The following is a 58,746-nucleotide window of genomic DNA, read 5'->3' on the forward strand; positions in this document are numbered from 1 at the left end:
TGCACAGCATGAGTGGACCTCGCGCTAGCCTAGACAGACACCAGAGAGGTAAGAAGGTGGTTTTAAGGGGCTGGAGTGTGAAAGTTTCACACTGGCAGAGCAGGGGTTAAGATTATTAGTAGGGAGGTTTATAGGGGTGTCCCCTGGGTTTTATGATGCTAAACAGGAGGATCTTTTTGGTGGGTTCTTTACTTGAGAGGGAGCTTCTGAAAATTTCTGGTACTCTTATTCATTTGACATTGGACCAGGGAAGTGATGTTCTACTGTTACTGCCTGCAATTTATTTTGTTTCACTCTTTATTTCTGTTCTTTTCTCACCTTTCCTTCTCCCTGTTGCTGGGTATCTTTCTACATTCCTTTTATTGAGTTTATTCTATTATTTCAGTGTCTTTTCTCCAGCCTTGTCTTTGTATCTTACTTTGGTTTTTCAAAATATTAGGTTTGGAACATATTAGAGTAACTCAACGTGGAGGGGATCGATATAAGAATCTCTGTAGACAGGAGGTATTCTGGATGTTCAAAATCAACTCTAGTTTTCCAGAAGGTCTAAATGAGTCAGTAGAACTCAACACAGTTATATAGTTTGCGTTGTGTGGTGGTATGCAAGCTACACAACTCCTCCCCTGTATTAATATATGTGTGTTTACTATATACTTAACTATCACATTCTCTCGCTATTGAAACGGTTCCCTTTGACATGATTAGCAAGATGATGTCTTGATAATCTGATGTTAAAATAAGAGTGTAATAGTGGGCTTATTTGCGTTACACAGAAAAGGAATTAAGGGCCTGATTCAGCCCCGCTAGCAAGCGCTATGCGCTCACAAGCGGATCGATTGTTAGGCAGTGCACACGCGCAAGCCCCGGAGCGAGTGCAAAAAGCACTCCGGAGCTCACATCCAAAAGGGGCGGCTGTCGATGTTGATCGACAGCTTGCCCCATTTGGAAGGCGGGGTGGGGGGGTGGCTGAGCAAACGGAGGCGTTCCTGCAGGAAGGCCTGCCGTTTGTGGGCGGCCCTACTGACATCACTCGTGATGTCAGTAGGTGGACTTCCTGCTCTGTTAGAGCAGTAAGTCCACTGGGGCTTGCGGCAACAAGACCCTACCGCAAGGGTCTCGTCACAAGCCCGATGGTCGCGATGGTCTTGACCATTGCAACCATCACCTGGCCGCTCGCATAAGCTGTGGGTGGTAACCTACAGCTATGCGAGCGGCCAGGAGGCCGCAACTAAAAAAACAAGCAGCCACCCTGATTCAGAGCGAGCGCTCGCTTTTTGCGAGCGCCTCTGAATCAGGCCCTATGTGTAGATATGTTAGCCTTATGTGGTCATGTAACTTTGGTGTTGATATTTCTTTCTCTTTTCCTTGATTTATATGTGCATTTACTGTCCAATGAATCGTTATTCTCTCATGACTTAAACTGTCTTCTCTAAGTCGAGTGGCGGGATGTTTCCATGCCAACTTGATGCAGACTGTTTGATCCGGAAGGGAGTAAGAGTGAGTTTGCCTGCGTTCCACAAATAGGAAATCATGTGTGGATGCATGAAGTGACTGGTAACTTAGTAACCACGATGACGCCAGATTCGGCGCCAGCCCCGTAATAAAACTCTACCCTAAAATAGGGATATAGTGAACGAGCCCCATAAATGCTGCCCTGCGGTGTGATGGATAATCACAGTCAAAGGTGAGTGGGTTAATAAACGATGCACCATGGAATGTATACCACGTAACCGCATCTCTGTTTCAATAACCGGAAGTTCTTTGCAGATAAATAACAACCGATGTTTTTGCAAGTTAATTATGCATTAAAATACTAGTTTACAAAATAAGTCTGCCTCTGAGTCCCAATAACTAGATACATATGTATACTAATAGAACTTTTATATAATAATGTACTTGACTGTATGAATTGTTTGCACCTGATGAGAATTAGCTGCTTGTTTAAGAGGGTATATACTGTATATCCTGTTAAATCACATAGTCAGTCACCGTTGATAAAGCTGCACAGGACAGCAGCGAAACGCGTTAGTGTTTACCCCTTTTATCAAAAAGGACTTCCTTTTGGACCACTGCATAAATGTTTGAACCAGGACTGGACCAGTGGCGATTTAACTTCGATGACATTTTGGACTCCTTCTTATCTGTGGATGAGGCTCCACTAAAGACACTGTGCATTTGGTGAGGTCTTACCCCTTTGGAATATCTCAACTACCACCATTATGGGACTTTTCCTCCAGCAGTGAAAATTATAGTAATTACCTACTATGTGGATTATGCTCAAACACAAAAGAAGTTTTCTTAAGCTGCATACACATGTAAAGATTTTCTGTCCAACCATCCAACTAGATGATTGGTTGGAATGAAAATCTAGTAACGTATGGGAGTAAATGATGATGAGCAATTTGCTCCTAAATGCCAGAAAACAGATGAAAATGTCGTCAGACACGTTTGTTAAATGTTTGATCTAAACAATTTGTTCAAACAACAGTATTTGTCCATTTTCCGGCGTTTGGGAGCAAATTGCTGATTGTCGTTTGCTTTCATACCTTACCAGGTTTTCATTCCAACCAAACAACTAGTTGGATGGTTGGACTGAAAATCTTTACGTGTGTATGCAGCTTAAGTATTTGATTCGTCACCCACAAGTTCAGTCCAGTAACTGAATAGGAACAAGCTGTATCATATATAGTGGTCTTTGTGATATGCAGTTTTTTATTGATCCTTGTATTATGCAGCTCATGTTATGAATTGCTTTTTTTATGTGTATTTATTTAAATATCTTTCGAATTTTAACTTTATTAAATATTGAGTCATTTCTCAGAACTAAACAATTGTTACTATAATATTTATTTAAGCGCTGCTATCTTATTTTGTTATATTTCCCTATTCTCACACAACTATCAGAGTAAATAAACCAAAATGACTTTTTCTAGAGTTTGGCTAACCTTCAAATTAAAACATATTAATATAGTCTTATTCTTACACTAATAATAAGGTCCCAAGATAGACAGACAGACAGACCTTAGAGACAAAGTCAACCAAAGGCAGTATAATATAAGTCCACATATAAACGTATTTACAAATAACCTGTCTCAGGGCCTGATTCAGAGTTGGCTGCAATGGCGATATTTATTCAGTTGAGCGATTGTCGGTATTCTGCGTCTGTGTCGCAATGAGCATGTATTAAGTTTCATTACTGATGTTGCGTGCAGTGGGAATTTATTTTACAAGTGACTGACACATGAGCGGCAACTCCAACGCAGAGGTGATGCAACTGTTTTCAGGGCATGCCTGTGACTGCGATCCTGTACGCAGTAAAAAATAAAAGAGTGGGTTCAGTTTTCAGAGATACGAACCCATCCGAATTTTGTAGATCCGACGTGGATCCAAACCAGCTCGGATGCTTCCGCCTTACTCGGATCTCTCAAATCGAGGCAAAACCATAGAGACGAAATCTTGCGGCTCACGAGCTTCCGCCTCTATATATTAGGGAAGTGGCGGGCGCCATTTCACTCCGGCTGTGGATGCTAAACATGGAGAGTGGGTAGTGTAGGGCTAGGGAGAGGTGATGTGCTGTTCTGTCTGCTGTGTCCTGTTCTGTCTGCTGTGTCCTGCGCTGGTGCTGATCCATTCTGGGCTGGTGTTGTGCTGTCTGCTGTGTCCATCTGGGCTGTTGCTGATCCATCAGGGCTGGTGCTACTGCTGTCACTGTGCTGTCTGCTGTGTCCATCTGGGCTGTTGCTGATCCATCTGGGCTGGTGCTGTCTGCTGCGTCCATCTGGGCCCAAGTTCTGGACCCCCCCAAAAATACAAATAATTTTTTATTTGTGTAATATATATTTGTCTGTGTGCATGTTATGCTTAACTGCACAAGATCTAGCAAGTCGGCAATGCAACCTAGTGCTGCCCGACTCCAGTCGTAATCAATCTGTGCTCTGGGCCCAAGTTCTGGAGCTGGAAAAAAAATAAAAACATATTGGGCCAAATGTAATAGGGTGAGAGTTTAAAAAATGTGAGAGAAAACTCTCACATTTTTAAACTCAGCCAATGTAATAAAAGCACTGAACAGGCAAACTTGCATGATTTTCAGACTCAAAAAACTCTCGAGATTTAAACTCTCATCCAGTTGCTTCCTGTATTGAAAATACAACTCAATCAATGTATTAGTGTGAGAGTTTTACTGCTAAACTCTCACATTTTCTAAACTCTCACCCTATTACAATTGGTCCATTGTCTTTTTTTCAAATAATTGTGGGTGTGTCTGTGCATGTTAGGCTTAGCTGCACAAGATCTAGCAAGTCGGCAACGCGACCTAGTGCTGCCCGACTCCAGTCATCATCAATCTGTGCTCTGGGCCCAAGTTCTGGAGCTGGAAAAAAATAAAAACATATTGGGCCTGATTCAGAGCCGCTCGTAAGCGGCTGCTCGTTCGTTCCGAGCGATGTTTGCCTAACTGCGCATGCGTACGGATCATAATACGCATGCGCGAACCAGTCAGTGCGGCCGAAAATCGTTTGTTCGCTAAATAGCGAATGCCTGCTAATATGAGTCACAGAAGGAGGCGTTTGTGGGTGGTAACAGGGGAAGGAGCTTGTAAACGGGGAGTGGAGATCCGAACGCAGGCGTGCTTAAAGATCAAAACGGGCGTTTTATGGGTGTGCATAATTAATACAGCAGCGTCATTGACCACGTCACAGGGTTATTTTATAGTCAGAACTGCTCGCAAGATTGTGGTAGGAAAAACCAACCACAAGAATAGCGAGCAGTTCATACGCTGGTCGATGTACTCGATTAATCTAATAAATAGCGGACATGACGTAGGATGCGAGTGGCCAGGGGGCGTAGTTATCCAAAAAACGACCGCAAGTTTTGTTCGCTCGTTCAGATATAGAGGCGTGAACAGACCGCAAAGAGAGAACGGTTCATTTGAATAGCCACCCCCTTTTCCTGAACGACTGTCCGCAAATTGCGTCCGGCTCTGAATCAGGCCCATTGTCTTTTTTTTTTCAAATAATTGTCTGTGTGTCTGTGCGTGTTAGGCTTAGCCGCACAAGATCTGGCAAGTCAGCAATGCAACCTAGTGCTGCCCGATTCCAGTCGTCATCAATCTGTGCTCTGGGTCCAAGTTCTGGAGCTGGAATAAAAACAAAACATATTGTCTTTTTTTTCAAATAATTGTCTGTGTGTCTGTGCATGTTAGGCTTAGCCGCAAAAGATCTAGCAAGTCGGCAACGCAACGCAACTGCTTCAAGACCACAGAAAATATGGAGGGCTGTCACATGACAGGAGAGCAAGACCAAGAACCACATGTTGCAGCTGCCGCCAGCAGTGCAAGGCCGTCAACTTCCTCATCCTCTATGAAGGCCCAAGCCCCAGGGCTTAAGTCACGCCATCGATAAGGTAAAACTACTGAAGTTAAGGAAAAAAATGTTAAAGGAAATTTGCATTTAGATAAACAAAAAATTGGAAATATAACATTCACTACACGAAGTGGCAAGGAAAGGATAAGGCCTTGGCCTTTCTATAGGAAGACTGCTGATTCTGATAGCCCTTCGGAAAAAACAACTGTGTGCCCTGAGAAATCGAAATCACAAATCCCCGAGGAGAGTGCAAGTGTGTCCGCGGTTGCCATGTGTGAGTCAGACCTAAATACTAGTGTAAGAGGAGGGGAGGTAGGATATCTGTGCACTGAGAATGGGTATGGTTGTGGCAAGCTGCAGTACGTAGTACAGCTGATACTGTAAATATACAAGTAGATAAATAAATGTACATACTGCGCTCAGCTTAACCTTTACCTAAGTTAGGAAGCTGGTCTTATGTGAACTGATATAAGAATCGTGAGAATCAATGTTTATGAAAAAAGGGGGGGTTTAATGCAAGAAAAGGGGGCATATACAAAACAAATATATGTCAATGATTACAACAAAGATACATAAATTGGTTGAGAAAGATGATAAACAATATTCAAATAGGTGGTCAATAAAAATAACATATATAGGAGATCGTAAATAAGATGAACTGCTGTGCTTGTAGAAGGCTGAATTCCAGAACTCAGATTGAGTCCAAGGGATATTGTTAATGAGATGAGAGTTCTGGGCAAAATAGTCTTTATAAATAGGGTTGTAGCGGCGTCCCGCTAGTTATATAGTAAGTGTGTTGAAGCGCTAGGTGAGGTGCCCGGGTAAAGCTTCCTGAGCTTCCTGGCTGCCGATCTCTCCGTACTCCCTTCCTCAGGAAGCTTTACCCGGGCACCTCACCTAGCGCTTCAACACACTTACTATATAACTAGCAGGATGCCGCTACAACCCTATTTATAAAGACTATTTTGCCCAGAACTCTCATCTCATTAACAATATCCCTTGGACTCAATCTGAGTTCTGGAATTCAGCCTTCTACAAGCACAGCAGTTCATCTTATTTACGATCTCCTATATATGTTATTTTTATTGACCACCTATTTGAATATTGTTTATCATCTTTCTCAACCAATTTATGTATCTTTGTTGTAATCATTGACATATATTTGTTTTGTATATGCCCCCTTTTCTTGCATTAAACCCCCCCTTTTTTCATAAACATTGATTCTCACGATTCTTATATCAGTTCACATAAGACCAGCTTCCTAACTTAGGTAAAGGTTAAGCTGAGCGCAGTATGTACATTTATTTATCTAAATACTAGTGTACTGGAGGATTCTCTAAGTTCCAAAATTTGGGTGCCCAACATCTTGCAGACATAGTCATCGAGGAAGCTTCTGTGGAATTGCACATGGAGGATGAAGATATTTTTTTAGTTGAAGGTGCTAAGGATGATGAGGATGTTGATGATGAAGATGCTGGTGATTCGGATGTTGATGATGAAGATATCCTTTGTGTAAGTAAGGCAACAGCTGTTGCCCATGGATTGAAAAAGCCAAGGCCCATTGTTGTCATGCCGGGACAAAAGACAAAAAAATCCACTTCTCACGTGTGGAATTATTTCCACCCCGATCAGTTGAACAGTTGTCAAGCCATATGTGCCCATTGCCCAGCAAGAGTGAGTAGAGGGAGGGACTTAAACCACCTAGGAACCTCCTCCTTGTTACGTCACTTGGAGCGCATTCATCACATATCAAGGTGTTCGGTGCCAAGTTCCAAAACTCAAAAAGTAACAAGTCCTGTATCACCTACCTGCTCTCTCTCTGTGAGATTCAAGCGCCTTCGATCTCCAACACCAACACCTGCATCATCAACAGCCTCATTCATCATCGGGAGTAGTCCTGCTGCATCCAATGTTGGTATTCAAAGCATGATTGACTCCTCTTCTACCCATGATTCCTCAGAAGGAACCTTGTTGACTATGGCCCTCATTCAGAGCCGGACGCTCTGAGCAGAGCGCACGCTCTGAATGAGGGCCGCCCTCCATAATTATGGAGCGTCCTCCTGGACGCTCGTATAGCTGTGGGTCACCACCCACAGCCTATACGAGCGTGCAGTTTGATGGCCGCGATGGTCTTGACCATCGTGACCATCGCCACTGCGAGCCGGAGCCTGCGGTTGAGTTTTTCAACCGCAAGGCCCGGGTGATTTTGGCTCTATCAGAGCCAAAATCACTCCCGCTGACATCACTAGTGATGTCAGTGGGCCGGCTTCTGACGGTAGGCGTTCCCTTGGGAACGCCCCCGTCAGGGAGGCACGCCCCCGGCACGCCCACCAAAGGGGGCGTGCTGTCAATCAACATCGACAGCACGCCCCCTTTGATCAGACACAACGAGCGAAGGAAAGTCCTTCGCTCGTCGCATCTGGCGCATGCGCACGACGGAGCTCCCGCCGTCGTGCGCATGCGCAGTGCACAACATCGACCCACTTGCGAGCGGACAGCCGCTTGCGAGTGGGTCTGAATCAGGCCCTATGTCTGTTGCTGTGACTGGATCTTCATCTCAGAAGGGGACCAGGATGAAGACTACTTGTAGCGTATCCTCCAAAAAAAACTGTCAAACAATTGTTTGCAAGGTCAAACAAGGTTGACACCAACCACCCAGTTGCACAGCAGATTACTGACGCCATAATAACTATGATGGTATCAGATATGCGTCCAGTATCCATCATTACTGCAGTGGGATTTCAACAGTTAATTAAGGTCCTGTGTCCTCGCTACCAGCTCCCTTCTAGATTCCACTTTGCTAGAACAGCAATTCCAAGTCTGTACAAGGACATTAAAAAAACCTTACTAATGTCCTTAGAAATGCCGTTGGACCCACTGTCCACTTGACCACTGATATGTGGACAAGTGGGACAGGGCAAACTAAGGATTAAATGACTGTGACAGCCCACTGGGTAGGTGTATTGCCTACAACAGCAACAGCAGCAGCAACATCTACCAAGAGACAGCTGATACAGAGGCAGGCTACTTTTTGTATAACTGGATTCACTAAGAGGCATAACGCTGAGAACCTCTTAGAAAAACTCAGGGAAATCATTGCTAAATGGCTTACCCGACTTGGACTCTCCTCGGGATTTGTGATTTCGGACAAGGCCAGCAATATTGTGAAGAGCATTACATGTGGGCCAATTCAAACACGTATTTTGCTTACACAATTAATTTGGTGGTGCAACGTTTTTTTAAATCTTACCCTGGTGTTGGTCCTTGGCTGGAATTTGTTTTGGGTACCTTGCTTCTCGGACGTGAACCCCTTAATGTTAGGGACGCCAGTATAGAGGATCCTTGACGATGGCCTGGAGCTTATTCATATATTTGCAAATGTATGAGCCCCTACTTGCATGGTCACTTTGGTTGTCCACGAATGAATGGTAGCCGTAGGAAGTTTATTCCTATCCACTCCAATTTTGCAGCGGCATACTCGCAATCTTTAACTCTTGGACCTTCTTAGCTGTAATGAAATTGCCATCGGCACCTGAATCTAAGAAGGCCTTGATGACTTCGGAAGAATTTCCCATGACGAGAGTTACATAGATGGAAAACTGGGAAGTGACACTGTTTTTTGGGGTGTATTGAAACGCACCTAACCTGACCACCCCTTGATCAGTTAGGCCTTCTTGGGACAGCCAGAGAGAAGATGACCTGGTACACCACAGTACAAACAAAGTTTATTTTTAAACCTCCTATCCCTTTCTGCGGCAGGAAGGCGAGACTTTCCGATCTGCATTGGTTCCTCTGGGAGCTCAGTAGGTGCCGTGAAACGTGGAGCACGCTTAAAGGTAAAGCGGTGAGACTGTTCCTTTTCACATGCTTTCTCTCTGTGGTGCAGATCTACTCGGGTAGATAAGGAGATTAAGTCGTCCAAGGAAATCGGCAATTCCCTTAATGCAAGGACAGCTTTAATTTGATCCGACAGCCCCTGCATAAATGCGGCAACCAGGGCTTCATTATTCCACTCAGAAGCAAGAGTTCAGAACTGTACGGCATACTGTCCAGCAGATTGGTTTCCCTGTTTCAGTTGCAAAATAGCCGATCCTGCGGAGGATACTTACCCAGGCTCATCAAAGACTTTCCGAAAGGCTCTCAGAAACTCGGCACTGTTGTTGACAAGTGGATCATTCCTTTCCCACAATGGAGAGGCCCAAGCTAACGCTTGACCTGACAATAGCGAGATTATATAAGCCACTTTTGTCCTGTCTGAAGGGAAACTTGCTGCCTGGACTTCAAACTGGATCGAGCACTGGTTCAGGAATCCACGACAGCCTGTCGGATCCCCATCATACTTTGTTGGATTCGGAATCCATATTGGTAAGGAAGCCCCTGTGACGGGTGCCGTAATAGATGGACCTGGTTGTACCAGAGGTGCTTGAGCGACACCGACTTGCTGCATCAGTGTCTGCAAACACTGCATAATCTGAGCCTGGTCTTGTTCTTGCATCTCGACTCTAGCAAGTAAGTTCTCGAGCAGGTCTCGTGGTGACGGATTACCAGTAGCATCCATGTTTTTTAGGCCAGAGTATTCTGTGACACTTCTCAGGTGGATTATGGATGCGGACCGTATTTAGGGAGTTGGCTAGACCTATGCCTGAGGCACGGAGTCTAATGTGCCGGCGGTATTCACCAGAGACCCTCGCAAGAACGTATGGACTTATCTGCGTCTGACACACAGGTCGCGGCCCTCAGGATAGGTTCCCTTATACAGGTGCTGGTAAACTCTGGATGCAGTGGAGGAGATGTATAGCTTAGTCGGCAGGCCAGGTCAGAACCAAATGGACTAGGTGGTACCAGGGAGCAGGCGTAAACAGGTCCCAGGGGATACCCGAAGTCAAAACCAGATATCACATGCAGTACCAGGGGTCAGGCGAAATCAGAGTCACAAACGAAGCCAATGTCAGAAACAGGTAATGGAATATCACAGAAACACTGGTGTATGGTAAATGAGCCTATACTCTGGCACAGGAATGCTCTCCTAGACTTCCTTAAATAGACAGGGCTTGATTTTGGTGCCTTCTGTGGCTTACACTAAATTGTGTGAATGTCAATTTAAAGCCCATGCAGAGCAGCGAACGCGCTCCTATGGCCGCCGCGGCCGCCTGCACACAGCCACCGGAGGAGGAGGAATTGGACATCTGACAGCGGGCGCAGGGATCCCCCGCCCGCTGTCACACGCCAGCCTGGAGTCCAGCGTTGCCGGACCAGGTAAGAGGGACCTGGATTCGGCGGTGCTGTGACAGCGATTGCGCAAAGGATGTCGGACTGGTGGATCAAGCCCTTGATTCACTTAACCAGGATCCACGAGTCACCAATCTATTGAAATCTGAAACATATATTTTGGCGACCATTCTGGACCCAAGGTATAAGTCCTACCTTGTGAGTTTTTTTCCAACAGACCGAAAACTAAAACTGTGCAAAGAGCTGTTAGTAAAAAAATTGGCAGCTGCAGCCACATGTGAAACGCCATCATCTTCTCCTTCAGTTTCAGCAGCTGCCAGGAAAAAAAGATCAATTTTCTTTACAGAATGCCTGCTGGTCATGCAGATTGTTCACCAAAACATGACATCTGGTCGAGCCTGAGAGAACTGCCTACTAGTGACTTGTCTTCTACTGTGACTAAGGGCCTCATTCAGAGGCGGTCGGAGGATGCAAGTGGTCGCTTAGAAACTGGGCGGCCGCTTGCATCCTGACCGCCCACCTCTGTTTCGGTCGTTAGGCTGTGGGTTAACACCCACAGTTCTAACGATCGCTCCGGTGATGGTCGCGATGGTCAGAGGTCATCGGGGCTTACGACGAGACCCGCGTTCCAAACGGGGCGAGCTGTCAATCAACATCGACAGCTCGCCCCCTTTGGATCGAGACCCGCTACGACCGGCGCTGTCGGTCGTAGCGGGTCTCACGCATGCGCACGACGGCGCTGGCGCCGTCATGTGCATGCTCTGTGGGGGGCCATCGACCCGGTCCGAGCGCATCAGCGCTAACGACCGGGTCTGAATGACCCCCTAAGTGTGATACAGTCTCCATTCACAGAATGGTGGAGGACTATTTCAGAGATAACATCCTAATAGGCATGTCAGACAGTCCCTTTCAGTACTGGCAGGTAAAAGAGGCAATTTGGAGTCCCATACACAAACTGGCTTTGCATTACTTAAGTTGCTCACCCTCCAGTTTGTACTCTGAAAGAGTTTTCAGTGCAGCTGGCAACCTTGTCAGTGATCGGCGTAGGAGGTTACTTCCTCAAAATGTGGAAAAGATGATGTTCATTAAAATGAATTACAAATTCCATGAGGCAGACCTCTTCCAAAAATCACATCCAAAAATTACAGAGGCGCCTATGGTGGATTCCAGCGGGGACGAATTTATATTGTGTGAAGAAGAGGATGTACACACTGATGGGGATGACGAGGACGAGGATGACAACATCTGATGTAATGTAAAGCCAGTTTGTGTATGGGTTCATTTCCATGTCCAATGCATATTGGCAGCTTATTTTAAGGGGGTCGAAACAAACCAATCATTTCAGCCACAAGTGGCAGTCCTTGTCGCTGAAATGATTGGTTTGTTAAACTATGAATGTCCTGTTTCATATACAACATAATTCCAAGGACTATTCCATCTTGCACATTTTTCCTTTCCATTATGTGCTGGTTGGGGCATTGCTTCCTGACATTTTAAATTAATGTTATGGTTGGTTTAGGAACCAATGATTTGTTTTTAAATTAATTTATTATCAATTTTACAGCCAGGGGTTGCACCAATGAATTTATTTTTATTATTAATTATTCAGCCTGGGGCTGCACCACTGAATTGTTTTTTAATTAATTTATTATCAATTTTACAGCCAGGGGCTGCACCAACTATTAACTATCAATTCTTCAATCCTCAAGGGTATCCCAACCATCATCTTTGCACAGTCCTCAACTCTATTAATAATTATATCAAGCAGGATGCAACCTTTTGCCCCTTTAACTAGATGAAAAAAATCAATATTGTGAGCTGTGAGGTGGTCAAAATTGGCTGGAAACGAGTGGAAATAAATGTTTTTGAGGTTATTAATACTGTAGGAACAAAAAAACGCCCATTTTATGTGTTTTTATCTGTTTTTTTTATTTTTTAAGAAAAAATCCTTATCCAAAACCAGAACCAAAACACGAAAACAAAACACGGAGGTTAGGTTTTGGCAAAACCAATCCAGATCCAAAACCAGGGGAGCTCCAGATTCAAAACCAAAACTAAAACACGGGGGTCGGCGCACATCTCTAGTAAAAAGTCTTTAGTGCCTCAGTTCCTGCAGCCATTCTGCGCAAACTATAGGCTTACTGTGAAGGACGATTATTGACTGAACTGCGACTGATGCTGCGTCTTTGTACGCAGTCATCTGGAGTTGCAAAGCCGCCGGTGGACATCTCAATACAATTCCTGGCGGCTGCGACATTTGCATATTTTTGCACAGCCGCTGCGTACAGATTCACAGCTGCAGTGGAATTAGCGTACCTCTCTGAATCAGGCCCTCAATACTCCAAATACTTCAGCTTCAGCGTTAAGCCTCACATCTTAAATCCAATACTCCTCCGTTGCTGTTGATTTCATGTATTTCTGTATTATAATTCCAGGTAATTGCCCCTATTTGGAACAAATGCTAAAATTACTTGGTACTTGATATGTCAAAAATAGATGGAATAGATGTTTATAGACAATCCCGTTGTCTGTAAACATAGAGCAGTATTCGCTGACCTGTCTTTGATGACTATTTAGGTGGATAACCATGCAGATCAGAACATGCCATAAAAAAGGTGCACATAGACACAATCCCTTATCCTGACACCATATGTTTTATTGCAGATTGAGACAGTTATAACAGTAACTAACAAGATAATATTGAATGATTTGCACCAAAATTCTTTTTATGTTTGAAATGTATTAAATAAATCAAATAAAAAATAATAGAGTAACAGTCTTAATACATGATATATTTTATCTGTATAAACCTGTATAAAGTAAATTCTTATATCATTACTTATAATTGTGAATTCACAATTCTTATGTTTTTTATGTATTTTTCCCCCACTATTTACACTTCTCCAGTTACTTATGTCTCTTGCATTAATAACTGGGAAAGTATGTATTCAAAACAGGAAGATAGAACAGCATAGCAATGCCAATGCCTAGTTAAACCCTTGCATTCAAAGAGCCACATAATATCAGTGGTGGGAAGCTTAGTCTAAGCCTGGACTGGCAATCTGGCTTTCACACATCGGTATCCAGGTCCGCATTACCTGGTTCGGCAGTGTCAACTGTATATTTGAGACCAGTAGTCACTTTTCTGTTAATGTGGCAGGGGTTCCACTCCGGTAGCTCCTGCTACTCTGCATCAAAAGCAACACCATCTTGGACTATATCACATGATCCTTTCTGCCTAATCAGCTCCCAACTCTGTGGTCACATGTCTCACCCAGCCTATCAGTACTCAGGGTGTACTATTAAACCAGGAACTGCTTACAGCATATTGCCAGTACAACATCTCTCTCTGAGGATCAGTACCCTGGCTCCTGGTTCAGTAACTGCTCTAGTATTGCTTCACAACTTTCTGTTCCAGTGCAACCCAGAAAATCTGCTCCAGTATTTGCTTCACAAGAATTCTGCCCTAGTGTGTTCCAGCCCACCTGCTCCCATGATTACTTCACAGCATTCTGCTTCAGTGTGTTCAAGCTCACCTACTCCAGTAATAAGTTTCACTGCATTTCTCTCCAGTTTAATCCAGCAAACTTGTTCCAGTATTACTTCACAGCATATATCACAGCACTCTGCTCCATTAGTGCTCCAGGACTTAGGACCTCATTCAGAGGCACTCGCTCGGGAGCGATTGGTAGCACCCAAAGTGATTGAGAATTTGCAAAACAAGCGCTCAGTCGCAACGCACATCGTACGCGCAGAAACACCCACAACAATGAAAGCACACCTCCTATCTCTACGGCCTAATTCAGAGTCGGTCGCAGGCGGCAACCTACGTCAGCACGATTAACACCTGTTACAGTGTTAATTGCCTACAGACATCGGTTGAGGCAGAAACCATCACCTGCACTCGCAATGCTTAAGGTAGACCCTGGGCTACCTTTAGCACTACGAGCAGTAGCATCGTTAGCATCGTTATTGCAACGAGATGACGTGTGTGATGACTCGCTCAGTAAAATATGCACGCCCTTAAAATGCCCTTTTTAAGGTCAACCACGCCTGCATCCGCACCACCACACCCCCTTTCACAAGCACCTTCCCCTGTAACCACCCACAAATGGCACGAAATCTCAATCTCAGTTACGACCTCGTAGTGACTAACGAGCAAGAGGATTGCAGTCAGAAAGACAGGCTTGCGCACTGCAATGTACACGCATGCGCAGTTGAAAAAATCATCACTCGCTACAACCAATCGCTCCGTGTGACTGCCTCTGAAATGAGGTCCTTAGTTCCAGTGTTTTCTGCAGCCTGCTTCAGTTGTGTTCCCGATACCCAGTTCCAGTATATTTGCAGTCTGCTTCAAGATAACCTACTAATGCTACAGACACAGGATATCTTGCTAACCTGCACCTGTTCTCAATACCAGTTCTGCTAATCACTCTTCAGCATCAGTACTTTACTACTCCTAGTGGCCTGCATGTGGAATAGTGTTATTATGCCATCCAGCTTCATTCACACTTCAGCATATACAGCTAGCCCAAAGGGGTCCTGACTGAAACAACAAACCCCTAATGCTGTGACACTAGCTAACATGCATTTGGCTGAAAGGCTGATGTACCTGAGAGTTATAGTGCTCTATTTATAATTCATATAATTAATATAATTCATTCATATCAATGCTATCGCCAGAGAGAATTATGAGAATGGAGATAGTGGCGGAACTTCATTCTCACCGCCTGGAGGCAATAGACAGTGCACGGCCTAAACTACAAAGACTACAAAGATGCTGGACCAATATCCAGTGCCCTACAGTAGGCTGCTGGCCTCGATATTCTGTGTATAAAAATGTAAGCTAATGTGCTTTTTGTGGTACCGCAGTGTATTATTGATAAAAAATATTGATACATTTTAAGTGGTAGTGCAGTGTATTCATAAAAAATATTGTGACACTGTAAGTGGTAGCGCAGTGTATTATTCATAAAATATATTGTGACACTGTAAATAGTAGCGCAATCATAAAAAATATTGTGACACCGTAAGTGAAAGCGCAGTATATTATTCATAAACAATATTGTGACACTTTAAGTGGTAGCGCAGTGTATTCATAAAAAATATTGTGACATTGTAAGTGGTAGCGCAGTGTATTATTCATAAAAAATATAGTGACACTAAGTGGTAGCATAGTCTATTCATAAAAAATATTGTGACACTGTAAGGGATAGAGCAGTGTATTATTCATAAAAATATTGTGACACTAAGTGTAACCGCAGTGTATTATTCATAAAATATATTGTGACACTGTAAGTGGTAGCACATGGTATTATTCATAAAAATTATTATGACACTAAGTGGAACCGCAGTGTATTATTCATAAAACATATTGTGACACTGTAGGTCATTGATACCGCAGTGTAATATTTAAAATTGGTCCAAATTGACGTGTGTGCTGTACCCCAATTCATTCGTGTTTGTTGATATGGTGAATGATCAGTTGGATACTAGTGCTGGGGCTGCTGCCACTACCACCAGTCATGACTATCCAAGTCCATCTACATCATCTACCAAAACCGATGCCCAAGGGCATACAGGGCTTAAATCAAGGCATCTAAAATCAAAAAAACAATCTTTTACTTTGGTAATGAAAAAAACATCAAAGGGAAAGTTAGCTGCAGAGAGACATAAAATTGGCAATATACCTTTCACCACACGAAGTGGCAAGGAAAGGCTAAGGCCTTTATTTATGACTGGTGTTTCTGCCTCTTATGATGATGTAAGCACAAGTGAACATGCTGACATAGAAATCGAGGATGCTTCTGTAGACATGCACTAGGATGAGGTGTAGCTAATGCTAATAAAGGTTTTGGTGATGAGGATGTTGATGATGATGATGTTGTTGATGAGGATGTTATTGACAAGGATGTTGTTTGTGTAAATCAATCACCAGTGGAAGAAACAGTTGTTGCCCATGACAAGAAAAAGCCCATTGTCATGTCTGGGCATAAGACAAATTAATCCACTTCTTATATGTGGAACTATTTCTACCCAAATCTGGACAATTGTAAAGCCATCTGTACCCTTTGTAAAGCCAGAGTAATTTGAGGTAGGGACCTTAAACATCTAGGAACCTCCTCCCTGTTAAGTCATCTGCAGCGCATCCATCCAAAAAGTTTTTGTAAAATTCAGAAACTTTGGCTAAAAAAGTCACAAGCAGTCCAGCAACAGCTAGCTCCATTCTTTCTGCTAGATTGAAGCACCTGCCTTCTTCAACACCAACACCTTCATCAACAACATCCTTAATTATGAAGCGATTGGTTTGTTTGGACCCACAGAAGACAAGCTACCAATGTGCAGCTAATATTGCTGGCAATGATCTCTACATGCACAAACTGGTTTTACAGAGTCGCCATCATCATCCAATTCCTCACCCTCATCAGTGTCTACATCATCTTTCTTCACACAATATCAACTTGTCCCTGCTGGAATCCACCACTGCAGGTTCCTCTGTAAATTTTTGACGTAATTGGCGGTAAAGGTCTTCCTTGTGGAATTTGTAGTTCATTTTGAGAACATCATCTTTTCCACATTTTGAAGAAGTAGCCTCTGACACCTATCATTGACAAAGTTCCCGGCTGTGCTGAAAACTCTTTCGGAGTACACACTGGAGGGTGGGCAGTTCAAGTACAGCAAAGCTAGTTTGTGCAAGGGCCTCCAAATTGCCTTTTTGCTGTTCCTCCATCTGCTGAAGCATATAAATGGTGGAGATCCACCTTGTAACTACCTCTTGCTTCAGCTTGTGGCAGGGCAAATTCAACATTTCTTGCAGGTGCTGCAACCTTCTACATGCACCTGCTGAATGGTGAAAATGTCCAGAATTTTTTCAGGCCACAGAGAGCATCTCCTGCACGGCTCTGTCATTTTTAAAAAAAATTTGCACTACCAAGTTGATTGCGTATGAAAAACATAGGACGTTGGATTCACCCAGCTGTAATACTTTCACAATATTGATGGCGTTGTCAGAAATCACAAATCCTGAGGAGAGTCCAAGTGAGGTAAGCCATTTTGCAATGACTTCCCTGAGTTTTTCTTAAAGATTGTCAGCGGTATGCCTCTTAATGAAACTGGTGATACACAGAGTAGCCTGCCTCTGAATGAGCTGCTGTTTCTTAGATGCTGCAGTTGGTGCCGCTGAAGGCAATACACCCACCAAGTGGGCTGTTAAAGTCATGTAATCTTACATTTGCTGTTCCACTCATTCCCCATATCTGTGGTTAAGTGGACAGTGGGTACAGCGGCACTTTGGAGGACACTAATTTTTTTTAACATCCCTGTACAGGCTGGGAATTGCTTTTCTAGTGAGTGGAATCTAGATGGGATTTGGTAGCGGGGACAGAACCTCAAATAACTGTCTAAAACCCACTGAATTATTGGTGGATATTGGACACACATGTAATACCAGCATAGCTGTTATGGCATCAGTGATCTGCTGTGCAATAGGGTGACTGCTGTCATACTTGCTCCCCCTTGCAAAGGATTGTTTAACAGTCAATTGTTTTTTCTAAAAACTACTAGTAGTGTTCCTAGTCCCCTTCTGGGTTGAAGATCCACTCTCAGTAGCAGCAGGCATAGCACTCAAGGACTGATGTGAATGATTTAAATATTTTTTGTATTTTTTGTAAATGCCTCCCCTCCTCCCTCATAAATTTGCTTCGAAATAAAAAAAATGAAATTAAATTTACTACTAATCAAACTTTCCTTTCCCTGCCTTTAACTACATACATACTTCAACTCCCTCAGGCCTCTTAAATAATAAACAATATGTTTCCTGATGTGCCATGTTGGAAGTTGAACTGCCACAGCTGTTGCAATCCTTGACATGCGGTTGCTGAATGCCGAAAATGTCCACAAATGTTTATGGCCACAGACTGCATCTCCTGCATGCCCCTTTAATTTAAAAAAAAAATTCTGAAGCTGATTTTGTGGGCAAAACAAGGGACATATTATTCACCCATGCTCTCCCTTCCTCCCTCATAAATTTCCTTCCTTTTCCTGCCTTCAACTACATACATGCTCCATCTCCCTTAGGCCTCTTGATCAATGAAAACACTGCCCACTGCTGCCGCTAGTCAGTAAGCTAGCTTGCTGCAATTTTTGGGTCTAAACTGGATTAAAACTATATTGTGAGCTGTGAGGTGGTCAAAATTGACTGACAATGGTAGGAAATTAATGTTATTGAGGTTAATACTGTAAGAACAAAAAAGGCCATATTATGTGATTTTAGCAATTTTTATACATTTTTTAAAGAAAATACAGATCCAAAACCAAAACACTCAAGAGCAGTTTTGACAAAACCAAATCCATATCCAAAACACAAAGGAGATACAGATTTAAAACCAAAACACGGGGATCGGCGCACATCCCTAATATATTATAAGGGCACGGTCATACCCTTATATTAAGGTGGAATAAAAATTCCGAAGGGGGGTCAGGGTGTTAAAGGGGATACACCTCAAAAGCTATTGGAGATAGCGGGGGGAAATTGGGCACGGACAGGTAGAACTGTCGCTCAGTGCTGCTTGCCAAATTTCAGGGCACAAACATAAAAAATGAGGATTTGGGAGTAATCTAAGGCTCCAACTGTCACTTTTTTCTGACATTCTGAGTTAGGACCAGTTTTCTGCTATTCTCTATGGGGGATTTTTGGGAAAGCATAACTCAGGGTAGGGGGCAAATTTAGACTTGGGGTTTGTTTTATTAGGTAGCTATTGTTCCAGAATAGGGCATTTTTTGGTTCAGGTAATTGAGAAAATTACAGTTTTTAAACTATTACCTCACAAATCCGCCATTATACAGATAGGAAGTTTAAATTCCTTGCGCAGCCTTAGTAGGAGCCTTCAGCAGGTGTACTCACTGTGGCTTCACTTGAGTGCACCAAGATGGCTGAACTCTGCGTTGGTAGCGGGGGCCGGGCCCGGGGGGAAGGAAGCCGGCATTTGCTGTGGCTGGGATGTGGGGGAGAGGGGGTATGGGTTAGCGGTGGTGGAGTGGCGACAGTGCAGGCGGCGGTGTAGCAGGCGTTAGGACCCGGGGGAGGTAGCAGCTCAGATCTGGAATGTCCGTAATACCTGCTTCTTTGTTTAAAAAAGCAAACACAGAAGCACTGACGGGATCAATGGTGAGAACCGAGCGTGCCCTTTTCAAAAATGGTGCCTCAGCGATATTTTTTGAGTCTGGTGGTCAGCTGATGAAGACTTCTGGTTGATCCAGTGGTGCTTCTGGCAGTATTGCTAACCCTAACCCCTAAACCTAACCCTCCCCCTAGTGCAGGGGTGGGCAATAAGTTGCTCTCCAGCTATTGTTGAACTACAAATCCCAGCATGCATTGCAACATTTTTAGCATGGCCGAATAGCAAAACTATGACAGGGTATTTTGGGATGTGTAGTTTTACAATATCTGGGGGGCTGCTTATTGCCAACCCCTACCCTAGTGCCTAAGCCTATCCTCTCCTCCCGCAGCCTAAATGTAACCTCCCCTCCTGCAGCCCAGTGGCGGGCAGGGGCAGGGTGCCATCTGCCCCCCGGGCCAGTACGATTTTACTGTTATGGGGCCGCCAGTTGCGTTAGGCACCCGGGAGCAGTGGCGGATCTGACACTTTTTCAGAGAGTTTCTGACACTATTTTTAATCAAGAGAACAGTGTCAGCGAGGCACTGAAGTGCCTGCAGTGGCATTGACAGTGTTACTACTAATGAGTCTGGCTGACCCATACGCTGAGGCCGGCCGCGGGCTGTAACTAAGGAGGAGGTCCAGCCGTAGCAGAGGAAGGTGACCACTTCTGTTTCCTCCCCTCTGCTTAAGCTCCTCCTCTTTTTGACGCAGCTAATTGCCGCGGCTCCGACGTCACAATCTAGTGACCGGCCCCGGCGCAAAAAGGTTTGGAGGGGCCAAGCCGAAATTGACTGCTGCGGCCGCCCCTCTGTAACCAACAACTTTTAGAAGCCACACTAGTCTCTGCCACAACGGTCACCTAAGAGGAGCAGGAGGCGAGCGTAACAGTAACCGGGCACAAGCAGCAACATGCAGCACTGCCCGCGCTGCACATCAATTGCAGCAGCACCGCTGGGCCTGGCACTTACTATACTCCCCACCCATGAGACAGAGGAAGTAGAAGAGATGACCCTGAGTGACACTGCCTGCATCATCAGTGACAGTCCGCTATGTGTGGTAAGTGACAGTGTATCTCTCTCTCTCCCTATGTATTAAGCACACACATATGTTGAGTGCGCCCCTGCTGTTAGCCATTTGACCGTGAGTGCAATATATATATTATCAGGGCCGGCCCTAGCCCAAATTTTTTGGTAAGCAAGTATATTTTTTGGCGCCCCCCTATGCAGTGCCCCTTTTACAGTGCCACCGATAGTGGTCCCCCCTGTGCAGTGCCCCTTGTGCCCCCAGTAGTATTCCCCTTATATAGTGCCCCCAGTAGTAGTCCCCCTATGCAGTGCCCCCAGTAGTGGTACCCCTATGCAGTGCCCCTTTTACAGTGCCCCCGGTAGTGGTCCCCCCTGCCCTGTGCAGTGCCCCTTGTGCCCCCAGTAGTATTCCCCTTATATAGTGCCCCAGTAGTACTCCCCCCCTATGCAGTGCCCCCAGTAGTGGTACCCACTATGCGGTGCCCTTTATATAGTGTCCACAGTAGTGGCCCCCCTTGTAGTGCCCCTAGTAGTAATCCCCCCTTGTAGTGCCCCCAGTAGTATTCCTCCCCCCTTGTAGTGCCCCCAGTAGTAAGCCCCCCCTTGTAGTGCCCCCAGTAGTATTCCCCCCCCTGTAGTGCCCCCAGTAGTATTACCCTCTGTAGTGTCCCCAGTAGTATTACCCCCTGTAGTTCCCCCAGTAGTATTACCCCCTGTAGTGTCCCCAGTAGTATTACCCCCTGTAGTGCCCCCAGTAGTATTACCCCCTGTAGTGTGCCCAGTAGTATTACCCCCTGTAGTGTCCCCAGTAGTAATCCCCCCTTGTAGTGCCCCCAGTAGTATTACCCCCTGTAGTGTCCCCAGTAGTATTCCCCCCTAGTAATCCCCCCTTGTAGTGCCCCCAGTAGTATTCCCCCCTAGAAATCCCCCCTTGTAGTGCCCCCGCAGTAGAGACGTAATGAAAATTAAGAAAAAAACACTTACCTGAAACCCGCTCCTGGTCCCGCCGCAGATACCAGCTCCTCCATCCGCCGCTTTGCATTATGGGAGTGACGTCACGTCATGACGTCACTCCCATTACCCACTGCGGGAGCCGGAAGATGTCCGGCTCTGGCAGTGGGAGCAGCAGCAGCCGATGAGAGTCTGTCTGACTCTCATCAGCTGCTAAAGCAAACACACAGCTGCCGGCGCCGGCGGCTGTGTGTTTGTGCTGTGTAGCGCTGACCGAACTCCATCCGGTCAGTGCTACACACGCGGTGCAGCTGTGTCACAGAGACACAGTCTGCATCGCGGCCCGCATGGTACGCAGCTGAGACGCCCTTCACTATGTGGCGCCTTACGCAGCTGCGTACCATGCGTAACGGGAGAACTGGCCCTGTATATTATATATGTGTATACATATAAATGTACTGTATACATTTTGTGATAAATTAATTGGGGGTCGAGATGGTGGTGTGTGTGTGTGTGTGTGTCCATTGAACCCACAAAGAAACTAAAAGGCTTCTCTGCACTTTTCTTCAAAGTAAATTTCTAGTGGTAGGCTTTCTCCACCACTAATGCTTGACAAAAGTCTGTTTTAAGTTTAATAATTAGACCACTTTGCACCATTTTTTTGTCCATGATTCACCTGTTAACCGTAACCTAACACTTCAGCCCTTTCACGTTCCTGCATATATATATATTTTATATTCATTCACAGGTTGTTGTTTTATTTTTATATAAAGCCTGGGCCACTTGCTTGTGTTGCCCCCCAGGCTGAAAGTTGCCAGCCAGCCCCTGCTGCAGCCCAACCCTGACCCTCCGCTGCCAGTACGAGCAGATCGACGGCATTTCACATGTCGATATTGTGAACATGTCGATGTTCTGCACATGCCGACATTTTAACAATGTTGACATTATAACTGTTGACATTTTCACTACATCCCTTGTCGATTATTGTGGCACTTTACCAGAACAATGGCAGTAATGGCATCATGTAGATGCCCGCCCCCCATTCAGTTAATAAACACACACACAAGATACACAGTCCAAAGGGCGTGTTCTGCATGTTGAAAATGTGTGTCTCTATAAAAGCAATTATCAGTTGCAGTAGATTTGTGCCAAGTAGAGAACAATGAGATGTAGTGAATATTTGGGTACATAAAGTGAAAACTTGCAGTAGAGCAATGTTTGCTGGGTAAATTAATAATAACACAGGGCAGGATGATGACACAAACTCTACAAACCAGGCTGACAAAACCTGACAAGCTTGTGTGTGTCAATCAATAAAAACCTCAGGGCAGCTGTGCAGTTCATCTAATCTGTAGTTCCTCTGGTGTAAGATAAAAGCACACTGGGGTGTGGGGAGAGGTGGTAGGCCTGTTTGTGAAGTGGGAGGGTGAATCTGGATTCATAGACTTTTTAAATTATTATTTACACATATACAGAGCTGTAGATTAAAAGGTAGATCACAACTCCTACCAAAGGCACATGCACAGCACCAGCTGTGGGGAAAACCATGGCTCTCAATGTGTACCTGCTACTATCTCTTTGTTTTATAGTCTGTAGATCCCATGTGGTAGAATGGACTTACCAAGGTAAGCAGACAATCCTGAGCTTAACATTATAGGTGTGGGACCTTTGTGAAATGATCTCTTGCACTATTATAATGCTGCAGTAAATGTCAAGATGTGATACATTAAGACAATGTATCTTTCATACACTTTAATAGTGAGTTCATTATGCATTGGAGATGATTTGTAGTAGTAGATCTTATGGGAATCTGGAAAGATGCTTTTATAACTAGACTCACTGGTAGCTCTAATGATCAGGTTATCAATGTATTCTCACATGCTTGGATTTTACATCTTTGATACTTAAAGTATTCTAGTATGCTTGGATAACTAGAATTGTACATGTTTTTATGTATGTTGCTGTAGACTTTGCAGTTTGGTTGGTCATAGGTTTTGCTTAACATGCACTGTACCCTTGTTTCATGCTCTAGTTTAATATATTACTCTCCCCTGTACAAAACTGTATGTAAAAAGTGCACTTTTTGACCAGCTGCTTTTTTCTTCTGTGTTGTGTGCTATTTTTTTGTTATGAAAAAAAAATGTACAAAAATTCATAAGGTTGATTATTATGCCTTATGGTAGAAATACAACATTTACTAATGATATTTTGTACATAGGTTTTGAATTAATTTTTTTTACAATGGACTGTGACCGAAAGCTGCTTGTTTCTATTTTAAGCTAGTTTGACAAATTTCAAGTTGAAACCGTTAAACAATATTGATGCAGATTGGTTAAAACAATACTCACAAGTACATCATTTCAGCCAAAGAAAGTTAATGTAACTATGAATCGGGGGTAGTTAAGGTATTTTTTTTTCTTATGACATTGACTATGGATTTTACACAGAAGGAGAAGTGGATGAAGCAAACTGGGGGAAAAAGTATCCCTTGTGTGCAGCAAAGCACCAGTCTCCTATTGATATCCAAAGGAAGAAAGTTGTTCATAATAAGGAACTTGCACCTCTGGAGTTAGAAGGCTATGATGGACCATTGCTTGGGACTTTCAAGGTGTCCAACAATGGTCACTCAGGTAAGTTGGTGACTTTAACTAGCTTTACATGATATAATAGGGTCTTTTGTAAAAACAAGTAATAAGGGTAGTGAGATGAGTTTAGGCCCCCATACATCAGACGGATCACTGCGATCCAGAGATGGCAGATCGGTGAAATCCAAAATGTTGGATTTCACAGATTTGCCGATCATGATCGTGATTGGCAGATGACTGACATTTTACATGTAGAATTTCACTGATCATGTGACGAATCGCGGAACACCGATATTCGCCGGTCGGCATTTCCAACCGGCGGATCGGTGTTTCCCGATCGCCGCAATCCATCTGATGTATGGGGGCCTTTACATCTTTCTAATGTGTTTGAAATGTGAAGTTTATAAAGTTACATACAAGATTATAACATGTCACTGCTATATTAAATGTATATTTGTAAAAGTAGATTCAGCCTTTGTCTTCCCAGTTGTGTTGACCATGTAAATTTATGATTGGGTGGAGTGTACAATAACTTAGTAACTAGATAACTTATTAAAGGTGCAGGATATTGGGATAATTCAGCATGTTGTACTCCGTATGTAGATGTTGGGTCAGAATGAGTAAATACATCTTAGGGGTCTATGTACTAATAATAGCGGCACTACCACGATTATTATGTATCTATCTCGCCGGGAATATTTACATTTTTAATGAAAATATCCCGGCTATGTACCAAGGGGAGCTTGCAGGGACAGTGGTTGTGGTAACCAATGTCCTTGCTGAGTTATATCCCCAGCATTTAGATTTCTTTCACAGAAATGAAAGACTTCCCGGGGGAAGCTGACACTGCGCATGTGCACAGTGACCGCTTCCGGGGGCTGTGGGGGAGAGAGAAAGATTTCTCTCCTGCACCTGGAGCCCCCATAGGCTTACAGTAGTTTACACCATCTGAAGATGGTGTAAACTACCAGGGCTAAACTCCGAAAAGCTTTGCTTTTTGGAGTTTAATACATAGGGGCTGAACGTAGTCCCCATTGATGATAATGGGGACTACGATCTCCAGCACTAATTAGCACTCCTGCAATGTGCTATTAGTACATAGGAGCAATACATAAATAATGCAGAAACTGCAGTTTCTGCATAAATTTATGTAAATATAAGCTTGATATATAGGCTCCTTAGTCCCTTTTTAATGTCCACTTTACACAGATGTGCAAGTCAACAGTTACTAAGGTGCATGTTTATCACAGGGCCCTATTGCTGGCAAAAAAACAATATTTTCTCAGGTGACTGTTGTTGTACAACTCCTCAATATGCATACCTGCCAATATTGGGCAAATGCTTATCAGATTGGGGTCTATGACCATATTGTAGGTGCAGCCATGCCTCTAGTTGTTGTTGTCACATCTCCAGTGGGTCTTTTTACAAGTGAAACTCCTTTTACAGTATTCTATTGCCAATGTAAGCTTTCTCCAGCTCTGTGAGGTGGGTGAATAACTATTACATCAAATAAAAATGATCAATGTCTCTGCTTGGTCATAAATGGGACCATTAGTCCTTGTCACTGAATAAAGATATTCTTAATCCACAATGTACACTAAAAATAATGGGCCTATGTACTAAGCTTTGGAGAGAGAAAGTGGACAGAGATAAAGTATCAACTAATCGGCTCCTAATTGCATGTTACAGGTGGTGTTTGAAAAATTAGATACACAAAAAGAGAGAAAAAGAAGGGCTAATTGTTGGGGCACTCTTATGTAATATTATTTAGTGTGAGTATAAAATAAAATAACTTTAATTTGGGTATCTTTAAAAATTGCATAGGGACCCATGCTGCACAAACATTTAATAACACATAGACAAATTGATAATTGTAAAATAAGTATTACATTTATAAGATGGTGAAAATATTTGGAAAGAAGGTAACAAATCTCCTGTAGTTTAATATAATCCTTAAATCATTACGATGTGGGTTATATACAGGCAGAAGAGTACCTAATTATCCCCAGACATGTACCAGCACCATGGTAAGTTATGGATCAGAAGGAATAAACAAAGATAGATGAACCTCTTCTGTGTCACCACTGTATCCCAATACACATTATTATTCAACCTACAATACCTGGTATTCCCTGGTGGTCTCCCATCCAAGTACTAACCAAGCCCAATACTGTATAGCTTCCAAGATCAGACGAGATTGGTCGCATACAGTCTGGTATGGTTGCAGGTATGTGAAAATTCGGGGGAAAGGTGAAATGCCCAGGTAAACACAAAAATTAGGTAATTGTAGGACTTCCCAATGGAAGAGTCCACTTTGTTAAATTTGCACAATTCGAGGAAAAGTATTTGCATGGGCATACTTTAATTGATCCGCAATGCATACAACATGGGTGTTAAATCAGTCAGATTTACTCAATGGTATCACGAAAAATAGTATTGTATAATTGTAGATAGTGGTTTCAGCAATTTAATTATATTACTATATACCGTATATTTATACGTAGGTGCTTAAAAACTCCAAAAGGGGTATATTATATACCTAAAAATCCTGGCTGCAATAGGATTGTCTGAAAAATAGCTAACCATTCAGAATGTCAGAGTAAGTAAAACTTGCTATTGTTAACAGATGTTTAAGCGGCTAATAAGAAAATAACAGTGACCATCTTAATCTTGACGCTGAGTGTGTATAATACTCTTTACATTTAAAGGCTATAACATCAGTGGTAATCCGGCATTTACAACGTCTTTTATGCAGATCAGCATGGTAGCATGTAGAGGGTTAAATACCCTTTCAGTCATATCATATGCTAAGCTACACCATGCATATTAAACGTATAGTGAACAAGCTGAGAATCAAATATTCAAAACAAAAAAATATAATTAACAGGCAGCCCATGCACTGTAATATAGTATAATAGCTTAAACTGGCAAGACGGTCAGTAAGCTGCTGCGAATAGATAATCTCGTCTGATCTTGGAAGCTATACAGTATTGGGCTTGATTAGTACTTGGATGGGAGACCGCCAGGGAATACCAGGTATTATAGGTTGAATAATAAGGTGTATTGGGATACAGTGGAGACACAGTAGAGGGTTCATATATCTTTGTTTATTCCTTCTTTCCAAATATTTGTGCCATCTTATAAATGCAATACTTATTTTAAAATTATTAATTTATCTATGTGTTATTAAATGTTTGTGCAGCACGGGTCCCTATGCAATTTTTAAATCTACCCAAATAAGTTATGTAATATTTAGTGTGAGTATAAAATAAAATATAAGTGCCCCAACAATTAGCCCATCTTTTGCTCTCTTTTTTTTTTTTTTTTTGTGTATATAATTGTACATTTGTACTATGGGAGCACCACCGACGCTTTACAATAATCTATCAGGATAAAGACGTTATAACTTGGTTGGTTTATATCTACAGGGTATAATAAAACCGGTTCTGTGCGGAATCTCTTCTCCTTTCTCCAGTACAGGTGTTTGAAAAATGACAGGAGCGAGGGTAATTTATCTCTCTCCACTTTCTTTCTCCAAGGCTTAATACAATTGTTGGGAGGCTTCCAGCGAAGTCTTGCATGACTCATACCCGTGTAATACTGTAAATTAATATTTTATAAAACTCCATGTACAGTAGGAATCATAGAAAAGTAGACTTTTATTTTATTTTTTTATTAAAGGTACATTTTATTTCTTAGAAATCAATAGAAAGAGAGAACAAAGGAAGACAGCAGGGAGAGGGGAGTATTACAGCCACAGTATGCTTTTATCCAGAGGGAGGGGGGGGGGGGTTGGTGGCTGTATGCCGCAGATCCCTCCCATACCTGTTCCCGCTAGCATCATGTTTCCATAGAGATTTTCAGAAAGATGGCACATGCACAGAGCCAAGAAAAGGCGTTGGAACAGTGCCTCTGCTAACTCTTGTGCGGAGCCATCACCAGAAGATGGTGATGGCTCCGCACAAGAGTGTATGAGTGTAGGTAGGGCACCGCACGGGCAGTCACAATGGTTGATCTTGACGATGGACATGGTACTGCATTTAACTTTAAACTTTAAGCCCGTTCTTCATGCGTTTATATTTGGTGTATATTTCTGGAAATTGCAATTGTATTTAAACCTGAATAATCTCTTGTGTTTTTTTATTTTCTTCCAAGGCATAACAGTGTTGGGTTTGTCAATTTGTGACTGCAAATCTAACAATTGAATTGGCCACAAACTTAAACTACAAATCAGGTTGTAATAGCACAATTTTTACCCATACAGCAATAAGAACCATTAAAGCCAAAATACATATTCCCTTACTTCCCTTTCAGCATTTTAGTAAGCGCACAAATCTCTTACATCTGTCTACCCTATTGAGTACCTATTAGCCCCACACCCAGTCACCTGCACAGTGTTGCAGTTGTCAACTAATAATAATAATGTTGCAGCACTTTCCCAGTCAGTGCGGCTACACTGGAAGTACGGATGGAGGGTAAGGGGGTTTCAGGTCGATAGAAGAACCTATACAAGCCTTAATCCAGCCATGCAGAGTATATCTTGTTTTGATGTTTGATCATTTGCATCACAACAGGGGGGGCTGCTTACCCGCACCAGGTGTCACTCAGAGGGGTTGACTCAAAGCTGGCTCCTTCTCAGTGACCGGGAGCTGGGCACTGCGCTGTGATGTTGTGCAGCTCCCGGTTACTGAGGAGGAGTCGGCGGGAGTGCTGGGCATGTCCCAGTGTAAGTGTGTGTCATGAGACCATTCCCCTTTTTGGACGAGAACACCTTTAACGCGTACAGAGGGTCTATTTTGCGCATTGGGTGTCACTACTCCAGTGATGCCACTGTGTCTGAATACTCCTGACGCACGTTGAAATTATGAATTTCTGATCGGTGAAGGAAGAGAAGGGGGGAGAAGAGGGTCGCACCAAGAAAATATCTATACAAAATCACCCTATTTTAGATATCGCATTGATACTCAAATTTTATCAATACTTATTCTTGTAGGGGTGCTACTCCAGGACAGATCAATATTCACATAAAAAAATGAAAACAAAGAATCCCATATGAGTGCACATTGTCTTGCAATCTATTAAATTAAAACCTAACCTTTATTATTGTTGTTCACTACAGTGGTTACTTAAAACACAGCAAAATAAAGAACAAAAAAAAAAAAAAAAAAATACTCATTAAAATAATCTAAAATCTACAGTTGTGCTCAATCCAGTGTCATTTATACACGTAATAGTGTTATCGCGTATGTGTCCAAGTCTGTATCAATTAAATACAAAGTGACATACCCACTGATGTCTCAATCTTCAATAATAGTCTTTGAATATATAGTGAATTAGATGCCTATGGAATATTTATTTATTTTTTAAATCTTTTTATTAATTCTGAAGCACAAGTATCAGATATGCTGGGCATACACTGCCAGATAAAATGTCTGTCAGACCGACAGACATTTTATCTGGCTGGCTGCCAGCTGCAGATGTCCGCGGCATACACTGTGAGAGAAATCTCAGTGTATAGCCCGACATCCGCGCTCCGCCCCCGGGGGAGGAGACATTTCCCTGTTCCTTCCATAGGAAGGAACACAGGAAATGTCTGTCTGTCGGCCGCGCTGGGCATACACTGCCCGATGCGGCCGACAGTTTCCCGGGTAAATATCGCATCGGACGGGCATGCTGGACAATCCAGCATGCCCGACCGAGCAATATTTAACCCTCGGTCGCCCGCATACACGCTGCAATTATCGCGGCGATCCGCCGATATCGGGCAGATCGTCCCGATAATTGCAGAGTGTATGGCCAGCATAAGTAAAACTGTCAACAATTTTGCAAGGCATACAAAAACAAATATACAGCCACGACACAATGAATGAGTTACATTGACAAAGTACAACAATAGAGCTTGATACAGTATGTACAGTACAGCAACATTCGGTTTGTAGTACAGAAGATAAAAAGGGACAAAAGTATAAATTAAAGGTACTGCAGACGAACAGTACCAGAGCAGAAGTGCTTCAGAATAACGCTTTTTCTTAATTTTCTCAACCAATGAACTAACCTAGTGTGCCAGGGATTACACCGACACACCAGATAAATTAAAACAATTCAAACTGGATGCACCAGAGATCACGTTTTCATACCAGAACAATCTAAACAGTGTGGGTTGATTGGTATAAATTATCCCAGAAGTGTACAAAAACATAACAAAAAGATGTTGAAAACACCAAATGCAATATATAGGCTAAGAATATCAATGTACTGTAACAGTGTGGAATTAAGATGTGTATTTGTAAGCCTCAGTACTGTATATCATGCTGTCGTAATCGTCTCAGTCAATTAACTAACATAAAACACCAGGGATAATGTTGGTTCCCCAAGATAACCTAAGTGGCTCGCATAGTGACCAATAGTAATGATAGGGAGGCATCTACTAATCACTTTGAAGTGGGAAATACTAATTATTTAGAGATAGAAATGTGTCCCCATTAAATTATAGAGTCAGAAAGGCGGAATAATATATGTGACCCTGAAAGCAGTAATAAAGACATCAAGTAAACACTTATGTAATAAAACCTAGGAGGCCAGCGAAAAGGTATAAAGTTAGCTCTGTAATGATTTGCCTTTCCTTTCTGGTATATAAACACACAGCAGTCCTATGGGTAAAGGAGAGATTATAATGTAGGTACCAATAAAACAAAACTTGTAATCGCTGTGTATCCTCCAGTTGGATAAAGAATGGGCAGTGTACAGTAGGTATGTACCCAAATCAATATGTGGAGCTTGATTTTCAAGAAGGGAGTCAGGATTTGCCGCAAGACTAAAATATTCAACCCAGTGGGCAGATGATGCAGGGGCAGTAATAGAGACAGTAGTCTAAGAAATATGCGTAGGCATAGGGCCAACAGCCTCAGTTCTAAGGCTAGAATAGGTTGGGTCCCCAATCTCAAAATCACTTTGTAACTGAATTTGAGTAGTCTGAGAGGAAGCCAGGTCATTCATAACAATAGTCACTGTCTAAAAGAGACATCAAACGATTAAATCTGCTTTCTATGTAGGGTAATAAGATCTTTGATAACTCGAGCGCCAACTGAGTGGCGAGAGCTTCAGTGTCAGACACTGAGTACATGACCTTCACCGCTGGTGAGACAGAGGAGAGGGAAGTTAGTGAGGGGCTCATGTCCAATTCAGAATTCCCATACATGAACATATTACAAAATGCAGTGTAACATATATAACACTATAGATACAGCTGTATAACGGAAGTGAATATATACAGTATACCAGAAATATACATCAATAGGTATCAGTGATGTACAGGTGCAATGAAAATTTGTATAAGATGCTATGTCAAATAAATTTTACTATACAGAATAGTTGCAGATATAGAAAGCGCAGAAATATTTAGTCAGCAGCAGTCACCACTAACAGCTTCAGCACCAGTATACTAAAACAAGGAAGAGGGACAACAGAACAAATAGCCACCATCACTGCACCAGCATCCCTAAGACAATCCACTTCTAATAATTTCCAGTTAGTGTCCAGAGCAGAGGATCAGTGAATATGAGGGTGCAGATAGAGACACGAATGTCAGCTCCAATGTACCAAAAGACGCAGCGCCTCACCTAACAAGAGTCCCAGGGACAAGATGATCGGCACCTGTAGTCCGGCCCTGGTCTTTGATAGGAGCCAGGTATCCAGCCGAATTCCGATGATATGTCCCTGGCAGGGTCAGGAGAAAAAGCACCACTTTGCTCTATGGCAATGATTTGGCAGGGGGACACAGGGAGGAATGCTAAGCTCAGTGGAAGATCAGCGAAGGCAGCAGTATAAAGTAGAAAAGTGCAAGTATTTATCCTAGTCCACCCCTACAGAGGTCAGGTCACTGCAGATAAATCAACTATCCCAGACAGGAAGAGATACAGGAGTCTTTGGCAGTGACGCAGTCAGTGATTTCAAAGAAAACGGGAGCTTCACAGGTCAAACTACGGGACCCGGGTCCTGTGGCAATGGGAGGAATTGTCACGCGAGGTCCCCAGATGCACCTCGTCAGAAATAGCTGCAGACAGGAATCAATACAGCTATCGGGGGTCCATAGGCAAGGGTGAGTATAAAGTTGCAATGACTGGAGAGGCAGAAGAATTTCTCACTCTCTCAATTTTCGTGCCCTAAAAAATAGCTGCGGGCGGTCATGTGCGCCTGAAACTATGCAGGCTCGACTCCAGTGGATAGTAAGTGGCTCCAGACCCGATACCTGGATTAAAATCTGCACCAATGTTTAGGTGTAGTAGTTCTCAGCTGTTTAGAGTAATTACTGGGGTAAATATGCACTTGAAGAGCTGATTTAACAGGGGCAGGAGCCCATATAAAAAGCGGCCACTCTGGGTGCCCTGCCCACCGGAAGTCCGGAATATTTATTATAAGGCAATTTATTTGATGATTTTAATTTTTGCTCAGTGTAACCTGTTGAGACCTATATCACTTCAATAAAAACATGATATGCTCTTCAATGTTACAAAGTTATTGGTAAAGTGATAATTTTAACACTAAGGGCTTTATTTATTAACATTATTTTTACTAAAATAAAGTGAAAAAGGGTGTTTTCACACCATTTTCACATTATTTTAGTATCACCAAAAGTTACTAAAGGGCAATTGGAGTAGAATTCGTAAAATTCTACTCCAAACCCTAATTATCACTTATTTTTAGTAAGCAGATTGCATTTCCCCTAATTGTAATAGGAAATGTGATCTGGCCAAAGTTACTAAAAATAAATTGTGAAAAAATACCAGGGGAAAGCCCTGTGATAATAACTCCACCTGGAGGTGGCATTATCCAAGGTCTTCCACGGTTACCGGACTTCTGCTCTAACAGGCAGAGCAGAGCCCGGAGCCAGCCCCAGTGATCAGCTCTGTGGTCTAAACAGACCACATGCTGATACACTGGAAAGAAAAAAATGTAGTTAAAAAAAAAACAACTTACCAGAGAGTGGGGCTCCGGTGATGTCCTCCCTCCGGTCAGCTGGTCTCCCATCTTGCACTGGGACCCAGTCATCAGCTGACCGGGTCCCAGTGCAGGATGGGATGTCAGCTGACTGGAGCCAAGGATGACATCATCGGAGCACCGATCACCGGAGGTAAGTGTAATAAAGGGAGGGGGATTCGGGGGGGAGAGGAAGGGTCATGGGGGGTGCGATGGCGGGGCTTAGCGGCCGGTCGGCGCATGCACAGGCACTTGTCAAAGGTATTTTTTGCAAAAATACCATAAGTGTGCGGAGGGGATTCGCAGTTACAAACAAACGAATTCAGTCGGTAATATATCACAGTACAATCTGCATTCAAAATGCGAATTGTAGTAAATAGAGCCCTAAATAACCATGCTTCCAAATATAGGACAAACTTATGGTATTTTAATAACTCATGTGTACCACAATAGTCAGGTGATATATAGGTCTCAGGTTGTACATATATTTCATTAAGTGTCTTCAGTTTTTATTTCACTTACATAGCATTCAAAATATTCATTTGATTTACTTTGATCAGATTGTTTAATTGGTTCTGTTTTCACATTTATAACTCCCATACAACACTGACACAGCTCCTTATCGTCCTTTCACTATGGGGCTGTTAGGATAGACAGTAAAGATAAGCAGCTGACTGCTAATACACTTTCTCTCACGGAGCTGTCAGCGTGCCTATCACTCGAACTGTTGGCATGAGCAGCAAGGTAATAACTGCTCGTATTCTTTTCAATACTAACAAAACACAGAACTTAATGGTTTCCTCCTGGAACTCCTTAATGTTGTTCTGACAAAGAACTACTTCACTTTCAATGAGAAGTTCTATCTACAAGTGTGGGGAACCACTATGGGGACTACATGTGCCCCTACATACGCCAACCTATATTTAGGTTGGTGGCAATGTGAGGTAGTATTTACAGAGGACAACTTAATATACACAGAAAATGTGTTAATGTGGTTGAGGTACATAGATGATGTACTCATAATTTGGGAACTGGAACAAGAGACCCTAGAGGAGTTCATAAACAAGCTGAACATTAATGCATTGAATCTGAAGTTGACAGCTGAGGTGGATCCAGTTAAGGTTATTTTTTTTGGATTTAACAATCCAGATCAATGAAGAAGGTAAATTAATAACATATCTACAGAAAACAGACTGCTACAAATAAGCATTTTGCATCACCAGAGTTCTCATTTTCTAGCCACAAAGAAAAGTGTCCCAAAGGGAGAATTTCTAAGAATGAGACAATTGTACTGAGGATGAAGCATTTGATAGAAGAGCCAAAGAACTTGGCGAGAGTTTAAGAGGATATAGTAATACCACTACAAAAAAAGAGCACATCATAATGCAAAAATGACCAACAGAGACCTCTTGATCTTCCCAAACAAGATGAATAAGTCTCAACCCATTCGGTTTATTGGGACTTTTTGTAACCAGTGGAGTGAGATCAAGAATGCATCACAAAAATATTGGCATGTCTTACAAACAGACGAAGATTTGGCTCAGATTATTGGGAATAATGTACACATCAGTTGGAGAAGATCCAAAATGTAAAGGATCATTTCATGAGAAGCCACTTTGTGAGAAACAATAAAAGCAATTAAGATCAGAGGTACTTACAAATGTGGACACTGTAGAGCATGTACATTTATCAATAAGAAAGAAAGCGTAATAGACAAATTTGGTAAGGCGTGGGAAATCAGAGATTTCATTAACTGCTCCACACATGGGGTGATATATTGCCTCATATGTCCTCGCCAGAAATTGTATATAGGAATGACGAAGTGCCAATTAAAGACAAGCATATTGGAACATTTCTATAACATTAACAATGCGAGGAGGGACACTGAGAGAATGAAAACTCTTACCACTGTCTCCAAACACTTTTTATACCATTGTCACATTGTCCCGGACACTGGTCATCACTTACCGGGTCCGGCAGCACTGATTCCCTAATGGGCAGCGGGTGGGGAGAATGGGATTCTGCAATTTCTATCGCCAGTTCATCAAAAACTACTCAACCATAGCAGCCCCAATCACTGCACTCACCAAGAAAGGACAAAATACCCGGAGATGGTCTCACGTAGCTGAAGAGGCCTTTGTTCTATTAAAACAGTGCTTCATGTCAGCTCCTATTCTAAGACAATCTGACTGCAATCTGCCTTTCTTCTTGGAAGTGGACGCTTCCACGGTTCGAGTTGGGGCTGTACTGTCACAAAAGGATAAACAGAGCAAGTGGTACTCCTGTGGGTTCTTTTCCCGTAAGTTTTCTGCTCCAGAGAAGTATGCAGTTGGGGATAAGGAGTTACTAGCTATTAAGCTGGCGTTGCAAGAGTGGAGATATCTGACGGAGGGGGCAAAATATCTGGTGACAGTTTACACAGATCACAAGAACCTCACTTATCTCAAGACTGCTCATTGTCTCAATTATCGCCAGTCCAGGTGGCCGCTGTTTTTTGACCGTTTTAAACTGGTTGTTACCTATCGTCCAAGTTGCAAGAATGTCAAATCTAATGCCCTGTCTCAAGCATTCAATTCTGCCCAGGAAGATTAAGTAAAGGAAGACGACAAATTTTAAATCCGGGGTGCTTTGCTGCAGTTACTAAGGTCAAGATCCCGCCAGGGAAAACATTTCTAGCACCTGAACTCCGATCTAAGGGCCTGATTCAGACACACTCGTATATACAGGACCAGCGATCACAGTAATTAGCCATTAAATGCGGCAGTAGGGCCATCCTGCCTGAGCTGAATGCTTTTATTTTAGATGTGTGCTCCATTCCAGAGTATTAGAGCAAGTTCGGGAGCCTGGGGTAGCAGCAGAAGAACATAGCACTGCCCTGGACATATATGTACATATTGGGCTCTATAGCAGTGCATCCCTAACAGTGCATGTTTTCCAGATCTCCTAGTTGGTGCACAGGTGTATTTATTACTGGCTGATACATGTTAAAAGATCCACAGGTGGTGCTAATTATTTAATTTATGATACTGAGAAGAACATGCAGCGCTAGTAAAATGCCATTATATTACTATTTCTGTTGTGGTTATGGTGTGGGCTGGGGAGGGAGGTTTCCAGGCTGACGTAAACCCCCCCCCCCCTGCGTTTGCCTATGGAGTCTGTGTCGACGGTATTCACCAGGGACCCTCGCAAAAAGGTATGGACTTGGCTGTGTCCGACACACAGGTCGCGGCCCTCGGGTAAGGTTTCCCTGTACAGGTTCTGGTGTACTTAGTTGGAGTGCAGAAGATATTAGTGTAGTCGACAAGCCGGGTCAGAACCAAACAGACGAGATGGTACCAGGCGTAATCGGGTCACAGGGAATAGCCGAGGTAAGAACCAGATAATCAGGATATGCACAGGAACGCTGGGGTATGGAATGGAGGGTATGGAATGGAAAAGAGGCAGAACTGGATGACCTGTCAAACATGCCTTAAGTACCTGCAGGGGCGTAGGGTGAGTGGTACCAGTGGAGCGCAAGCTCCAGGCGCCGAAGGTGCATGAAGGCGCCGCCCGCTGTGTACCCGGCAGCTGTCTAAGCTAACAGCCTGCCGGGCAGAGGCAGGCTGGGCCGGGGAGCAGAGTGCCATGTGCCCCCCGGGCTGCGGGCAGTCTGTGTCTGACACAGCTGTACCGCACGTGTAGCGCTGACCGGATGGAGTTCGGTCAGCATTACACAGTGACTGACAAACACAGCCACCGGCGCCGGCAGCAGTGTGGTTGTTTTAATTAGCAGCCAATGAGAGTCTGTCAGACTCTCATTGACTGCTACTGCGCCCACTGCCGGAGCCGCTCCATCTTCCAGCTCCTGCAGTGGGTAATGGGAGAGATGTCATGACGTGTCTCCCATAATGCAGAGCGGGCCGGCCTGGGAGGATGGACAGGCGGATGGCGGCGGGAGCGGTGATTCAGGTTAGTGGGTTTTTTCATTATTACGTGTGTCTACTGGTGGCACTACAAGGGGGAGACCACTACTGGGGGCTCTATATAAAGGGCAATACTGGGGGTATGGCATGGGGGGGCTACAACTGGGGCCACTATTTAATGGGCACTGCATAAGGGTTACCTCGATTAGGGGCACTGCATGGGGGGGCTGCTACTGGGGGCACTATATAAGGGGCACTGCATAGGGAGTACCACTACTGGAGGCACTATATAAAGGGGATTACTACTGGGGACAGGGGGGCACTGCACAGGGGGGACCTCTACTGGCGGCACTGTATAAGGGGCACTGCATAGTAAGGGGGGATCACTACTTGGTGCACTACTGGAGGCCTGCATAAGGGGGTCCTCTCCTGGGGCACAGGGGGCACTGCATATGGGCACCACTACAAGGCTGCCCCCAATCTTTATTTTTACTTCACATTAATCCCATATGGACCCGCCTCCTCCCTGGAACACTTGAGTGAGGGGGGCGCCGTAGCACGCACGTGCTCCGGGCACCCTGGCTACACGCTACTCTTAAGATTATGAGTACTTGCATCCACCTATTACAAGCAATCAGTGTGATTGACATTTTTATCAGGTGCCATATAAAGGATAATAATAATAATAAATAATAATAATATGCCTCTAAGTCACAATATTGAAACAAATTATCCTAATACAGTGGAGCATATTGTCTCAAGATTTCAGTGTGAACTGAAACTAGAATGAACTCAAATCATCATCTGATTATAGTGCCCTTGTAAGTACAAATCCTTATAACAGTAAATAGCCAACTTGTATTACTGCATATATCCATAACTCTATACACTATAATTTCTATACCTCTATAAATTTATCTACCCCACAAGGATTATCTATTATTTAAATATAACGAACATATTTGTCCATTTTATGTTCTTCCCCTGAGATTTTGTATCCAACCCACACTGTATAACACACTGTATCCGTGTTGGAAATTAGAAGCTGAACTGCCACATGTTAGTGCCGCCCACTGTCACTTAGATTAGTCAGCCAGCTAGCTGGATGCAACCTTTTGGCCTTAACTAGATGAAGCAAATAATATTGTGAGGTGGTCAAAATTGATTGGAAATTACTGGAAATAAATGTTATTGATGTTAATTATACTGTAGGAACAGAAACAGGCCAATTTTATGTGATTTTTAGCTGTTTTTATGGTTTAAGAAAAAAATCCACAACCATAACACGAAAACAAAACATCAAGGAAATAAATCCAAAACCAGATTCAGATCCAAAACCAGGGGAGATCCAGATCCAAAACCAAAACACGAGGGTCGGCGCACATCTCTAGTTATTACCTTGCTGTTCATGCCAACAGCCCGGGTGATAAGCCAACAAGAGGGGAATAAATAATGTGCAATTGTTTGTGTTTACTTCTCACACTGACAGCTCCATGAGAGAAAGTCAGCTGCTTATCTTTACTGTCTATATACCAACAGCCCCGTAGTGAAAGGACAATATATGGAGCTGTGTCAGTGTTGTATGGGAGTTATAAATGTGAAAACAGCACTTCTAATTAAACAATCTGATAGCATTCAAAATATTGATTTGATTTACATCTATGTAAGTGAAATAAACTCTGAAGACACTTAATGATATATATGTACAACATGAGACCTATATATCACCTGACTATTGTGGTATGCATGAGTTAGTAAAATACCATAAGTTTGTCCTATTTTTAGATGTATGGTGATGGATGGGCCTATTTATCATACCTAAAAAACTGATGGAGGTAATTAGGTTTAGAACTCGCATGGAGTTCTACCTAATTACCAGAGGAATTCATCATTCCTCCTCCCCATAACTATCTATCATTTTTGCAATTACAGCTTTTCGGGAAATAGTTTTCCCTCTCTACACTACCTTACCGCAGCTGCAATCTATGCTGCGCATGCGCTGTTACATCCGTAAAACCAGTGCATGTGCAGCACTGCCTACAGCTGCGGTAATGTTTGTGTGTCCCCCCCAACCCCTCCTCCCCCTCCGCATACCAGCCCCCTGTCCCCGACTTACCTGGCCACTGCAGCGCCTCTGGCTCCGGAGGCTGCTCTGACACGTGTTCTCCCAGCAGACCACAGTACAGTTTAGGGAAAAAAAGTGTTTTTTTTTTTTAAACTTTATTGTGTTCTGCTGGGAGAACACGTGTCAGAGCAGCTTCCGGAGCCAGACGATGGACCTGAGCGCCGGAGGGAGAAGCCGGGGGACCTGCACATGCTGGCAAGTTTTACCTGCTATTCGCCACCTCACAGTGGCGGATAGTAACTCCATCAAATTCCGGAAATACATAATTTTCGGAATTTGATGAATACCTTAATTTCCATATCCCCATACTAATGTATGGGGAGTGTGGAAATTAACGCAGACTGACTTAACACAGGAGATATCACTGATATCTCCTGTGTTAAGTCTCTTCATGAATACTAAAATAATGTTAATTAAGGAAAATAGCCTTAAAAATGTTATTTTAGTGTTGATGAATATGCCCCTTATTGTTAAAATTATCACTTTACCAATAAACTTTGTAACATTGAAGAGCATATCATGTTTTTATTGAAGTGATATAGGTCTCAATGGGTTACACTGAGCAAAATTAAAATATCAAATTGCCTTAAAATAAATAATCCATAGGCATCTAATTCACTATATATTCAAAGATTATTATTATTATTAATAATAAAGATTGAGACATCAGTGGGTATGTCTCTTTGTATTTAATTGATAGACTTGGACACACATACGCGATAACACTATTGCGTGTATAAATGACACTGGATTGAGCACGACTGTAGAGTTTAGATTGTTTTAATGAGTATTTTTTTTGTATAAAAGTGGACAACAATAATAAAGGTAATGTTTTAATTTAATAGACTGCAAGACAATGAGCACTTGTATGGGATTCTTTGTTTGCCTTTTTTAATTGTGCACCGTGAAATATTAACTCAAGATCCAAAATAGTACAATGGGCCTGATTCATGTTTCTACGCAATTGCGATTCCTAAGCTACGGAACTGCTAATGTTTGCAAGTGAAGCTGATGCTAAATGTAAAAAGACTCCCACCGAAGCTATCACAAAATAATTTGCAATTGCTATACCCATCAATGAGACCAATGGCTACACAGACTGGACAAGGCAGTAACGACGCAGGTGCCATGTTTTTGCAAGGACGAGCTTGCAGCTGACGGCAAATACACACCCCAAAAACTGCCATGACCACTCCCCATTAACGTCTCCAAACTGTCCCTTTCTGTCAATCACACTGCGATTACATCCTCACTACAAGTAACATCGCTAAGGTACTTTGCCGCGTGTGATCACGGTGCATGTGCAGTCGCCTGATCGCTCGGTTGCGTGAACATCGGCATTGTGCACAAACATGAATTGGGCCCAATATCTCTTAATAAGTGATCCCAAAATATGAATATTTAGATTTTTTGAAAGTGCATAAATGCATTTTTTTATCCAATTCACCCAAACATAGGGAAGCCCACTGCTGCCTTCTCATCTCCGTAGATATCGCTTACTTGCGTACTTAGCGGTAACATCGACGCACATCAAGCAGCCATCTTGCCCTTGCAGTAGGTCTGCCTAGCCGCAAACACTGCAGCTCTCCCCACCTGCACAGCAACAGACTGACTTACGCAGAGGCAAATTGCAAGTGGGTCATATGTAAGTGACCACTCTCTGCGGGTTCCAAGTGTCAAATTTGTTGACCAAGGCTATTTTACACATGATCAACTGTAGTTATTCAAATGAATAAAATTAGTACCTGTGCCTTTTTTACTGCCCTATTTCATGCCCAAAACCTTCTTTTGGAAGACAAAATACAATTGAAATTTGTGCATGGGACACAATTTTTAGTTTATACAATGTGAACTTGGTGATCTAACTTGATTGTTTTAATATAACGGTCTAAATAAGAAGCTGGAACATGAATAAGAGAACTTCAGCCTCGTGATAGGAGTTTGTATTAACTAAGAACCTGCTTCTCAATCTGTCATGAGCACAAAGACTGTTACAAGTAACAGTGAGGCAACAGGTGCTTCCATTGAGTTGGGAAGAGATATACTGTATACAGCGGTATGAGGACCTGATTCAGCAGTGCACTCCCGTTGTTTGGGAATCTGCGCAGGACCAATTCTGCGAGTACGCAGACTGGGTCCTAACTCGCTCTCAGACTGTTAGTGATTGACAGTCTGCTGCCGTTTGTGGGAGGGGACAGTGATAATCTTTGTTTCCCAAATCTGAGGCGTGTCACCGCCGTTGCGGGGGAGGGAAGAAGTTGGATTTCTGGGCTCTTCCTCTAAACTGCGGCAGCTGGCTACAGGACCCCATGGGTCACCGCAGCCGGCCGATGTTACGCAGATTATCCACAGTTTTTATATAATTTCTTGTAAGGAGGAATGGCAATGCCTCCTTACATTAGACTACGCCACTTGGCAGTACTCTGGCCCAGTGACGTCCCTCCCTACATTGTCACCTGGTTCGGGAGGGACGTTGTTTGCCCGCTGCAAAGCTGTGCGGTGCCAAAAGGGGCGTGGCCTCACGGCTGAACCCCTGTGGTCCCATTATCACTGGGAGGCAGGGGGAAGGGGGGGGGTGCTGTGCCGGCCAGCTCCCTTAGTGTCAGGAGCCAAGTGCTGCACTTAATTATACAGTGCAGCACCCGACTCCTGTCACTGAGGGAGAACCTGCACCTTGGTGTCACCCGTCGGGTGACGCCGGGGTGTGGTCCGCACCCCCGTTGTGATGCCACTGCCCGGCCAGGCTCTCTACGGTGAAGCTCCCACCGGTACCATGACATTCTTTTAATAGCAACTGCGCAGTTGCAGATTGAATTTATTTAAAGAAATACAAAAAAAATTAATTGCACTGATTGTAATGTCTAACGGTGTTGGCCCAAAAAAATACAGTAAAACATAGTTAAGCCCTTGTTTCTTTGCCTCTCTGGACCTTTGAATATAAAAGTAACAAAACAGTTAAATTTTGCTTCAGATTATAATCCATCAAATCCTACTAATCGGTAGTATGCACTTCACCTTGACGTAGTGCCAGTATCACAACTTTTGTCTAGCCTCCATTTCTCCCAACACAGCACCTAGTAATGTCTTGCATAGTTCATTAGCGCCCTCTCCTGCACATCTTGCAAACTGTTGAATTGGAGATTACAATTGTGTTCAAACTTCATATCTTTAATGAAGCTTTTATTCTTCTGAGGAGTAACACAATAGAGTATTAGAAGCACTTCTGCATAATGTTCTCATGCAAGTTGGTTGATGGAATAAAACCGGGTGCTTACTACTTACAGCGGGGAGGCACTCGGAACTCGGAACACAAGTATTCAGCTGCCGGCTTCACCTCTTCCTTCTCCTTCTGCACACAATTCAGTATTGGTATCTTATGGGAAGATTATTTTAATGTTTGTCCTTCATATAGCATGTGTCTATTGCACACCCAGTAGGCTGTGTAGAGCGCTTTCTGGGCAAAGGTAATCTCCCCCAAGTGTGCCTGAGTAAAAATATATATGCTAAAATTATCCAAATATTGCGACCCACCACCTGTGATCTGGACCCTGCCTCAACCAAGCTTCTCATAGGGTGTATGGACATGATTTCCCTGTAATTGCAAAAATGGTTCAATGCTTTTGGCAGACAGGCATTTTTCCAGAACCACTAGAGCAGTCCCTTACCTCCTGGTGTTGAGACACATCAGAGGCTGCTGCAGGTGAAGATCTCGTCTAACGTTTCCTCACTAAGGCGGCCAGGGCCATATCGTCTGTTGCAGGGGACGGGTGGTAAGACGCACTACAGCGCACTAGTCAACATCTTGCTACCTTGTAGTTCAGCGTACCCGGGCGTCAACATCGCAGTTTAGGGGAGATGAGGCAATCCCCCGGCCGCTCCTCCCCTCCGGATTCCGGGGTCTGGTTTGCTATAAATTGACCACCTCGTGTGTGAGACGTGCGCAATTTAGCGTTGGTCTATCCACAGCTGTAGCATTTGGTCTCGGAGGTTTGGTCTGTCTCTCTATATACATCCTGCCTTGGGTTTGGCATATAGCTCACTCTATATCCTACCATCCCCCTCCGGGGGCCGGTCAGTTGATCCAGAGTCCATATTGCTGTAGCAATTGTGCGTCTTTTTTGCATTGTATGTGACTATGCTAGCTGCTGTATGTACACTGTCTGGTACATCTATTACTGTTTCTCTTTATCCCTCTGAGGATAGGGTGTGTCATTGATAGAAAGTCACATTGCATTTAGACATGCATACCTTATACCATTTATACATTATTATGTCTGAAGGTAAAGATGAGGATGGGAGATATATATCTGGTACACCTGCACCAACACCGGAGCCGTCTTGGATGGCCATCACACCTGTGGTTCTATCCTATTTAATAGGCAGGGCCAGGGAGGTAAGTGCTCCAGCTGCGGTGGTGCCTCAGGCTATGGGGTACCCACAGCATGTACATCCTATGTGCTTGTCCCCCATGAATCCCTATTGGGTTTATGCGGCTGCTTACTCTAGCCAGAGTACACTACCATCTTCAGCCTCTCCGCAGGTGGAAAGACCAGTGGTAGTAAAGAAGCAGGGGCATAAAAGACATTCTCGTCAGGTGTTGCCTCAGTAGTCTGGCTCAACCTGCTCGTCAGACGATGATTCTCAGAGTTCTGGGTCAGTCTCAGTAAAGGAGAATACTCAATCCCTTGTGGATGTTCTCTCTCTAGTAAGAGTGTTAAGGTCTGTCCTCAATATTGAGGAGGTTGCGCTGACATCTAAGGAGGTGGTCTTTAGACGTCAAGCAGTGTCTAAGGATTATTTCCTGCAATTGGGGCAGTTGACAAATCTCATGTCTGAGGCATGGGTACTTACTCCTAGCTAGCATTTCATGCCACAAGGAATGTAACCTCTCGGTTTCCATTCACACCAGGAGCGTGTAATAAATGGGAAATTCCCCCAACGATAGACGCTCATGTCACAAGATTAATCAGGAGCGCTATGTTGCCTATTCCTGCAGCATCCTTTTTAAAGGAGGTTACAGATAGAAGGCTTGATAGTGAAAACATTTGATTTCAGATGACTATCTGGGGCCATTACCAGGCCGGCCATGGCTGTAGTTTGGGTGGCCAAGGCTATGGGACAATTGGACGAAGTCTCTAGGGGAGACTATAGTTGATCCAACAAAAGAGCAGCAGTCTCTTCTGGGCCAGATGCAGGAAGCGGCTATGTATTTGGGGGAAGCTGGTATTGACGCAGGCATCCTGGTGTCTAGGGTCTCGGCTAACTCAGTGGCAGCCCGGAGAGCCCTTTGGCTAAAGACCTGGCAGGTAGATCCAGGATCTAAAAAGGCTCTAAAATATTTGCCTTTCACAGTCAAAGTACTGTTTGGACCAGGATTAGAGGACCCAATGACCTTGTTGGCAACACCCAGGTCTGCTGAATTACCATCTACGTCTGCTTTTAAAAGGCAGTAGTTGTCTCGGTCCTTTCAGCCACACAATAGGACAAAAAAACAGTCTTTGGCCAGACAGGGTCAGTCTCGTAGAATGCAGCCCAAGAGATCTTGGTCAACCAAGCGCCCGGCCTCCAAGCCAGGCGGTAACCCTACTGTCTGATGGGGTGGGCCTCCCCCCTGGAGGATGTCGGGGTCGGAGGCCAACTGTTACAGTTCTCCCAGGCCTGGCAGCAGACAACTATGGATGCTTGGGTATGAGAGCTGGACTCTCAGGGTTATGCCATTACATTCCGAAGGCATCCCCCTCCAGAGGTTTGTTCTTATAAACCTTCCTGCAGACTCGGTCAGAGTGTCGGCCTACCGGGAATCTGTGGGGGCCCTTCTGGACTCGGAAGCCATAGTTGCCAGTTCCTGTGACACAACAGGGAAAGGGTTATTACTCAAATTTATTTTTTCTTATAAAACCCAATGGGTCGCACCGCCCTATTCTGAATCTAAAATCTTTCAACAGATTTGTCAGGGTGCCAAAGTTCCGTATGGAAACACTAAGGTCAATTATGCTGGCGATGGAGCCAGGATACTTTATGGTCTCGCTGGATATTCAGAATGCATATCTGCATGTCCCAATTGAAAGATCCCACCAGGCCTTTCTCAGGTTTGCGGTGGATCGGCAACATTATCAGTTTCAGGCTCTACTCTTCGGTTTGACCACAGCCCCTCGAGTATTTACAAAGATAATGGCAGTTATGATGGCTCATCTCAGGCGACAAGGAATCAGGCTACAGCCATATCTAGACAACCTTCTGATATTTGCCCAGTCTCAGGAGATGTTACAATGTCATCTATGGATGACCATTGTTTGCTTACAGGAGCACAGTTGGGTGATCAACTGGAAGTCTTCTTTCACCAACTCAGCGGATGATACACTTCGGGGTGCTGCTGGACTCTCTGGAACAGAGTATCTTTCTGCCGAATGACAAGATAGTGAACACGAGACTGTAGTGCTACAATCTGCTGTGCAAGCACATGGTGTCAGTTCACTTTGCTATGCAGATACTGGGCTCCATGGTGGCCACATTCGACATGGTGGCTTATGCCCAGTTCCACTCCAGGCCCCTACAGCTGTGGATCCTGGCCTAGTGGGATGGTCCATATTATCGGATAAAGCATCAGATGATTCTTATCTCATCAGAGGTTTGGCTCCCCCTTGCTTGGTGGCTGGAGATGACTCATTTAGACAAGGGTCGTCCGTTATAGATCCTGGAATGGGTACTCCTCACCACAGACGCAAGACTGCGAGGATGGGGAATAGTGATGGGTCGTCACACCTTTTCAGGGAAGGTGGACAGACCAAGAAAGTCATCTACCAATAAATATATTGGAACTTCGGCAAGTGCGCAAGGCACTCATACTGGTGCAGGACCTTCTTCAGGACAGCCCTGTCCAGATTTAGTCCAACAATGCGACAGCAGTGGCCTACATAAACCATCAAGGAGGCACACAAAGTTCAGCGACCATGACGGAAGTGGCAAAGATCCTGCTGTGAAAAGAAGGCCATCTTCCAGCAGTCTCGACAATTTTCATCCTATGTGTTCTCAACTGGGAAGTGGACTTCCTAAGTCGCCAGGACATACACGCCGGTGGTGTTCCAACTCCTGTTGGACAGGTGGGGGTTACCAGATGTAGACCTCATGCTGTCACGTCACAACCACAAGGTCCCTCAGCTGCCTTCGTGGAGGCTCTGCCAGTGAGATGGAACTTCAGATTAGCGTACCTGTGTTCTCCAATCTCCATCCTCCCTAAGAGTCATCAGAAAGTTCAAGCAGAAGGGCAGCAGGATGATACTAATGGCCCCTGCCTGGCCCAGGAGGCATTGGTTGTCCGAGCTGACGCGTTTGTCAGTAGACAGTCCACTTCCACTGTCTCTACGGCAGGATCTGCTAATGCAGGGTCTCTGTCTTTACCAGGATTTACCTCGGCTGGCTTTTACAGCAATCTGTCTTAAAGGCCAGGGGTTTCTCTGCTTCTGTAATTCAGATGATGCTGAGAGCAAGGAAGCCTGCTTCTGCTCGCATCTATCACAGGATTTGGCACTCATATTTTCTTTGGTGCTCCCACAGAAAATATGACCCTAAAGTGTTCAAGGTATCTAGAGTACTTGCTTTTTTGCAGGCAGGATTAGACTTAGGTCTTCGCCTGGCTACCTTGAGAGTCCAAGTTTCGGCTTTGACAGTTTGGTTTCAGCGCAAGATTGCCCCTCTGCTGGATGTTAAATTATTTCAGGGGTTTCTTCGGCTGCAACATCCCATTTATCCCACCGGTGGCACCATGGGATTTGTCTTTGGTTCTCAGGTCACTGCAGGCGCATCCCTTTGAACTCTTAGATAGGGTGGACTTGAGATGGCTGATGGTGAAGACACTTTTTCTCCTTGCCATTTCTTCAGCTCACAAAGTTTCTGTCTTGGCAGCATTGTCATGTTGCTCGCCATATCTGATTTTTCATCAAGATAGAGCTGTCCTCCGTACCAAGGCAAGATACGTCCCTAAGGTGGTTTCCCGTTTTCACATAAATGAAGAAATTGTAGTACTGGTCTTAAGTCTTCAGACCTGTCTACAGGTAAAGCTTCCTTGGATGTGGTTCAAGCTCTTTGTATTTACGTGGACCAGACCAGCTCCATCAGGAAATCTTAGTCTCTTTTTGTGTTATATGGATTTCATAAAAGAGGCTGGTCAGCGAACAAACAGACTTTGGCTCGCTGGCTTCGTATGACAATTTTGCAAGTCTATACTCTGGCTGCTCTCCCTGTCCCTAACAGGGTAACAGCACATTCCACTCGGTCAGTGGGACCGTTGTGGGCAGTAAGACATGGCGCCTCGGCTGAACTCTGTAAGGCAGCCACTTGGTCTTCTGTGAATACGTTTATCAAATTCTATTCTTTTGATACGTTTGCCTCCTAGGATGCTTCCCTTGGGCGTCGGATTCTCCTCTCTGCGCAGTAGCGTCCCCACCTGTAAGGGAACTGCTTTAGGATGTCCCCAAGGTCATTTCTGTGGACCCTATGGAACCCGAAGAAGAAATACAGAAATTATGGTATAACATACCTTTTTAATGAAAAAGAATTGAGGTCCACAGGGTTCCCACCCTGATGCACCTGGCCTCTGTTGGGATCTGTTCTTTAAGCCTGTTTGTTCAGATTCCCTCTTCGGATGATTGAGTGTTTCTTGTGCAATTTTTCTTCCTTCTCCACTCTCCATCTCTTTCTGCAGCAAACTGAATGGCTGGGGGTGGCGTATATAGTGAGGAGGACCAGTGCATGCTGGGAACTCCAAAGCTTTGCTGTTTGGCGCATTGGATGCGATCCAAATACATACCCCAAGGTAATTCCTATGGAACCTGAAGAAATGTGCATTTTCACCTGCTTTTATAAAAATTAAGTGATGATGAATAAGCCCCTTTTGAGTCCTTTAGGAAAAAAGTGCTCTATAAAAAATTATTAATAATAACTACATTTTCCTTTAAGTTATTACAAGTTTTAGTACTTCCCCCTTGAGCGGCCACTTCCCAATAAAATACTGCAATGCTCAGTGACCTAATGTGGCTCATTCATTTTCTTTATTTTTACCATGGTCAGTGCTGGCCACTGACATTAAGGCCAGAATGTACTAAGGGTGAAAATGCGGTAAAACTCCTGAAAATGAAATGCCGTTTTCGGGGTTTTTACTGCATTCCCCAAATGTACTAAGCACTGGAATGCATTCGTCCCAATAAGTAACGCCACCTTCAGGTGCCATTACCCAATAGAAGCCTATGGGTTTCTTACCGGGATGCTCCATGGTGGGAGGGATCAGATTGGATCCCTCCCATAACCCCCCCTCGGCCTTCTGCGCATGTACACAGATACGCTAGAGGGACTTCTTGGTGTTCAACCTGAAGGTCACTCTGTCCAGGGCCATCGCAAAGGACAGCTCTTAACGGGAGAGTTGTTCTTTGCCATATTCTTGGTACATACTGCGGTAATGAACCGTGGTATGTACCCGAAGACAGGGGGGATGTACCACATCGCGAATACGATGCTTTGTACATCCCGCCCTAAGGGGTTGGCATTGGCAGCGTCTTACCTGTGACACTATTGGCTCCTGCTCCTCATGATGTAATGTGTTAGGTTTAGGCAGCATAGTGGGGTTAGGTTTTTATTGGGAGGGGAGGTTAGGGTTAGGCACCCCTAGGGGGGAGGGTTAGGCACCAATGGGGAGGGTTAGGGTGGAGAGGGTTACCAACAATCAGGATGTCTGTATTTTGACAGGAGGCATCCCGACAGCCGGCATTACGTACCGATTCCTTGCTGACGCCCCTTAGTGTACTCTGTTTGCAGGTAACACCCCTGATAATGTATTCTGTGTTCTAACTTGGATATCTGATATTTATTACAATTCCCCCCCCCCCCCCCATCATTCATTTGCATCCATTTACTAGGCTGTGACTATTGTTATCTTTCACTTCAACTGCATTTTAGTCTTCCACTCCCTAAATTTCTCATACATAATGTATTTTCCTCATGTCCAGTGCAAATAGAACTTCCATCTACAATGAAAATTAAGGCTGGACTTCCCCACACCTACACTGCAGTACAAATGCACTTGCACTGGGGCGGTCTTGATCTGGAAACCAGCGGCTCTGAGCACACTATTGATGGGTTGCGGTACATGGCAGAGGTGAGTGCTGCAGCTCTGAGTCCAATGTCTGTTCCTTTTAGCTTCCGTTGTGTTGACCCTGATGTCCCTTTACTTTCTTAACTTGTCATTGACTCATTACAGCTGCACATTGTGCACTATAACTCTGACTTATACGAGACCTTTGATCTGGCCAAGAGTGCGCCCGATGGGCTAGCTGTTCTTGCATTTCTATATGAGGTGAGTAATGCAACAGCTTGTACTGCTGAAAAGAGAGTTCTAATAGACCCATTGTTGTGTCAACCTTTTGTACCTGTCTAGCTTCATCCATGTCGACCTTTTGTTGTGTCAACCTTACTTGTCTATTCCTATATACAGTGTGTGTGTGTGTGTGTGTGTGTGTGTGTGTGTGTGTGTGTGTGTGTGTGTATATATATTAGTTTATTAAACAAAATAACAGGATGGACTGCGCTAGTATATTGGAGGATAAATGGATATATAGTACCTAATCAGTAACCCATCCTAACAAGAATTACTATATAAAAAGAATGGAACATAAATTCATCTATAGCATGTGAAGAAATGTCAATACCTCTATAATATAACCGCCAGGCGGAAACTTATCTCCATATTCAATTTTGCCCACTTTTCGCGTAAGCGGAAAGTTAATGCAATTCGCCTCTGAATAGCAGGAGAAAAGAAGAGCAACATTTTTATTTTGGGGTGCAAAGGTGGGGAAACCTCTAAGAACCCTTGGAACAGCCCCCCAAAGGACAACTGCGTCAAATTCCAGAAAAATTAACACCCCAAGAAAGTGTTCATTTTGGGGGCGAAAAAGTACAAAGTGGGGGGACTAACTTAAAAACTAGTGAAATAAGGTTCTGGGGGTGCTCTAAGAAGGGGCCAGGTGTTTTTGGGATTGCAGGTGCTTTTATGATGGAGGAATTTTTACCTTTTTTTTTTTTTTTTTTTTAACTTTACTTTAGAGACATTAACAGATGCTTGCACCCATTTTCAGAAACCCCAAATTTGGCAGGAATACTTATTTTCTCCAAAAAATACTGCTTTTATGCCATTCTTCACCACTTGTGCAAAGACGCTAATTGGAGGCAATTGTACCAACTGAAGTACCCCAAACTGCTTTATTAGGACTAATTGGGCACTACTACATTGATCCCCAATGTTTTTGCATTCTTTTTGGGGAGGTTCAGGCCGATTTCCCTGATTCTGACACCACTTTCCACCTGTTCTGACTTTGCGTGTCGCCGTTTTTCGCGTCTTTTGGAATTGAATACGGCGAATAGCGGGGGTGCGCACGATAAGTTTACGCAGCCAAAAATGCGATGTAGGCAAAGTCCGGCAGGCGGAACTTTTATCGCAGGTGCGAAACTAATTGAATATCACCCTTATTAAATTGAGAGAGCGCAGTGTTACATTTATTGCTGCATAAAACAAATAACCTATCAAAACATATTGTGCAATGAATATTACAAGTTAAAAAGTAAAAAAGAAAATAAAAAATCATTTAGGTGAGTGCCAAAGCAAACAAAAGGATCCTGTATGGTATCCTGTTAAAAGATCCTAGTCCAAATGGCAATGATTAGTTGCTAAGTATAGTCATTGGCCTCTATAATGGAAAATCCAGAATATTGTTCAGCTATAGTTATAGCATACTTGCCTACTTTTGAAAAAGCATTTCAGCACCTATGAGCGTGGCTGTAAAGTGGGCGTGGATGGCTACATCTGAGGGGCGTGTCATAAAATTGATTTACATACACATGTAAATGAGCCCCAAAGTAGTTAGTAAGATCTACTTGTTGATGAAAACACACTGATCACTTCTCAGAAAATACATGTAACCATAGGGATCATTGTGCCTTTTAACCAATGCAGGGAAATTATACTAATGATCCCATTTGAATGTACATATCTCTGTTTTTTCTTTTATATAACAGTGTCATAATGGGGGGTAAGGTGAAATGAGGGAGATTGGTAGACTCTTCAGGGAGACAGGGAGATTGCTGCTATTTCAGGGAGTCTCCCTGACAATGAGGGAGAGTTGGCAAGTATGAGTCATAGTTACCAGCCTTGAAATGCAGAGGTAAACTAGCAGTAGCTGTGGTACAATTAGTTAGTTACATTCAGAGGTATTTAAAGCCACCATTATGGACCAAGGGGATTATACTATTGAGGAATATGTGGGTCTTCCACAATGAATCGCGTCTAGCGCCCCACTGGTGTCGTCCAGCCACATTGGGACCTCCTTGCGGACCTCCGACTGGCACCTTCTAACTTCACAGCAGCACCACTCCAACTTCACATCTCATGGGCCTTATACTTAAAAGCTAGGATGTAACTTTGCATTACAAAGCTGGTAACTATAACTATAGCTGGACAATATCCCAGATTTTCCCATTATAGAGGCCAATGACTATACTTACCAAGTAATCATTGCCATTTGGACAAGGATCTTTTAACTGGATACCATACAGGAACCTTTTGTTTGTTTTGGCACTCACCTAATTTTTTATTTTCGTTTTACTTTTTAACTTGTAATATTCATTGCACAACATGTATTGCTGCATACAACAAATAACATAAAAACATGTAAAACTGCGCTCTCTCTCAATTTAAGCCGTATAATACAGTCATATTATGTGTTATGCTATATATGTATTGACATTTCTTCACATGCTATAGAATAGATGAATCTATGTTCTATTCATATATTGATTTTTGTTAGGATGTGTTGTTGATTAGGTATATATCCATCTGTCCTCCAATATACTAGCGCGGTCCATCCTCTTATTTCACTGGAAAAATGGTGCGGCAGTCATTTTTCCTGCGCTTTCCTACTGCGTATGTGCATAATGTTGGCAAAATGGCCACGGTGGCCACTTTCCAGGCTTTTTTATTTTTATACAGTGCTGATACCTCTCCAGAGTCCCACGTCGGCGCTAAGTATTAAAAATATGCAGTGGCGTCACAAGGTGGGTGCGGGGGGTTGGCACAAAGGTGCAGACTTCAGTGACAGGGGCAGGGGTGCTGCACTGTATGATTAAGTGCAGCACTCTGCTCCTGACACTGTGAGGGAGTCGGCTGACACTGCGCCCAGGGCACTCCGCACCTCCTGCAATACCGCCCCAGGACTACGGGGGTTGGGCTGCAAGGCCACGCCCCTTCCTGCGTGGGTTCGCCTCCTTTTCAGCGGCACACTACTTTGCTGCACGTACAGCATCCCTCCCCGCACCGAAAATATGGGTGCAGGATGCCCGAGTGCCCTCCAATCTCAGCACCCATTATAGATACGCACCTGACACTATTTACTTACTAATGGTTATTAATATAATGGAAAACATTTCTAATATAGTAGTAAAGAAGTTTACGCCTAAAGCAACAAATTACATATATAATTTTTATAGTACAGCTTATAAAAGCATATGTGTGAATGGCTGGTTGAACATGGGGGCTCCTTTCCAACAGCTCCAATCACTTTATTTTTCTTCCTTTTATCTGTAGGACGGCCATTTTGAGAACACGTATTACAGCACGGTCATTTCCACACTAGCCAAGATTCGCTAGGCAGGTGCTGATCTGTAGTGCACAAGGTTTCTCACACCTAATTTCTTTATGTACATGGGGTGCTTTTATTGTTCCTAATGAATTACACATTTTATAAGTCAGATTGTATTACTGTAACACTTCTATTCCTCTCTGCTGGTAAAAACCTAATGGTTATGTGAGCTGCTCTACACTACAAACTTTTTATTGTTAGGCCTTTGTCTTCAGATGTTGATGCAACAGTGTGGAAGAGATTCTGCTATGGATTACAGAGACAGACAGAACAGGCTGACTAATTGACTAATGTGCTTGTTCCTTTCCAACTCTAGCAGCACTCAAGTAAATAATGGGGGTGGGATGTAAATATTTTATAGCTTGGTGCTTGTGGCATGACCTTTTAAAATTTGTTAAGGATATTTTTATTTTACTTTTAAGTTATGGCTTATACTGTTGTATGGTCCTGCACTCGCACATTAGGCCAGTTAGAGTCATGCATTTTTATATCTGCATATTCTCTAACATCACAGGAGAACAGGGTTGCTCATTGCATGTGAAAGACTTCCAGAACAGGGAATAAATTTGTCAAACTCTGTGCCAACTTTTTTTGACATGTATCAAGCCTTGGGGAAAGAGATAAAGGGGGTGATGTATCAAAGCATGGAGAGAGAGAAAGTACCAGCAAATCTGCTCCTCACTGTAAATTTTCAAACCTAGTCTGTGACGTGAGTTAGGAGCTGATTGGTTGGTACTTTATTTCTCCCCTATTTATCTCCCTCCAAGATTTGTACCAACCAATCGGCTTCTAATGCTGGGTCCACACAATATGTCCATGGGGTACACATTGAGCGATGTAATGAATGATCCCTCGTTCCGTCTTACATTACCTGCAACAGCGCCGCATGCAATATCGTTCGGTTGGCCGTGCAGCATGGCCGACAAATGATATCTCGCGGGATCGCGCAGATAGTCTGTACACACTAGACTATCCGGCCGATATGTAGTTTCCTGCCTAATCTGAATGACCTATCGGCAGACTTCGTCCTAGTGTGTACCCAGGTTACAGACTGTACTTTACAAATGACAAAATATGTATCCACTTTCTCTCTCCAAGGCTTGATACATCTCCCCATAATTTAAAATGTTTCATATGGTTTTCTTTCCTAGTGTCTCTCTAGGTGTTTTACAGGGGTGTTTTTTTTTTTTAAATAATTTTTTTATTTGTTCTCAGGCCAGGAGACTCAAATTAAAAGGCTCGATCCTCTGGCCATGCTGTCTGAGAATCTGAACAACTACTATCGCTACCAGGGTTCCCTCACGACTCCTCCTTGTACAGAGAATGTGCTGTGGACGGTGTTTGACACTCATATCCAGCTTTCTCATAATCAGGTAAAACTAGGGTTCCCACCTTCTTGCAAAATACAATATGGGGCGGGGGGAGATTGGGGGGAAATTTTTTGTTTTTTGGCCGGTGCTGAAATTACTTACATGGTTTGCAGTGCTTTATGCAGACAAAAAAACATAAGCACTATGATTTACTTACACAATGTCTGCCTCTTGCAGACATGGTGAAAATCCCTTCATGCATCCCGAGGTAATCGGTGAGGCAGCAATGTTAACTTGAGTCATTGACATGCTGTGCTCCCCTTCTGTTCCAAGGGCATCAGGTTTGCCAGGGCTGAGGGGGTAACTGGAAGAGGGAGCCCTGGGCCTGGTGCAGGGTGTTGGTGCGTCCTGTGAAATGGTTCTCTTTTGATGGCAAAAGTAGTTGACATCGGCAGGCAACCATCGATGTTTTGTAGACGTCGATGGCCATCCCCAAGGTAGACTCTGTACTCCAGGCGCCGGGTTACCTTACATCGCAGCCAGTCATCACCACCTCCTGCACCAGGCAGTTAGTATATTCCTAGCATTACTCTCATAGATAGTTACCTTCGAATATACGTTGGCTTGACAAAAAGATCTGCAAAAGATCTGCAATCTGCCTATCATGAAGACAAATGCAATTTATTGCACCAATTTATTGGCCAGTCACCTGGCCAAATGACAAAATATAATCAATGTAGTACCACTATTTGTTGGCATACTGGCAAAGAAGTTGGGAAGAGTAATCCAAATTAATTTTAAACTGTGCCACAAAGAGGTTATCCTATGTCTGTGTATATTATTAGGACACCACTGCCATCCCTCTTAGTACTCGCCCCTTAATAACTGACTATTGGTTACTAATGGTGCACACACACGGTCAGATTTTTCTTCAGATCTGAACGATAACTATTTAAAAAATCATTCAATCGTTCATATCTGAAGGAAAATCTGACATATCTGTCAGATGAACGATTTGAACGATGCGCGTTCCCGATGGTCAGATAACGATATCTGACATCTGCTGTGTTTGCAGTCAGACTTGGACGATTCCATTCATTTTAATGCAGTCAAAAATCGTTCAATCATTCAAATCTTTGGTAAAATCATTCAAATCGTAGATCCGACAGATCTGACAAATCTGATCGTGTGCATGCTCCATTATTTGTCAGCAATAACCATAAATCCAGTTTAATGTCCATAGGCAAACACAGGGGGGTTTCCGTCTGCCTGGTAACCCCCCTCCCCAGCCCATGCCATGACCACAATAGATATAGTAATAGAATAGAGTATTACTAGCGCTACATGTTCTTCACAGTATCACAAATTAAATAATTAGCACCACCTGCGGATCTTTTAACATGTATCAGTCAGTAATAAATAACCTGTGCACCAACTAAGAGATATGGAAAACATTCACTTTTAGGGATATGCTGCTATAGAGCCCAATATGTACATATATGTCCAGGGCAGTGCTAGGTTCTTCTGCTGCTCCCCCAGACTCATGGACTTGCTCCCATGCTCTGGAATGGTGCCCACATCTAAAATAAATACATTCAGCTCAGACAGGATGGCCCTACTGCCGCATTTAATGGCTTACTGTGATTGCTGGTCCTGTACATGCTGGAATTCTGAAACACAATATACTTTGTATGACGCATATTAAAGCTGGTTAAGTGCTAATTATACCCTCTTCATGGACTGGCCACACTCACTCTAAAATCAAGCATTTGGAAACCCCCCTGTAGAAATCCTGCGTTTGCCACTGATGTCCATTAAAATGTTACCACTAACAATAGTGCTCACTAATATGTTCAGCAGTAACAGCAATGCCCATTAAAATGCCACCATCAGAATAGTGCTCTAAATATTGCAGCGGTAGTAGTAATATCCAGTAATATTTACTGCGATAACCATAATGCTCTAGTTATATACCAACAATGGGATGTAGTTAGGAGACCGGCGGCCGAGATGCCGCCGGTCTAAATCTCGACGGTAGAAGCCCTACACGGGACTTAAGATAGACGTTGAAATGCCGACGCCTATCTTAATCCCGACGCCAGACTCCAGCCCAAACCAGGTAAGTCTGGGGTGCCTTAGCAGGGGGGGAGGGTTAGGCTTAGGTAGCATGGAGAGTTTAGCGTTTAGTTTTTTTTGGGGGGAGGAGGTTGGAGTTTAGGGTTAGGCACCCCTAGGGGGGAGGGGTTGGGCACCATTGAGGGGGGGTTAGGCACTAAGGGGGAGTGTTAGGGTATGGGGTGGGGAGGGTTAGGGTTAAGCTACAAGAAGGGAGGGTTATGGAAAGAAGGGGGGGTTACTATAGTTACCCGACCTCTGTCGGGATACCGACCATCGGGATGCTGCTGTCAGTATTTTGGCAGGAGGCATCCCGACTGTCTGTATTACATTCCACTAACAATAATATGACCAATAATATCTAATGGGTCGTAATAATGCCAATCATATTCCACAATTACTAGTATTGCCATGTAATATGTGCCTAGTTTATCAGTAATTGCACCTGTCCTGCAAACAAATTGTGGTGGTAGCCAAGTGGAGCTTCATCCTATGTCATGTGGCATGATGTGATTGTTGCAATAATGATATTTAATTGGTCTCTTCCAGTAAGAAGGTAGAGGCACAAACTTTATGACATGCAATTAATATAAGTAGTACAAGAGTGCAACTGTTACGGTCTTACACAAGAAATTCGCCAAAGACAAATATTATTCTCCTTTCTTCTGTTTTCTGCTGCCCACATCTTCTGGGGGATCGTGACCGCTTGGCAGCATAAAAAAAAATAAATTATAATATATATATATATATATATCGTTTTTTCAGGAGGCACAACATGCCTTAGCCTCGCTGAAATCTATGATCATAGATTGGCTGCCCACCCCCGAGACGCGGAGGTGATTGTGCCAGGATGCTCCTACGTAAGGAATCACTGTGGATACACAAATTGGATACCATCTACCCAAGAGGACTTAATGAGGCAATACATTTGGGTATATTTTTAGATTGACCCAACAAATATTAAATCCAGGGGTGCACTACCTATAACCATATATATTTTTTCATATATATTTTTTAATTTTTTTATTTTTTTCACTTTTTTTATTTTCATTTTTTCTGGTCAGTATGGCAAATAAATAGAGGTTTGTTGTGGCATAGCCTCTTGGACAGGTTTATGACATTTTGAAAAGTTAAGAGGTTTCTATGTATTTTATTATGCACTAGTACTTTTGGTCAGCGAATAGTTAACAGCTAGCTATAGCTTGCTAACTTCTTTCCCCTATTTGTTTACCCTCCTCTGATAGAAATTTGAGGATTATCTATTTTCTGCCATTCAGCTATTGACCCTAGAGACTGAAATCCTCCACAAGTTTTAACAGTATAACATGCATGGGGGTTGCTTAGCAACCGTCACGTGATCCCGCAGCTTGCTGTGATTGAGAACAGAGCAGTTATGATGATACGCAAGCGTGCGTTACAATAGATAGGAAGTAGGAAGCCAGTGACACGCACGCGGACGGTTCCCATTATACTCCCAGAACAGCGGGGAGGATGGATCCATCTCATAGAAAGAGAAACCACTAAATTTAGACAAGGTAAGGAGTTTCTCCTCTGCTCACACAGGAGCCTGCAACATAGATACTTGTATAATGTGTATTGTAGAGTCAGATACTGATGCATAGCCTAATAGGTACACTCCCACCGCAGGTGTGTTGATTTGGCAATCAGTAAGGAGGGTACATAAGGGATGTTAGTTGCTTGTATTGTTATCTTGACAAAGGTCCATGGTTGGGACTGAAACGTTGATCCTGTATTTACCTCTAAATGTTGGAATAAAGGACTTTTTTAGAAGACTGGTGAGTGCACCCCTTTCTTTAAAGGTTATACAAAGGACCTGAAGGTCCCTTTTGGGCAGCTACCCCAGCACTCTTGGGCTACAAAAACGTGAGTGTGGACATACTTTGACTAGATATATATATATATTTTCCTGGACAAAAGTCCAGGCATGATGTTCGTCCGTGCAATGTGACGTTTTGCCTCTTTCTGAGTTCTGTTTTTTTAGAGGGAAAAATCCAAACTCAACGTGCAAACTCGAACCTATCCGAGCCTGCACATCCCTAATAAATATATATATATATATATAATCTCATAGCTTAAAGTAGTCCTGGAGAGGTGGTGGAACTCATCTCTCCAGCCACTTACTCATCCACACGCCCGCTAGCTAGTCTGACAAGCCAAAACAAGGGTGAAAACTGTTCTGTACACTAACACACACACACACTGTTGTGTACAGGAAACGGTAAAGTGAATGGCTGAGGGCCGCCTAGGCACTATATCAGTGTTATTTTTCTGCCCAATGTTTTTTTGCAACCCCTATGTATTGCCTTCGCT

The 58,746-nt window shown here is 43.5% G+C and overlaps 1 protein-coding gene and 1 pseudogene across 1 annotated transcript; one reads left to right on the plus strand and one right to left on the minus strand.

Moving 5' to 3' along the window:
* Positions 1–23,120: 23,120 nt before the first annotated feature.
* LOC148453759 (carbonic anhydrase 6-like) lies at positions 23,121–54,363 on the plus strand (the record flags this gene model as incomplete). Its single annotated transcript, XM_088461766.1, has 6 exons — positions 23,121–23,348; positions 24,171–24,353; positions 49,310–49,458; positions 49,561–49,656; positions 52,936–52,993; positions 54,206–54,363. Coding segments are annotated over exons 1-6 (723 nt in total), but the record flags the coding sequence as incomplete, so codon positions are not given.
* On the minus strand, positions 26,419–26,537 carry LOC148453760 (5S ribosomal RNA; annotated as a pseudogene).
* Positions 54,364–58,746: the final 4,383 nt, after the last annotated feature.

The sequence above is a fragment of the Taudactylus pleione genome, unplaced genomic scaffold, assembly GCF_031769625.1.
Source record: "Taudactylus pleione unplaced genomic scaffold, aTauple2 ptg001093l, whole genome shotgun sequence".
NCBI lineage: Eukaryota > Metazoa > Chordata > Amphibia > Anura > Myobatrachidae > Taudactylus > Taudactylus pleione.